Source organism: Carassius gibelio, chromosome A5, assembly GCF_023724105.1.
Source record: "Carassius gibelio isolate Cgi1373 ecotype wild population from Czech Republic chromosome A5, carGib1.2-hapl.c, whole genome shotgun sequence".
In the NCBI taxonomy this organism is placed as follows: domain Eukaryota; kingdom Metazoa; phylum Chordata; class Actinopteri; order Cypriniformes; family Cyprinidae; genus Carassius; species Carassius gibelio.
This window is the reverse complement of record NC_068375.1, coordinates 15,131,525-15,203,613: the sequence shown is the minus strand read 5'-3', so window position 1 is coordinate 15,203,613 and position 72,089 is coordinate 15,131,525. Positions and strand designations below refer to the sequence as shown.

Sequence of the window (72,089 nt, the reverse complement as noted above, 5' to 3'; positions counted from 1 at the left end):
AGCTAACAGCGAACAACAAATGTAATGTTAATTTATGCAACTTTAAAAAAAAGTGTTCGTATTTGTAAGAATTCATATTAATTTAGCAAGGTTAATAAATGCTGTGAATTTATTTTTGTAGTAATGTATTTACAGTTTTAAAGGAATAGTTCACCCAAAAATTAGGCTATCCAAGATGTAGATCAATTTGTTTCTTCATCAGATCAGATTTGCATTACAAATGTAGCATTACATTACTTGCTCACCAATGCAGTAAATGGGTGCCATAAGAATGAGTTCAAACAGCTGTTACAAATACATTTGTACATTATCAATACATTTCTCAAAATCTGTTGTGAAAATGGAAAAACTAAATCATCTACATCTTGGATGGCCTGAAGTAAATTTTCAGCAGATTTTAAATTTTGGGTGATCTTATATCATTTTTGCCAAAATTTCAATGGCTAAATTAAATCCAGTCATTACTTGTGAAAAAGGGCAAATAATTTGTCCACAAAGTGTCAGGATCTTGGCAAGGAGGAACTCAGGTGCAGACAGGATTTACAACACAAACAGGTTTATTTACAAAAAAAGGGAAAATAAAAACCCACGAGGGGGAAAACAGGACTAGGGCAGATACAACAAATACTAAACAGGACTGATCAGACAAGATAAACAAAGACTCAAAACTAGAGAACACTAACTACAAATAACACTCACGGTTATACAGGGACTTCAGAGGTACAATCACAATTGTAGAACACATAAGTAGTACAGAAATCACAATGAACCGACGCCAGACAGAGCACACTTGGAGACCTAAATAGGGGAAACAATCAAGACACGACAGGTGGCACAGATGGGACAATCAAGACACGACTAGGTTAACAAGGGGGGCGGGGCAAGGGAACGAGACAACACAAGCACATGGCCCAAAGACAAGGCCATGCGCTTGTACACAAAACATGGGTCTGTCATGATCCTGCCTCAAGACTAGGAAAAATCAAGGACACGAGGGCAGAATCATGACACAAAGACTGTTTTTCTGACAGACAGAATGCTGTTTAATTTAAAACTGACTTTTGTCTCTGGACATTTTATTGCCAGTTTCTCTGTCAGCAGCTTTCAAAAGTTCAATTAAATCGAAGTCAGCTACCTAAAACCAGCTTGACTAAACAAACTGGTTGGGTTTGGTCAGTTTTTCATTCTTTTCTCTCCTTTCCTCTTTTCTTTGTAGATAAGTAAGATCCTGTCTAACATCCCTAACCTAGACTTTCTCAATCTGAGTATGAATCCACTGAGAGGGTTGAGCCTCGAGCCTGGAGCTGCTGAAGCGTTCTCAGGCCTCCGTCGCCTTGTGCTCAATAACACGCATGTCACCTGGGACGTGGTGCACACACTCACAAGAGAGATCCTAGAGTAAGTGTGTGTGTGTTTTATAGCATTTAAGTAGCCTGTCACATGACCGTATAGTTGTGAAAATGGTTTTGTCATGCACTAAAGCTTGGTGTTTTCGTGTGGTTCTATATATGTAGGCTGGAGCAATTGTTTTTGTGTCTAAACGAGTATGAGAGCGTGAGTGTATCATCTATACCGTGCCCGTCCCTGCGCCTGCTGCATATCACAGATAACCACCTGCAGGACTGGGCGGAGGTTCGTAAGTTGGGCCTTATATATCCAGGCCTGGTGTCTCTTATTCTGGCAAACAACTCCATCTCATCTATCCACGAGCCCGAGGACTCTCTACAGAGACTCTTCCCCAACTTGCGCAGCATCAACCTACACAACTCAGGTGCTGGATTGCATGAACATCATCTGTGTAGACAGAATATTAGAACACACACACTTGTCTAGGAAGTTGCAGCATTAGTTTTGTATGAAGATCAGACCAAAATTGTTGCAGTTCTTCATTGAGAATCTTCCCTTCCACTGCAGCTTTCAAATATTCCTTTTCTATTATTCAGGAGGTCATCTCCTTTCTGTGATTTTGAGTTGTAAATTAAGTACATCTGCTGAACAATCATGGGTTATTTTACCCAAAAAAATACTTTTCTCACCCTCATGTTGTTCCAAACCATAAGATATTTGTTCATCTTGGAAACACAAATTATATTTTTAATGAAGCTTGAAAGAAATCTGTCCCTCCTTTCAAGGTTTATTCCACTTAATCCATATGAATCCAATTGAATGTTGTTATCCCAGCTTTCTGTAGAGACACAGTTGCTTTAAGTGATGAACAGATTTAATTTGGATTTTTATTCTCATTTAAACACTGATCAACACACATCTAAAATGGGAAAGTGAAGCCCAAATGTGCTTGCTTGATGTGTTTTGAACAAAAATTCATTCAAATGTCTTAATGTGTGTTTCGAAGATGAAGCAAAGTCTAATGTGTTTGGAACAACATGTGGGTAAGTAATTGAAAATTGACAGAATCCATTTCTGGGTGAACTACTCCTTTAATGGATAATTAGCTAATATGTACATGTTGTGTTATTTTAGGTCTATGCTGTTGGGAGGACATTGAGAAATTGAATTTCTTCCCAAACCTCCAAGAGGTTAGATTGATGGGTATTCCTTTACTGCAGCCCTACACTGATCAGGAGAGACGTTATCTTATGGTAGCACAGTGAGTAATCATACACAAAAGGAGCCACTTTTGGAATTTTGCCATTTCTAAAGACTTGTCAATGTGGCCACCGATATGGAATTGTACATGCCATGCATTCCATGTCTCTTTCTGTTTCCCTCGCTCACACACAGCTGTCCTTCTTCTGTGTTTTGTAAGGTTGCCTCGTGTGACTGTATTGAACGGCAGTGTTGTCACTGATGGAGAAAGAGAAGATGCAGAACGCTTTTTCATCCGCTACCACCTGGACTGCCCCGAGGATGAGCTACCACAGAGGTGACCCACCTGCGCCCCTCACACTACCACTCTCCATATACACAACCTTCTCAATCTTTTCTCTTTAGATAACTATGCAGTACAGAAAATGATTGGTGTCTGTTATTCAAATATTCATTTGAATCAGAATATAATATCTTATATCTAGTATAGACTCCCTCTCTAGTTACCAAGCTGTCCCTATGCAACCCTATCCCAGTGAAGGGTGTTAACAGGGAGCTCAGAAACCATTAGAGGTTCAGATAAGCTAAAGTTGTTACATATATATATATATATATATACATATATATATATATATATATATATATATATATATATATATATATATATATATATATATATATATATATATATATATACATACATAATATAAGTCTATATAGAAAGATACAGAGGGACTCATTATCACTGACTCCAATGGCCTCCCTCCATTCCCACGCTTCTTGGCCCCGCCTCACTCGTCACAAACAAGTTATGAGATTTGGATTAAGAATTATGAGGACAAAAAAATGCATGCACAAATGAGCTCAGATTAAGATCAATAATATGCATTCAGTAAATAGAGATGAATTTTCATTTCATGCTGACTTTAATTCACTTTAATGAACACTGGTTTTTTGTTCGTATACAATTTAGGTTATATCCTCTTAAGGGTCATTCCACTGACATTAAAAGTTAATTTAGCCCTTGCAGTTTCTATTTTTCTTTTTTCGGTATTGCTTATTTCTAAGTAGCTTTGTATAGAATGTGGTTACTCTAGATGGAACAAAATTTTGCTGCTATGTAATAAAATCTTGAGAGAACCCAGCCACCTCTTTCCGGTTTAGCACAAATACCCTTTCTGTCTCTCTTTCTCTCTCTCTCTCTCTCTCTCTCTCTCTTTCTCTCCCATTTGCCATGTTTTAAGTATCATGGTGGCCATCCACTACATTCCAACCTATTTTCCTTTCACTTCTTTTCTTCTTTGGCATCTCCAGTTATCCAGGTAACTCTCCCATCCCTCATGTATTCCGGTCTCCCCTCTTCCTTTATACCTTTTTGGTGGACTTTCAGGGGGATGTTTTGGGAAGTCTTAGGTTAAAGACACAAAAAAACAGATCACCCACGTTCTTAACACACTCCATTCCATTTAACCTGGGAGAGTGTTCGGAGGACTGTTTCAGTGACTGCGGCAAGCCCCAGCTTCCAGCAGGGGATTCTAACCTTTGGGAGACAATGTGTCCACTCTCTGCCTCCTCAAAGACGCCTTTGTACTGGAATACTCCAATCAGAAAATCGATACACAAGGTGGCAGCTTTATTCGTTCTTCCCCTCCTTATATCCCTCTCTCTCTCCCTGTTCTTCTCTCCTGCCCCTTTTCATTTGGTTTGGGGGGGGGTTGAGTTAGCTGGAGAATTTGTTGACAACGGTGTTGTCTTTTGTTCTGGAATGGCTCTTAGACCTAGTGAACTGATTAAGTTGTCTAAACAGTTATGACACAGTTCCCGCTCTAGCTATAGAAGGTCGAGAAACTAGAGATGAGGTGGAAATGGGCCTTTCTCAGAAATAGTGGCCTTTTATCATCTGTCTAAAGTATCAGAAACTAAAGTGAGGTTTTTTTTACAACCTTAAACAACATGATATCACTTGAAATTGAATACAACTAAAACATCGTGCCCCACATGTGACACATAGAGAAAACTAAATACCACAGCATAAATACATATAAACCAAAAATTAAAAATTGATCCCATGACATTCATTTTATCCCCTGATTTAGTTCAATTGTTAAATTGTAGAAATGAATTTAACTTGATTTAATTTAAACTCAGCTAAAAGAAGGGAACAAATTAGTACAATGAAGCCAAAAATTAATAAGTCGCAGGAACACATTCTTAGGCCCAATTCCAATTGTACCCCTTAGCCCTTCCCCTTTACCCTACCCCTCCATTTTGTGCGTTCACGTGAAGGGGTAGGGGTGTCTCGATTCTCTTTTGGTTGGAGGGGTAGGGGTAAGGGGAAGGGCCAGATAGCCCTTCAAACGAAGATTTTTCGGGACCACACTTCAAACGAAGGGGTATGAATTATCTCGGCAACACGGCTGCTACAGCGAACAAAAAGACGCATAAATGTAAGCCTTTTTGGCATAAATAAAGATTTTACTGAAAAGTGATGATTTGTTTTATGTTACATTAATGGTCATGTTACTCAAAGAAATGTTTGCAAAAAAATCGCTAATATTTGCTAACATCATATCATTACAGACTGCATGATAGTGCCACAGCATATGTCTGATCAGGGCGATAACCAAATCGCTAAACTATTTTCTCAAATTTTGCCTATTTGAGAGAGAGAGAAATGGAAGTTGCGTGTATTCGCGTCTGTGCGTTTATCTTTTTAGAGTAAGTTTACTTAAAAACAGCGATTGTATCAGCTCGTCGCTGGAAAATATAATGTAGCGATTCAGTATTTAAACTGTATGTAATAAAATTCGTGGGGCAGCATTGATAGGTATATTTTCTCCTGTATGTGTGAGCTGCACGATTTCTGATCTATGTGTCATGTCATACTGTATGTGTCAGTAAGCAGCTTATTAATACAGAACGATAATTAAAGGCTCTAATGCACACCAGCACACCAGTATATGTGTGTATTGTAAGAGCTAGACGACGAATGATGACTTGTGACGTCATGGTAGTGGTGTCCCAATCCTTATTAATATTTTATATAATATTATTATATATATAATAATATTATATATAATATTTTAGGGGAAGGGGAAGGGGAAAGGGTATAAAATAGAATTGGGATTGGGCCTTAAACCGCAGGATTTCTCCCCCCATCATTTTTTATATTATGTGCAGGGCTCCATACAAATGGAATAGTTTACCTAAAAACTAAAATTCTGTCATTATTTACTTACCTTGTTTTTTAAGGAGAAGTTTAGCAGACTGAGCTCCTCTCTGTCATAATACGAAAGTGGATAAGGATCAGGGGTTGTCTATCAATGTACAAACATCATAAAAGTGAGGAACACACTGAAATCTATGCAGTTATTTATTGCAAATCTGACTACAATTTTGATTGACAGCTGTGGTCACCATTCACTTTCATTGTTTGAAAGAAGAAAGAAAATCAAATGTGTTTCAAAGACATAAGAAAGTTTTCATGACTGGGTGAACCATTTTTTAACAACTCACTTTTTCATTTATTTCTTCTTGCGCCCACTGGGACCACTTCTTTACAGTCTTTCTTTTCAACACCTATGTAAACCAAAAACAGGGTCCACTGCACCACATTTCTGACCTCCTCACTCCATCTACAACCTCGATTTCTTTTTTTCTCTGTCTCTTTCTGGAAGAAAAGCCATTTCCCAGAGGGAAGACTTTGAGATGAGAATCGGCACTGGAGGGTGACAGGGCAGGTGTAGAAGTAGATGGTAAACTCTAGATATGGGTTAAGGTTGCCCCCTTTTTGAACCTAGCCTGTTCTTTCCCCCACCCTTTGGGTGCAGCTCTGTTACCGACTCTGTGATAAAACTCTGAAAGAGGGAAAAGATCTGAGAAACAGAGAAAGAGATGGACAGAAAGAAATGATGCTTCCCACACCTTTGGACCGGGCCATGTTTAAATGCATGAGACATAACTAGAAAAGAGACCCATTCAGCCTAATTTATGACACTCAAACTTTAATTGCATAAAGTAATGGATAGAACCATTTGAGAGACTTTCAAAGTGATTCCACAGTAACCTTAGTCTCATTTACGGTTGCTTACACATAAACTTTAGGTATAAGTAGGCATGGGACCGTTATCTTTATAAAGCTGAGAAGATGTAGAGATTTGAATGAAGGCTAGTGTAATTCAAAGCTTTCACCGCTTGATTGCTCACAACGATTTCCCAGATCAGGCCTATATACATTGTTTAGTGTATACCTATACAAACCTTCTAAAACTACTAAAATAGCATTGAAAATAATCAGTAATATCCTTCCCTATTGTCCTGTTAAAAAAAAGTGTTAAGTATTTTAGCTTTAGTTTAGTTGTACCAAGGCTGCAAACAAATTGGTCCCAATCATCATCCACTGGTCAGTTGTGCATTTGTTACGTAGCTTATATGGGTAGGAGGGAGACAGTTAAATAGGTGAAGGTGTCTTATACATTCATCAGCCTTTAAGTAACTAAAACCTGAGTCGTGGCCATGGGTAGGTTGATTCTCCCTGGGAGGAATGGGAAACACAGGAATGTGAGAGGGGAGGGATGCAAAGACAACGATGACATGAGGAGAGTATGAAGAAAATGAATGGGGCTATTAGTCTTACTGTCTTTGAGTAACTATAGCCTGGGACCCTGGTCGACATTTTGATGGTGAAAGACAACATAGGGGCATAGAGGAGAACAACAATGTAAGAAGATAAATGTATAGGGAAATCAAAGTGCATCACTCTTTACAGACAATGAGAAATTTTAGAAGATAAGTGGATTGCATAACCAGGCTCTTTAGCATCCATCAATGGGGGATGTTGATGCTAAAGATGTCATGAAAGAAGCATTCATAGACAACATGTAGACAAGTCCCCATTAAATCATTTACTGCAGTTTTAATTAATTTAAGGGTAAAGTGGCGACTACATTGAGGTTGTGATGATAGCTTGAGGTGCATTAACTTGTTAATAACATTTTCTTGAAACATGCACCAACTTTATCTAACTCAAACATTTTTTTTTTTTTTTTTTTTTGTAGCATGAACAGGACTGAAACAAAAATGAAATCAGACTTAAATTTATTTCAGTCTAAGCAATCAGATCAAATTCCTAGTACTTTTTATTGTCAATCGGGACACATAACATCATACAGGATGTGGGGTAGTGTCTACATCTATGTCTGAATTCATTTTAATGATTTGTTTTTAATAGTAAATTAGAGTTGTTGTCAGAAGGAACCACTGGCAACATTGTCTCGGATCCATTAATGTCCTCAATAATAAAGCTAACTCATTGGTCCCATCCATAGTGAATATTTTGGACTCTAACATATACGTAAAATACAGAAATATCGCGTCTGTTATTTTGTCTTGTGTGACTCAGTTGTTGGAAAAGAAAATGCTCTTGGTCTCATGGAACCACCTACATCATTACTATAGCAACCCATGTAGATATACTAGTTATTGCCTACACTGTGTCAAGAAACCGATCCGATTTCAACTGATGCAAAATGACTGTGAGTCCTAAAGTTTGGAAAGCACAAATGGCAGTTGTGTGGAGTGTGAACAAAGCCTAAGCCTAACTGTATCTCCACTGTACTTTCAAATAGACAGGCTCCCCACCCCCAAGTTCATCCAGGGTGACTGCCACTGTAATATGTGTACTAAACTTGCTTTGCATAAAAACTCAAACTGCAAGTGAATTTACCTGGGTCTCAAGGGGATATTTCTCATGTTATGTTGTAGATATCTAATGGTGATTGTGTGCATGTTATCTACCTGAAAATGTATCATGTTGTTTTTGAGGCCATCAACAACTGCAGTATCTACAGTAGACTCACTGTATGGCTCTACTATGAACCTGGTGCACTGCATGGTGGCGAATGTCCGGTCCCATCTCTGAGACTGATCTAAGCACTGTTCAAGGAATCCAAGGCAGCTATGTTATCACAGCGAACACCCATTCGCCTTCAATTAAGGAGCTTAGCCACACTAACTGAGACCCTTAAGTGAGACTGTTCTTTCTCTCAGACAGAGTGGCACTTTGTATAGAGGGGGGAGTATTCCCATGGCGAAGGCAGAGAGCCACAGGCACCTACCCAGGCTCAGGCTCTGCTTTGTGGGGAGACTTTTCTGGACAGGCTGGGGAAATTACTGTGATTGGCTGTGTCGGTTACTGTAGCCCTCTAAAGCTAAAAGACTTGTTTTGTGGAGATTTTATTTAATTGTTCCTGCTGATCTCTTATCTTTCCCACAATCCTTCAGCAAGATGGGAAAGAAGGGAGGGTAAACGGGCTGGTGGTGAGAACTTTCTCACGGTTTAAAAACTCAGTGTGCTTCACAAACACACAAATAGGTACACGAATACACAACCGCATTTTCTCACAAACACACACAACTCTGGTCACTTCCATGGTGCACTGATTTTAATATTGTTAAGAGGTGTTGTCTTTTTTTAAATGTTTGAGATTGATTGCAAATTTTGATGAAAACAGACATATGCAGACATCCCACCATGCAAAAAATCATTTCTGGGAGATGGCACAGTACCCCCTGACCACGTGGCTTAGCACCAAAAATCTTAATACCAGGTGGAAACAGGCTTTCTCTCCCACTATCTGCATTTCTGAGATGTTGTATATAATTTGTGGATGTCAAGGGACTTCCATACCTTTCCGATTATTACCTGCATTACATGTGCTTTTATAGATCAATAGCTCTGTTCTAAATCATAGATGACTTGTTAGTCCAGCGCCTAAATAAGCAGTTGACTTCTAAGACATGAAACCTCCCTGGACATGAAACCGACCTGGAACAACTGCAGCAGTCCACATAAGTAGCAACTCTGCACAAGGATTGCAGGATGTAAAAGTATGACCCAGAATTGATTCCAATAGGATTAGCATATTGTTAAGCTAACTGTTGGGTGCTGTAGAAAGAACTCCTGAAACCCAGGAATAAGTTAGCATTTTTTAACTCCTGGTTGAGCTTTTTGTCGAAAAAGCCAGGGTGATGCTAACTTCTGGGTTGGCCTACAGAATTATGTCATCAATGGAGCACTCTATTAAATACTCTAATTTCTTACATTTGTATTCAGTATAATTGTTTTTTTTTTTCAGTTTTAGTTACAGTTTCAAGTTATCTTGGAATCAAAATATTGCTGCCTACTTTGTGGAATAATAGCTAATAGCTAAATGCTTTCTAGGTAGGCAGATTTTGGATCAGAGATTTTGTATATTCTCTCTATTCTGGGTTTCTTTACAGTCTTTCTGTCTTAACTAAAATCCACTCCAACATTTTGTTTCAACATAAATGGGTCACTGGTTGTAGTAGCGGACAAGCATATACATTGGCTAAATTCACATGGTTCCCCTTTTCTCACTGCTGTCCACTTTTTTCAGGTACCACACTTTGGTAGCACGCTATGGCCGCCTAGCCCCACTTGCAGAGGTGGACTTGCGCCCTCTCTGTCATGTCCAGGTCGAGGTGCGTTTTGGGGACCAGACAGAGCCCCTAGAGCTCAGATTGGATCAGACCGTGGCAGACCTAAAGAAGCACTTGAGAGCCGTGGTCCAGCTACCCCCAAAAAAGATACGTGTGTACTATATCGACCGTCAGCTTGGCTACGCACTAGAGCCTCAGGAAATGAAATATGGAGCACGAGCACTGCATTCCTACAGTATACAAGATGGAGATGAAATCTTGGTGGTGCCCAAGACACAGTGACAGAAAAGAGAAAAACTGAGCACTCTTTGGAAAAAGTAGTTGATTCCAGAATTATTGGAATACCTTACCTTAACAATCTTCCTATACAGGCAATGTGAATGCTGTGAACAGTGCAAAGATCAGCATGCTTTATGTAGAGGACAGAGAAAAACCGCCTGGTTTTCCAGAATCTTCAGTCCTATTTAAAAATGATCCTTATTAACAGATGTTGGATCAGAATTTAAAAAAACGCTTTTACCTTTCACTGCTCTGTGGATGTATGTATACAAGAAAAAAAATGTAAACTTAACCTTTTGTTTCTTGTTGTGTGTTTATGACACTGATTCTCAAGAATTACTGCATACATGCCTCTTTTCTAAAGAATATTTGACCAATTGTCAAAGGTGCCATATGGAATATTTGGCCCCCTAGCAACTAAGGAGTAAAATTCCAAGTTACTTGTGAAGGAACATTATTCTGGTAATTATGTGATATGGGCTTCGGTTTAGCTCTTCCTCATGGATGAATATGATAGTTTAAGGCATATCAGTGTAACTATAGATATGGGCAGTCCTTTCGTAAGAGAAAACGTTATCAGTAATGTCAAAACTCACCCCCTCCTAAAAGAAAGAAGAAGTTAGAAGACAAATATCCATTAATAATGTCTTTGAGCAGGTAATAGTCTTCCACTGTAGTGGAAAGTGATTGCTTATATGATCCCTCATATGGTTTAATTTTTGAATGATCCATTGTATTTAAAAGTTCCCCAGTAGATATGGCTACGAGCTATCAGAATCATACATGCACTGTAATAGCCCAAAAATGTTCTCCTTATTTACAGACATCACCGAAGAGGAATTATATGAATGTAGCGAAAAAATGGCAAAATGACTTGAGTACAAGAAAAAAAAAAAATATGTAGATGCAGATTGTAAATGCTTAGAGACGGGGAGACACACTTTAGGTCTTATCTCTGCCACTTCTTTGGTGCTTGAATTACAACAGGGTCACGTGCAACCCTGAAGCTTTCTAAGGTTTAAACACTTTACATTCAAAAATGCAGCTCCCCCTATTATGGCCACAGACCGACTGCAATCCCCTAGTCTCCTCTCTCACTAGTGGAAAGAGTCCTTGGAATAAAGGTGCCAAACTCTCATTGATGTTTAAGACAGATCATGTGCTGTTGGGTTATGAACTTGCAATTGATTATTATCATACACACGTTACAGAAAAGGAAAACCAAAGCGGACCAATAATAAAGAGAATTAAGCCATATTTTATTTTTTATTGAGTATACATGCTTTTTGTGGGCTTATTATTTTAAAAGAGCAAATGTGCACACTGATAAATTTAATTTTGACTTTGTCTTTTATTTGTAACTTTTTTTTTTTCTTCTTCTATTAAATCTTGACATAAGTTTAAAGGAGGTTGAAGATATTGCTGTTGTCATTTGTTGAGCATGAAACATAAAGGGAAGCCATACAATAATAACCTCATTGTGCCTACTTTAAAGCTTTCAAATGACTTGTCAGTGCATTAGTTAAGTACCTGATCCCTTAACAAAGAGAATTGTTTGATTAACTTAAACCATGCCCTTTCTTAATATCAAACTAAATGACAACTATAATGTGTTGCACAGATATGGACAAATTTTAACATTTAGACTTGTTTTTTTTAACCACAGTCAGCACATACCAGTCTATACATTTTTTCAGCAGAATGGCTCTAATGTTGGAGTGACTAATATAGTATAGACTCCCTCTCTAGTTCCCAAGCTGACCCTGAAACCCTATCCCAGTGAAGGGTGTTAACAGGGAGCTCAGAAACCATTAGAGGTTCAGATAAGCTAAAGTTGTTGCATATATATACATATATATTAGAACTACTGCATGGATGTTGTCAGATATTTAGACAGTTTTGTTTAACCACATATGTTACACTGTTGATATGTTATTGTCTTATCACAGAGTCCAGTTTCTGTTTGCTGTCTCTGAATCTGTTATGCTTAAAAGTCCCATCACTGTTTCAGTTGTGTCCTATCACTGGAAATTTAACTTGACTGTCATGTTTTTGTCCAAATCCTTTGATTATACCGTATTGTTGCCACATTCATGTACTCACTCCCCATTCAATTTTAATTTTCACTGATAATTGTAAGTCCCCATAATGCTTACTAATATCCTACAATGTTTGCTTTCATTCTCATCTGTGAACCATAGTGTGTTCGCTTCCAGCATCCCCTTTCTCTCGTTTTTCAGCAGTGCCTGTGTCACTACAAGTTTCTCATTGCTCATATTTTGTTCTTATTGTGTTCTGCTTGTGGTGATGACACTTGATCTTCTCTGTTCTGCTCCCAAAGGACATCTGGCCTCTAATGGCAAAATGTTGTTAACAGAGTAGGTGCTGATATATTTACCTATTGCTGGGTCTGTATAATGGTGTTTCGGAGTGTAAAAAGGGCAATTGGCTCTTGACATGGATACTTATTCAGTGTTAATGGTTATGTGAACACGGAAATAGAATATTTTTGTAAAAGTGTGTGATTTGTGTGACGAGTAAAGGTATTTTACCCTTATGTGAAATTCTGTTGAATACCATACTAAAAATTTGTTTAAAAAAAAAAAAAATAGCAGCCAAAGCTTTGCATGAAATTCATTGAGTCTTGATGTACCCTGAGTTGCCAAGGTAATTAAATTTCTCTTAATGACATTTGTTTTATTGTTTTATTCTGACATGAGCAGAGGTATGTTAATGTTAATGATGTTAACAGGAGAGGTCCCCCATGTTATATCCTCATTTAGTTTTAATCCAAAGTCCATTATACACCTGTATTATTTTGTCCCAACTGTTGAACCTCCAAAATTTGAGTGGTATAGCATAACAACCAGTATGGTCTGTCTTATAAAACGAACCTTGTAGCCTGTTTATTTCACCTAACCTTTGCCTATTGCCTTTTCTGTGTTTTTTTTTTTGCTGTGCTTTCTTGTAATTCTTCTTCTTTTCCTGCCATAGTTCTGTATTTTACCCAACTCACACTAGAGACTATCCACTGCGGAGACCTCACCAAGAGCCTAGGCAAATGCTAGCATCCAACTGGAATCTATCCAGCCAGACAGCCACATGTAAGACTGCCACCTGGATCACTGCAACAGTTTGGCTGATAAAAAGTATCATGCCTAATTGGTTTCACCACGTTAAGAAGTGCTAGCCTAACCCTGTCACGCCTACTGGTGAAAGCTGCACGTGCCAAATCTGGCAATGCTGTCAGACTCGCGCACAGCTCTGTCCACTATCTCCTTAGTGGCCTTACCGTTGGGAAGCATAACCTCCCAGAGTGCAGCATGATCCAGAGATCACTGGTGGATCGGCAACACTGAAAGTTGAGACAATCTGAGCGAAGAAGGACCAGGGGTTACCAAGTCTTGAAAGCAGGGGAAGTCAACAAAGACAAGGTCACACCAGGAGCTGCTGAAGGATTTGGTGCATTTTGGATGGGTGGGGGATTAAGAAAGTATAATTTTTTTTAATCGCCTCACTCTGTAGGTAGAACAAAAAGAATTGGCTGGGCAGCTGGTAGCCTGATATACCCTGTACATCATGGAGCAAGGAAGGCTGAAGGAGGCTCATTGTGTGGCCAAGAGGGGGAAATGTTTTCTGGAAAGGTTTGAGTTACCTTAAGGGGGCTTGACATTGTTTAGGAAAGGAAAGAAAATGAGGGCAAAGCAACTGTTTGGCATTGGGTGCATCAAATAGGTTTGGATGAAAATTAAGATACTGGATGACCCAGCCAGGTTCTTGTCCATGACCTTTTCCAGCTTCCAAGGTCAGGCCTGGTGGACCTACCAGCAAGCAACTACAGCATTAGTGCATTCAACTATGCCTCAGTCCTTTCCCACGGAAATGGTTCGATGACTCCAAAGTCTTTGTTGTACCCACTGACATTATGGTTATTCGGTCAGCCTGATTCAGATCTGCCAGGTTTGTTTGGCAGGTGGTTGATGGGGCTGACAATTTGCGATTAAATTTTATCAGACACTTGACTCCAGCGCCCAGACAGTGGAGTTAATGCTTATCGTCAAGCTCATAGACATCTCTTGTTCTTGGTGGGATTGAAACTGGTTGTAAAGATGCAGGATTAGCTCAGCTTAGTTGACCTATTCCACAACCACAACATTTGTGTTTTGTGGGTCAACATAAAAAAAATGAGGGACAAATATAAAGACAAGAAAAAAAATGATAAACCCTATTAGTAAGCTCATTACAATGGCCAAGGGAGACGATGGTGAGAAGATAGGGATTGATGTCTCCTTCCTTGTCCTTACTCACTGTTTCTTTTTTCTATATCTGGTCATTCCAACACAAGATGATTCAACTGTCCCAACAGTCAGCCTGGGACCACATTGCGCTCTTTGTCAAATCCTCTGTTCTTGTGCACTAGTTTAGTTAAGAGTATGGGCTGCATTTGCACAACAAAGCAACAAGGTGTAAAGGAACCCTCCACTGGGACCCCCATATTGGTCACAGGGAATCTGGGGTCTGCGTCCATCCAGTCAGCTTTCACACATCCTGCCCCCACCAGTATTTAGTTACGTCCACTGTCCTCCTAGAAACAATACTGAGTCTGACTCAGATCTCGCTCCCATCTCCTTCCCAGACCCTATCACTGTGGATGCACCAATGATTTCCCCTCATTCTGTCATTATCTTACCACCGCATCTATGGAAATGAGTCCCATTTGGAGATCAACTCAGGGTTGTGTGAGCTGTTGCAAATGAGGCCGTCATTAATTGGTACAGGGAGCCCAGTAAGACAGGAGATGGAGCACTGATTCAGTCACATACGCACACACATAGAGTGTCCAAGTTGATTCATGTTAATGCAGTAACCCAAGCTCTTCTCCCTTTTTCCGTTAAATAAAGCAATGTTTTTCTGCTGTGTTTCCTTTTGTAAACAAATGCCCCTAGGGTGGGACGAAGAGCCCCTTAAAGAGATCCAGTGGACTGTGCACTAGCTATGGAGAGGGCTGCTATCTAGGGAATCAGGGTTCAGTCCAAAGGCCTGACATTTTCTTCAGAAATCCTCTTTGTGCTTACAGCTCTAGTTTCAATATTTCCCTTCAGTTACTTACCAAACGCCACCCTTCACTGATCCACAGGTCTACCCCCCTTCTCTCATCCACTCTCTCATTACCATTCTACTCCTGTTCTTCATCTTTCCCTCTTTCGAAAGTCTCAACCCCTCTCTCCATCGCCACCCCTCTCTTTCCCTCTCCTATCCTCCCCCTTCCCCCAAAACTGATCTCAGATTAACATTAACACTATCCCCGGTGCAAAAGGTAGCACCTGCCTCTGATGCGTTTCCCTCCAGTAGAGCCGTACAGGGAACCCACACACTCACTCCTCCTCTGTCCTCTCAATCTGGGATCACTTTCTCCAGACTTTTGCTCTTTGAAATCAAGCGTACCCTGAGGCACAGTTTTGGGACGTGTTTGCCATTCTTGTCCTTGGCGGTTGTCAGGTGGAATTGGACCAGCACAGCGCTCTGTGTGAGTGGAGGATTTGGAAGGGTTTTTCTGGGCAGTCTCCCCCTCCCTTTTCTGCATCCAAGAGCAGGGCCCCTCCGCTCTTGAGACTGCATTGATGGTACCCACTTGGATGTGACTTAGAGGCTCATGCACAGGTGACGTGCTGAACTTCCATCCTATGAAGGCAGGTGAGTGCTGAATTCTTACTTGTGGTCTCAGAACCGGAGCTATTGTGTTTTGTTCATGTTTTGTTTTGCTTTCTTATGACAAATTTGCTGTCTTTCACTCCTTGTCAGTTTCTGACAAGTGATGTTCAGGTGCTCTCTACCTCTTTTACACCTCCCTTCTCTCTCTTTGTTTTGGAAACACACTTTGTGCGTGAAAATGTAAATGATAGGTTTTAACCTCCAAACGGTAACTAAGTAATTTTGATAACATCTATCATTGCTATTAATGCCAGTCGTCAGATATCGGTTTCTGAGAGGTTAGCCAAATGAACTCTGCCAGTAATGTGAAGTGGAGAGCAATGGATTTGCCTGTTGGCATCTCACGCAGTATCTCATGGTTCACTTGGGAATCCCATCAAATGCCAGTTTCGTCTGTGCTGTGGTTTCATGATGGAGGATGTTATACAGGACATTGTCCAAACACATAAGCTCTCTTCAGGTTACCGGATTTCATTAATGTTGGAAGGTGGATGTTCTTTCTCATTTGGCAATAGGAAGAAATGATTCACTCAAGACTGTGACTTAATGATCCATTCATTATTCAAGCAGCTTGAATTAAAATTTACAGTTGCTTCCATACCAGTTTTGGAATGTTTTAATTAGTGACATCCTGATACAGTTTGCACTGAATTTTTTGTTGTTTTTGTTGTTTGTTTGTTTGTATTTTATTACACATTTCCTATTATTTCTAAAGAAAAAAAAACTCTAGTTGAACTTTTTTTTCTTGTTTATTTCTTGCATTTTTAGATACACTTCATATTTAGATTTTTATGTTATTACACTTTCTTTACTGCATGATAATTTTATGTCACAGCTCAATGATAGATTTGCTACAGATCACAAGGCACAGATCATCCAATTCCTGTTCTAAGATTCCAACATTGTGTGAATATGAGAAATTTAGACTTGCATTTGAAACCATGTCTTGATTAATTGAGTTATAATGACATTGTGAGCTTTGGTTTGGTTTGCTGAGTCAACTCTGACAACATAATTGTCATACTATGAAGAGCTTATATAATTCACAATAGGCAACACAACGTGATTGTGTTTTTTCCTAAATACCAAAAAATTATATAGTATTATATATTTTCATGCGATACACATGACATATGAGTCAAACACGAATTATTTAATAAAATGCTAGAACTTCGGCAGTGTTTCCTTTTGGATATGCATTTAACTGTTCGTTTATTTTAAGACAAGTTTTCTGTGGAATCACGCTTTAGACTAAATTAGACTGAATGTTTCAGTTTAAACCAGTGTTACTTAATATAGGTCTGCCTAAAACATTCTCTATTGACAGTTTTACCATCAGAATATATCCTTATCATTTCCATCACCTGATATTTGAGAGGTTGTCCATTAATTTTGGCACACTAAGGCTGGGCGAACCTAAAGGGAGTGAAACACAAACTTCAGCCCCTCAGGGTTGCCGTAAAGACCCCAGCAACTCAAGCCTGCTAAATTAAACCCATTAGCCTCAGTGTTCACAGCCCTTTCTCTGATGCCAACAAGTCAAAGCACATAAACACTTGGTAATGGACCCTTCAGACGATGGAGAGGAGCAAGGCATGTTCTCCCAGCCGCGGGCTCGTTGGCACTGTGGAGGCCTGGAACTGCATCACCATAGCCCACTCACACGGTAGTGCTGGAGAATGTGATCCCAACACATTGTTCTCCATCACATAATAGAACCTTTTCAGCTCAGGACGAACAGGCCCACCATGGAGGGGGAGAAAGGGGCAGAATGCCCCCATGGGGTACTTGGGAGAATGATCTTTAAACCAGGGAAGACTTGAGACAAATGTGTCTTGACCTAGTTGTTTATTTCTTTAAATAGGTTTATTATCATAATGTTTTTTTTCTTTTAAATCTTAAAATAACTGATATTTTGAAGTGTGGTGGCACTACAACATTGCTTTTTTTTTGTTTGTTTGTTTGTTTTTTGGTGATGAATATTTCAATGTTTCTCAGGTGTTTAGGATGGTCAGAACAGGCACTTTAGTCTCTCTTCTCCAGCTCTTCAGCACCCTTGCTCCCAGAGGAGGTGAGTGATGTCCTCTTGTCCTCTCCTGCTTTCACAGCATGTAACAGTGACTGATGGACAAAAAGAGCCTAGGCATAAAGAGTCAGTTAATAAGTAACAATGTCATAATGTGACCAAGTTGATTTATAACATAAAATAGCCCAGTAATAATAATAGCTAAGTTAACAATTACTTGTTTACATAGGCTATACAATGAATTTTATAATATTTATGCACTTATTGCTATCGTTTGACAGTGTTAAAATCTAACTTAACATTTTCTTATATTAATATTTTTCTTACTTGCTTTTTAGCAGTTCAACAGGCTATTATTGATTTAATCTATAGTATGCCATCTCTTGGAATATGTGAAGGCCAGGTTTTTCCATCACTCAACACTAGAACCCATTTTCCACGTGTCTCTCAATTCTGTCTTGTACTTGCTCTTATGAAAATGTACCATAGTTCTGAACTGTAGCATCTGTTATAATAAAGCTAGCCTATTAATCATTATTAACCAGGTAAATAATGCCTCCTTTATTCATATATATAGAATTTGTTATGAAAAACAATAGATGAATAGATGATCTATTATAACTTCTACAAGTTAGACAAAATTTACCACAATAAATAAGCTTACAAAAAAATTTGACAAATTCTAGTAAAGGTGGTCATGAGTAGTTTAAAAAGATAATATGTGTTAGTCCTGGTGCAAGATTTCTTTCTCCTCTTTTCTTCCGTCTTTGTAGTTTATGTGCCTTTTTTAGATAATGTGCGACTTTCTCCATAGCAATTTAAAGTGGCATTTTGTTAATAGAATTTTAATAGATCGCACATTAGATTTACCATCAGCTTCGCTGCTTTTGGTCTATGCCCCTGATCTCTCCAAAACACCCTCATAGGGCCAACTGATCAGTGCGTTTTTGCTTTGGAAACTATTTGTTTGTCAAAATATCCTTTTCCTCTGCTTAGCTTTTTCTCAGGATACCCTCTACCCCTTTGGACCCACTCACAGGGATTTAGAAACCCCTAAGATGGATGATGGCAGTTCTCCAGAGATTTCACTACTAATTTCATTCATATTCTTCAATATTCCCTATAGATCCCTTTATGTAAGTATCCAAAATATCAATGAGAAATGTGATAAAAATCACCCCAAATCTCCATGCAACGTCTTAAGTGTTCGATTCAGCAGTGAATCGTGTAACAGCACATCGTCCTATATTTCCCAATAGATCAACAACAATGGAGTGATCTCCTTCAACGTACAGGTGAGTCAATTCACTCCGGAGGCTTTTCCCCTAAGTGACAGCCGTTCCTTCATTGCTCCTTTATGGGCTGACGTGCATAATGGTATCCGTGGGGATGTGTACTACCGTGAGACAACAGACCCAGAGATCCTGGAGAGGGCCACTCAGGATGTCAAAAAGTATTTAAAGAATATGGTGTCCTTCACTGCCACCTGGGTCTTCATTACTACTTGGAATCAGGTCACCTTTTATGGAGGCAGCCAGACAACGCCGGTGAGGCAAAAAGTGTTTTACTTGCATGACCAATATAAAAATTGTGCTAATGAGTAGCATGTACTGTGTGATCACCACAATAATCACCACCACCAACAAGAAAACAATCATTCTTCTTTTCTTTCTTTTTTTCAGGTAAATACATTTCAGGCAGTTTTGATCTCCGATGGCCAGGCTTCTTTTGCTATGTTTAACTATGGAGAGATCAACTGGAGCACAGGCACGGCTAGTGGAGGAGACCCTCTTACGGGTCTGGGAGGAACCACAGCACAGGTAAGCTGGGAAATCTCATCTGTGATATAACTGTTGTTACAGAGGTTGCTGTATATTATGGACTACATCATATTCTTCTGGTTCTTTGCATCAGATAGTTACCTGGGAAAAGTTTTCATCCTCTGAAAATTCACAACATAATCTCTTTATCATTCTCTTCTATGATTGCCCTCTCTAGGCAGGTTTCAATGGTGGAGATGTCAGCCATTTCTTCAACCTTCCTGGATCACGCTCGAACGAAGTGGTCAACATTGAACAGACCACTAATGTTAATGTGCCTGGACGGTGGTTCTTCCGCATTGATGCCGAACAGATAGACCCAGCAAATGGCTGCAGCTTCAATGGTTAAAAAAACATATAATTATTTTAACACATTAAATTAATATTTTACTCATATCTTAAATGTGCGCTCCTTGTTTTATTGCCGTGTACACTTTTTACTTAACATGTTCCCCTCATGCCTTATCTTTCTCCCTTTCTTTTTCTGTGTCTCCGCGATGTTTTTTTTTCAGGACGGTTTTACCGTCGTGGGGAGGTTTTTTGGTTATCAGACCAATGCACCCAGCGATGTAGGTGTCTTGATCTGAATAATGAGGTCATCTGCCAAGAAACTCCGTGTGGTCAGTTACAGACCTGTGAACAGGTGGAAGGGGCTTACTACTGCCAGCCTACCCGTACAAGCACCTGTGTGGTGTTTGGAGACCCCCACTACCACACTTTTGATGGATTTCTATATCATTTCCAGGTGTAGTATAGGGTTAAAATTCAATTTCCATAAAACTGGTCCGTAATAGTTTTTGGGGGAACACTTTTGGAAGCACTGGCTCACTCTATGCCCTATGAAATGAAAAAAAAAATCCTGACTAACTCCAATAATAATGGATGAACGGGTCACTTTATCTCCCCTGAAAACTGTACTCAAAGTGCACTAGGTTCACTGTATATGCATGATGCTTCTAGAATAGTAAAGTATGAAATTTCCAAACCAAGAAAAAAAATATAAAAAATAAATAAGGATCATATTTCACACGTTCAGTTTATAAGATATCCATTATAAGAGATTATGCTTGAAGCAAAAGGTTGTATAAATTAATCCTATCACAAAGCCGAGTATCATGCTGATTTTACTTTTGGGATTTTTTGCTTTGTATAGAACTGTAGGCTAAACCTATGTGATTTCCTCGATCTCCCATACAGGGTACTTGCTCATACCTGTTGGCTCGTCCATGCTGGGAAATGCCTGGTTTGCCCTTCTTCAGTGTGGAAGCCAAGAATGAGAACCGTGGTGTGACCACTGTGTCCTGGCTACGGGATGTCACAGTAGAGGTGTACAACCACCGTGTCACACTACCCAAAGGGACTCTGGGAACTGTGCAGGTCAGCTTTGCTCATGTTTCAGTCCTTTAAATTTGAAGCTGTTACTAAACAGACCAACTGTGCAATCAGTATGAATAGCAGCCTAGTAGATTAAATTGTTCTTGTAGGACACAGGCAGTATAACCTTTCTCAATGTCTTTCACTTTGTGTTTCTGTTGTTACAGGTGGATGGCCTGATAAAGACTCTCCCTGTTCAACTTCAACTAGGTGCAGTCAAGGTATACCAGTCTGGCGTTGCTGTCGCTTTGGAAACAGACTTTGGTCTTTTGGTGACCTATGACGGATTGCACTACGCCTCCATCTCCCTCCCCAGCTCTTATTTCAACAACACTTGTGGTCTATGTGGTAACTACAACGATGACCCCGCCGATGATCCGGTGTTGCCAGATGGTTCTTTGGCAGAGAGCGTCGTGGAACTGGGTGGTAGCTGGCGAGCTGAGGACACAGATTTTCGTTGTACAGACGGCTGTGCCCAGAACTGTAGCTTGTGTGAACCTGCAGCCGAAGTGTTCTACTTTCGCTCAGACTACTGTGGGCTGATCAATAAGACTGATGGGCCATTTAGAGACTGCAGAGCTGTGGTAGACCCCACAGCATTTGTGTACAGCTGTGTTTATGATATGTGCAGCAATCGTGATAACATCACCACCTTGTGCCAGGCTATACAGGCATATGCACTTGCATGCCAGGCCTTGGGAGTCACTATACGAACCTGGAGATCACGCTCGTTCTGTGGTGAGTGATATCAGGTGTGACATTAAGGTTAATTCCGTGTCAATAAAGTCCAGACATTGTAGAGCAGGAATAGGCAACTCCAGTCCTGGAGGGCCACTATCCTGCAGAGTTTAGTTCTAGCCCTCATAAAAACTCACCTGCCTGTATCTATTTAGTATTCCTGAAAACACTGATTGCCTTGTTCAGGTGTGTTTAATTAGGGTTGGAGCTAAACTCTGCCTATCCCTGTTGTAGAGAGTTCTTTTATAGGTAAAATCAAGTATACATTATTAAATACTTTTCTAACTTTCTATCATCAGTATGTTTTCTTTTCCACTGACCTTGCATTTTTCCATTTGCCACTGGCTCTTAGCATTGACATGCCCTGAGAACAGCCACTACCAAATCTGCACGAGTGCATGTCCTGCCTCCTGCTCCGACCTGACGTCTCACCTCTACTGTACCCATCCATGCACTGAGGGCTGCCAGTGTGACCAGGGCTATGTCCTGAGTGGTAGCCGCTGCGTCCGCCACTCTGAGTGTGGATGTGAGCGTGATGGCCTGTACTATGCCCTAAATGAGACCTTCTGGGCAGGGGAAGGGGGTGAGGTGGGTGAAGAATGCTCCCAGCGCTGTGTTTGTGGCCTGGAAGGTGAAGTAACATGCTTCAATGATTCTTGTCGTGAAGGCGAGGTGTGTGTAGCAGAAGTTGGGTTGTTGGGATGTTACCCTCGACGCGAAGCAATCTGTTTGCTGTCTCAGAATCAAATACTGGCTACGTTTGATGGGTCCACAATGACGTTCCCTGATGAAAGCTCATTCTACCTGGTGAAGACTTTGGGACGCTTGCCAGCAAATGTTACATCATTGGAGGTGAAGATTGGCAGGAAGCTGGTGAATAAGGGCCCTACGTGGATCCGGCCAGTAATCGTTAGGGTCGCACATTTGGAAGCACAGATAGGTGGCTCCGATTTTGACTTGATAAAGGTTTGTGGTGACTTTCATATCCTCTAATCTAGTTGTCAGTTCTTAAATCTGTGAAACTAAAAGATGCTTTTAAAAAGATACCTACCTGGGGCACCTCACTATAGCAATATCATTTCTTGTACAGTAGCTTTGATTATTCCTCAATATATTCTCAAATATTGTTCAGCTGATTGTATGACATGCTAATGATTTTGTAATTCTCCTCCTCACTCAGGTCAATGGTGAACCAGCGATTCTTCCTTATGTCCATCCAGTGGAGCCTTTAATAATATACCGGTCCTCTGGTAATACCACAGTGATTGAGTGGAGTGGTTTAGTCCGCACTCGATATTCACGTCAGGGACAGCTAAACATCACTCTCTCCACACTCTTTTACAACACCACCTGTGGTCTTTGTGGTTTCTTCAATGGAGATCCAATTGATGACCTCCGTCTACCCAGCGGAAGGCAGGCCGATACACCCGAACAGTTTATTGAAGGCTGGAAAGCCATTGCGGATGATCTGACATGCAATGGCGACTGTGAGGACTTGTATCGTATGTGCACAGATTTAAGGCTGTACCAGAGCCCGTGGCTGTGTGGAAACATCAATGACCTAGGAAACAGCTCATTCCTGGCTTGCCACACAGCTGTTAATCCCTCTCCTTTCTTCAGGAACTGCCTCTACAACATGTGTGTGCGGGAAGGAAACCGTTCTGCCCTGTGTAACTCCCTCCAGGCATATGCTTCAGCTTGCCAGGATGCTCAGATCACCTTGGGAGCCTGGAGGAGTGCTACCAACTGCCGTAAGAGTGTTGGTTGTTTCTCTTTTTTACCATTTTTAGCACCTTCTATTCCTTTCACATAATTTCCTTTTTCTTTGTTTCTTTAGCTCTTCCCTGTCCAGAAAATAGTCATTTCGATGAGTGTACATCTGCATGCCCTCTCACTTGCTCTAACCTGGATGATCCTGAGGAGCCATGCCCTCTACCCTGCTCAGAGGGCTGCCAGTGTGAAGAGGGATTTGCCCTCCGTGATGGCATATGTGTGGCACGTAGTGATTGTGGCTGCTTCTACCAGGGCCAGCAGCTAGCCACCAATGAGACATTCTGGACAGACTGGGAGTGCCAGGAGCGCTGCTACTGCAATGGCACAGACAACAGTGTCTACTGCACCTTCTCACCCTGTCACCCAGAGGAGTACTGCCAGGAAAATGAAGGCCTGTTTTTCTGTCAGCCAAGGACAGAGGCCATGTGTGTTGTTGGTGGTTATGGACACTTTTTGCCATTTGGAGGTGTACCATTTGACCTGCAAAGCAGCTGTACTCTCCGTCTGGCCACTACTGAGTGTGGAGAGGGGGGAGAGGATGGCTTTGGTGGACTAGACAGTGCAGAGACCATTTTGGGAGGACTGCCCAGGTTCCAGTTTTCAGCTCGGAATGAAGAGCGAGACACAGGCCAGGTTATATGGGTGCGGGGATTTGTTCTGGAGGTCTATGGATATGAAATTGAGGTGTCACGAAGTTTCAAACACACAGTCATGGTAAGATTTGACTGAGCTATGTGTTGTATTTGTTGATTGTGACTAATGTGAATCTTATGCTTTCTTTAAACAGGGCCATGTTCAAGAATTGTAATTAGCATACAACTTAAATCAATTAGAGTGTCACAAATAGCTTGTTCATATTTGCATGTACAGATGTGATCCAGCAGCCAAAGCTGATTTGGATCAGTACAAAATTCTACACCTGCACCTGAAACAGACAGATACTGATTCAGTTTTTGGCCATTTACATGAGTGGCAGATATTTTATAATCACAAGAATTCCTCTGTAATTCTAGAACACCACCTTTTGAAGGTCATACTCCTTATTTTTATGACACAAAGTTATTTTAATCAGCCCAGACAGAAGAGCTAAACAAAGCAGTAAATCTTTTCAGGTGAAGTGTATAATATTTCAGCCAGCATCTGTTAGCATACTGGAGCAGATACAAAGGAAACTTATAACTGAGTGACGTCTGGAATGAGTTCACAACACCACTGGAAGATCTGAGGAACTTTAGATCAAATAAAGATTTTTAGGGAGAAGAAAACCAAGTTAGAAATGAGAGACCGGATGAATCATAATGAAACTGGCTTTTGTATAGATAGAAATATAGAGAATATAGATAGAAAATGAACAACAAGACTGATAAAACACTTACACTTAGTCATTTTGCAGACACTTTTATCCAAAGTGATTTACAATTGGGGGATAAATAAAGTGATTCTTCTTAAAAGAGGCAAACAGACACAGGAAGTGCTTGTAATACCAAGTTTTTGACATTGTTCAAATAAGTACATGCTAGAAAAAGAAGGAATAAATAAAGATAAAGGGTTTTTTTGTTTTAGTTTTTTACGATGAAGCCAATTAGTTTAGAAAGAAATGAGTTTTCAGCTGCCACTGAAAAACTGTCAAGGATTCAGCATTCCGGATAGGGGTGGGAAGATCATTCCACCAGCCAGGAATGGTGAACGAGAACGTTCTGGAAAGTGATTTTGAGCATCTTTGTGATGGTACCATGAGGTGTCGCTCCCTAGCGGATCTCAGACTTCTGGAGGGCATGTAGATTCATAATAATGTGTCGAAGTAGAGGGGTGCGGAGTCTATGGCTGTTCTATGTTCAAGCATCAATGTCTTGAAATTAATGCGCCCGGTACCCAATGCAAGGAGATAAAGAGCGGTGTAACATGGGCTCTTTTGGGTTTGTTGAAGACCAGTCTGTAACATACAATCTTTGTAATCATCGGGAAGAAGGAGGCGGGAACCGGCGCACAATCAAAACCACTTTAATATTCAAAATAAACAAAACAGCGCGTCAGCCCCTCACGGCGACTGACGCGCACAAATAAAAACCAAAACATAAAATAATGTCCCAGGCCTGGTCCTCTCTCATCCTTCACGGTCGTCATTCCAGTTTTATATCCTTCCATCTCCTACGTGGGACTCAAGTCCGGCGGTGGGGCGCAGGTGTAGCTCATCTCCAATCACTACACCTGGCCTCACTCCTCGTTCCCACGCCTCTCGGCCCCGCCCCACTCGCCACATACCCCCATCGCCCCTCGCAGGCCGGGGGGTACCCTCGAGACTGCGCTCTACCCCCCCCCCCCTCCCTCCGGGGGGGACCGCTCACGGGGACCTGTAGGAACCTGGGGGTAGGACAGACGAGGCGAGAGAAAGGAGATGGAAGGAGGAGCGACAAGGACGAGAGAGGGGAGAGAGGAAAAAAAAAAAAAAATTCCGGTTCCCAGACGCACTGCTGCTCGGCCCTCCACCGGCTGGGTGATCACCTCCGCGGTGCCCGGCGGTGGCACTGGACGGCCCTCGGCGGACGGCACGACACTCCTCCGCCGCCCGGTGGACGGCGACGGCTCCTCCGATTTTGGGCAGCGGCAGGAGTCCCCCGTTCCCTGCCCCTCCGGATTCAGTCACGGAGGCGGCAGGCTCCGGCCCCCTGGCGAACGGCGCCGACTCCTCCGCTCCCTCACGGACGGCAGCCGCCCCTCCATATCGTGGGCGGTCGGTAGCGAGCTCGCCCGTCCCCGGCAACTCGCTCCAGCCCACCGCCTCGAGCGTCCCTGGCGGCACATACCTCGCCTGTTCGAGGGCACCGCGGATTCACCAAAGCGGCGAGGGATCTTCAGCAGCGCGTCCCTCCTTCTCCCGGGTTTCGGCACCACTGTAACATACAATCTTTGTAATCATCGGGAAGAAGGAGGCGGGAACCGGCGCACAATCAAAACCACTTTAATATTCAAAATAAACAAAACAGCGCGTCAGCCCCTCACGGCGACTGACGCGCACAAATAAAAACCAAAACATAAAATAATGTCCCAGGCCTGGTCCTCTCTCATCCTTCACGGTCGTCATTCCAGTTTTATATCCTTCCATCTCCTACGTGGGACTCAAGTCCGGCGGTGGGGCGCAGGTGTAGCTCATCTCCAATCACTACACCTGGCCTCACTCCTCGTTCCCACGCCTCTCGGCCCCGCCCCACTCGCCACACAGTCATTCCGCTGCATTCTTAATCATTTGTAGAGGTTTGATTGTGCTTAATGGAAGTCCAGCCAGATAAGCTTGTAGTAGTCCAGCCTAGAAGTGACAAGGACAAAGATGTTGTGCTGTATGCTCCATTAGAAAAGGCTTGATAAAATGAGTTGATATAAGAAGCAAAGCCAGGAGATATGTATCATGTACCAAACAGATTTAATTGCTATTATTGAAACAAATGTCAATTTTTTATTTATTTATCTCTTTTAGGTGAATACAGAGCGTCTGTATCTGCCTATAAAACTTGGTCCAGGGAAAGTTAACATCTACACACTTGGTCTGCAGTTACTTGTGGAGACAGACTTTGGTCTGAAGGTGGAGTACAGATCAAAATACATATTGCAAATTACCCTTTGCTTGTAAAACATACTGTACACAGGGCAAAAAAGCTAAACTCATCAGATTACAACATTATCTACTGTGTAAGCTAATACACAATTAATATCTCTACAGGTGGCTTTTGACTGGAATACTCTACTCCTTCTGACTCTTCCTCGCAGTCTCTTTAATGCCACCTGTGGGCTCTGCCAAGGAATGCCTATTACTGGTCCCGCTCTGAGTGTCACAGAATGGGGCATGGCATGGGCAGAACGTGACACCTTCTGCCAAGTTGGTTGCGGGGACTCTTGCCCTCGCTGTGGATTGGCTGAGAGGGGCCTAGCTGCTGGGGTTCCTGCCCAAGTAACAGATGCTGTTGGTAACACTGACATGGATGAGGGTAACCCAGGAAACCGTTTCCACTTTGCTGAAGGGTTGTATGTGTATGTTGAACCTGAGGCAGTGAGATTATGTGGACTTATAATAGACCGTGGAGGTGTGTTTGCGCGCTGTCACAGCAAAGTGGCCCCAGCATACTTCTACCAGAGCTGTCTGCAGGATACATGTTTGGATCAAGGTGCGAGAGAGACCATCTGTAATTGGCTACAGATTTATGCTAATACCTGTCAGACACTAGGAGTGTCTGTCATGGGCTGGAGAAGTTCCACACCCTGTGGTGAGAAATATTTTCATTTATGTTCATTTACTCATGTCGCAAGTAATCTTGTTATGCATAAAAATTATTGGTGCTTTCTAAAGCAAGCATTACAATTTTAATTCCTCATACTTGAGGTTAGGTTTGTTCTACAGTAAATTGTGTGGCTTATTAAGGAGATATTATTTTTACCTGGCTGATGACAAAACAAAACAAAACATAGACTTGCAATGAAGGAGGAGCTGGATCCATTTTTAGAAACTAGAATATCATAGACTCTTGAGGGTGGCTTCTTTTGACGTTGACCAGTAAACAGCCACTAAACAATTTTCTTCAGTCAACGAAAGATTAGAAATTTGAAGTTTTTAAACATATATGAGGCCGCAATGAAAAGTATTGTAATTTTTATGCATTTAAATGCAAATATTGTTTGCACTTCTAGGGCTAACTGCTTGGTGTTACGCTGGCTAACCACAAACCATGTCTTAATTTACAAATGTTCTGTTTAGCCAACATAAAAACTACAAGACACTTTGTCACAATCAAAGCCCCGTGAATGCCACACATTTATATAAGCCCTTTAAAGTGAAATGCAATACATCCTCCTCTTTACTTCTGGAGAAACTCACCCATCCAATGAACTCTATGTGTGCCCAGTCCTGTCGTGCCCTGTGAACAGCCACTATTCCAGCTGTATGATGGTGTGCCAGCCGCAATGTGCCCCTGCACGTGGACAGAGAGACTGTAACCAGTACTGCGTTGAGGGGTGCCAGTGTGACCAAGGCTTTGTGCTCAACGGCAAGAGTTGTATCCTCAGTCAGAACTGTGGATGCTACACGGATGGTAAATACTATGAGGTAAGACACAAAACTAGACAATACATCAAATACAATAAACATCTATAAAAAATAAGATATAATTACATTTTAATCATTTTTACTCCATAAAAGTTAAGAGTGATAAAAGTAAAATACATTGAATTAAGGACAAACAATTACCAAACCCCTAAACCCCCTAAAAGCCACATAGCAACACACTTATGTGTGGACAACCCCAACTCATGCTTTCCTCTTCTGCTTTTTCTTGAAACGTAAATGTGTTGTTGTTTTCACTCTTTCTCTCAGCCTAAGCAGTTGTTCTGGAACAGTGACTGCACTAAACGCTGTCAGTGTATTGGACGGAATCTGATTCAGTGCGACCCAAGGCGATGCAAAGCAGAGGAGGAATGTGTTCTACGTCATGGTGTGCGAGGATGCTTTGCCCGACGTTATCAGCACTGTGTGGCATCGGGCGGCGGCGTCTTCCGTACTTTTGACGGTGCCTCTCTTCGTTTACCTGCCTCATGCTCGTTTGTTCTTTCAACAATCTGTCACAAGCTGCCCGAGTTATCTTTTCAACTCATTGCCAATTTTGACAAGTGGAGTACACCCAACCTAACCACCATCTCCCATGCTTACCTCTACATCAACGAGGAGAACATTCTCATCTCTGGAAACACAGTCAAGGTAGGAAGGTCAACTCGAGTCCTCGAGGTCAACTGTCCTGATGAGCTCCAACCCTAATCAAACAAACCTGAACAAGCTAAAAAAGGTCTTCAAGATTACGAAAATGTAATAAGCAGTTGAGTTTGATCAGGGTTGAATCCACACTTTACAGGAAAATGGAGATTGGATCCAGAGTTGAGATTGCTTTTTATATGTAAACTATGAAATTACTTTATAATGATTAATACAGTAAATGTCTCCTAGCTAAATGCTAAGTGTTTGCCTCTTTTACTTCAGGTAAATGGTACGCCCGTGTCCGTACCTTTTGTCACAGGTCTCATGACACGCGTCTCCACATCAGAGGGATTCCTGGTGATCGACACTCCCCAGGACATCCAGGTGCGTTATAACAGATTCAACATCCTCAGCATTACAATGGGCCCACGGCTGCAGAACAAGGTGTGTGGACTGTGTGGGAACTTCAATGGAGACCCCACTGATGATTATATCACCTCTCGTGGAAAACCTGCCGTCAGCGCACTAGAGCTCGCTCAGAGTTGGAAAACCAATGGCATGCAGAACAGGTTAGCAAGAAAAAGTGTGCCGTTATACTTATCATTCATCTCATTCGTTTCACCCTGTCCTTATTTCGTTGCCACTCATTTTTTGTCCTCCATTGCCTGACCCTTGTCTGTAGTTGTGACGAGATGCAGTATGTGGCCCTGGCTCAATCCTGTGATAATACAGCAGTATCAGAGCTCCAGGGAGAAGAAAACTGTCTGAAGCTCACAGATTTAAAAGGTTTCTTCCAGCCCTGCCACGGCCTACTGGACCCTCACCCTTTCTACCAGTCCTGCTACATGGACGGCTGTTACAACCACCGTAAGGCCCAGGTGTGCGGCTCCATGGCAGCCTACGCTGAGGCCTGCCGCTCTTTCGGCACACTCACCACCAAGTGGATCGCCCAGGAGAACTGCTGTAAGAGGACGCTGCCACCCACAGGATAAGATGGAAAAGTGTAGAAAGTGAAAGGCAGCACAGCTCAATTGCCATTTTTCGAAGTAGATTTTATATGTATTATTTATTTTATTATTATCTGTCCATGCCTCCAGGATTATCGCAAGTCACTTTCACAATTTTGACAAAACGGACATATTTTATTGGAAACTTTCTGTGCTAACTTTGTAACTGGACCTGTCTTTAGCAGAATGGATCTATGACCCCTGTGCAGGAGAGATCTGCTCTAACAACACGTGTGAGCAGGAGAATGGAGGAGATTTGTGTGGCTGCCCTGAGCTGCCCAGCACTGACTTTAGTGAGTAAAACAAATATATAAATCCGAATAAACATAAATCCTTTCTAGGGTCTCTTTGAAGTTGTTTTTATCATTATTGCTCATACTTAAACCTCTTACCCTAAGTGGTAAACCCAGTCACATTATCCTGCACTAGTTACTTTTTTTGTTATAGCAGCAGATTAACTGCTAAATTAAAAGGTCACATTATGAATCGGTCTTGATTTGTTCTTGTGGTGTAGGTGAGGATGACATCATCCAGGCAGAGGTGACCTGTAAACACGCTAAGATGGAGGTTTCTATCTCTAAGTGCCGTTTGTTCCAGTTGGGCTTTGAGAGGGAGGACGTTCGAATTAACGACCAGCACTGTGCTGGTATCGAGGGAGAGGATTTCATCTCGTTCCATATAAACAATACCAAGGGACATTGTGGCTCTATTGTACAGGTAAACAAATCCCTCTTGTCCCTCATTAACAATCGTTCAGGATCAGACAGCTTCAGTTTAGACACTAAGAGCTCTGCCTCTTGAGAGATGGGAAGTACTTGTCCTGTTGAAGAAAATGTACTGTTCCATTAACATCCATTTACATATATGCGAATACAAGAAGTTAAGGTTTGGTGCACATTTGTGTTGTGAAAAGACGCTTGAGCAACAGCTTAGACCAGCTTGGACCAGCTTAAAGGATTAGTTCACCCAAAAATGAAAATTTTGTCATTAATTACCCGCCCTCATGCCATTCCAAACCCGTAAGACCTTCGTTCATCTTCAGAACACAAATAAAGATATTTTTGATGAAATCCGAGAGCTTTCCGCCCCTCCATAGACAGGTATTGAGGACATTGTTAAAATAGTCCATGCAACATCTGTGGTGCTGCGGACACAGGAGCCGGCGTTCTGATGCAGTACACGCATGCAGTGCACCTTGTTTACAAGCAGAGGAAAGCACACGCATGGTACTTTCATGAATGTTATTTTTGTTTTGGGCACAAAAAGTATTTTCTTAGCTTTATGAAATTATGGATGAACCACTGATGTCACATTTTAACAATGTAAGTAACAATGTAAGTAGATTATTTTAATGATGTCCTCACTAGCTTTCTAGGTTAGTAATGTGGTAGTGGCTTTGCTGTCTATGCAGCGTCAGAAAGCTCTCGGATTTAATAAAAAAAACTGTGTTCCTAAGATGAACAAAGGTCTTACAGGTTTGGAATGACATGAGGGCAAGTAATTAATAACATTGTTTTCATTTTTTGGGTGAACTGTCCCTTTAAGCAGGTTTAATAATATTTGTTTGAGTATTTTCTCAAAACCTAGTCAGCTGCCATCTTAAAACTTTTTTTTCTATTTTTTTAAATCATATAAACATTCTTAATGCACATTAAAAATTTTTTACCTAATGAGAAACCTCTTTTCTGTCAAAAATTGAGGCATTTTCATGCAGTTCTTTTGCTGTCTTGCAGTGAGTTCAACAAAGAACTTTCTACCTATATCGCAGACGGAACTGATGACAATAATGCTAAAAATGTTATAATGTTGAAACAAATCTCTTGTGCAGGTCATGTGAAGAGCGCTGTCGTGCGCAAGCGACTGCCTATCAAGTGCATCCCAAAAAACCTTTAACTGTCACCCTGTCCCTTATATGGGATGCCTACATTTACTTCACTATATTACAATTAAATCTAATCTAATCCTGACAAACTATATATCGTTGGAAAGGTCAAAGACTCCCAAATATATATTTTACCAATGTTTTTTGTTAAAAATTATATAGGAAAAGTAATTGATTAATTTATGACAAGAGTGCACCCTCAAAAATCTAAATATAACTATAACAGAATAATATAATTATAACGGGAGTTTTGACCTTTGTTTAAAAAAAAGACTTCTTCGTTGCCTTTTTCTCTATCACATTTTAGAAATCATCAGAAATTATATATCAACTGAAAACTTAAAATCTCAAAATTCATCCTTTAAAACCCATTTTAAAATCAGACATTGCATTACCATGAAAATGGTACATCAATATCATGTTACAAAATGTTTTCATTCATGAATTATACAAATTTAAGTTTGAATCAGACACTATAAAGTCTATGTTCAGGGGTTAAGTACAGTTTATGGGGTTAAATACAAAAAAAAAAAGTTTTTTAATCATTAAACCATCCATAATATATAAGGTTATGCTTTTATAAATATTACACATTTTGAGTACAAAATAGCCTGGTTCACTGTATAAGATTATTAAATGTTTGCTGATTTAGATCTAAATTACTCAGGAGGATGGTACACAATACATTTTGAAACTACTTTCCAAATGTGTTTTCAAGAGAAATCGTTTATGTCTATTCATGACTTTCAGATATACAGCACAAGATACTTTTCTCATCATGTTTTTGCTTTTCATGATCTAATTTCCATTGTGTACATACTTAATGTGCTGTCCGCTTGGCTGAATATATTATTTTCTGTGGAAAGGTAACTTTATGTGTGTGTTCATGTGTGTGTATTTGTGAGTCTAGTCGAATGGAACACACATTATGTACAAGAACACGGTGTGGATCGAGAGCGTGAACAACACAGGGAATATAGTGACACGTGACAAGACCATCAATGTGGAGTTTTCTTGTGCTTATGAACTGGACATCAAGATATCCCTGGAGACAGTATTGAAGCCAATGCTCAGGTCAGACATTCACCCCTCACAACAAAAAATGCCTCTGTATTACCATGGTATTTTCATCTGTGTATCATGGAACAACCTCATTTATTATAGATAACATAATGATAAAGATAAAAACTCCCTTTTTCAATTGTCCACAGTGTAATAAACCTCACACTACCGACCCAAGAGGGCAACTTCATCACAAAAATGGCCCTTTATAAGAACGCCTCATACCGAAATCCATACCGTGAGGGAGAAGTGGTGCTGAGCACCCGGGACATTCTGTTTGTGGGGGTGTTTGTGGAAGGAGCAGATCATAAACAGCTCATTCTCATTGTGAACATGTGCTGGGCTACACCATCTCGTTACAGCAGCGATCGCCTTCGTTACATTATCATAGAGAGAGGGTAAGCAAATAACTTAGGGAAAGAGCAATACACATATTTCAATGCATATTTAACATAATAACATATTCAAATACTGCATGGAGTTCAGAAGAGGACTACACACTCAAAGACAGCTCTAACACAACTGTAATTTCTCAGGTGTCCTAACATCAAGGATAACACTATAGGCATGGCTGAGAACGGCGTGTCCCTCACCTGCCGCTTCCACGTCACTGTCTTTAAGTTCATTGGTGATTATGATGAGGTGCATTTGCATTGTGACGTCTCTCTTTGTGATTCAGAGACCAATGCCTGCAAAGTGGTGAGAGCTTGTAAACAAACAAACACGCACATCGGCAAACACCTTTTAATGTTATTTTAGCCATTTACAACAATGGTGACTACCGTATTTTCCGGACTATAAGTCGCACTTTTTTTCATAGTTTGGCTGGTCCTGTGACTTATAGTCAGGTGCGACTTATTTATCAAAATTAATTTGACATGAACCGAGAGAAATTAACCAAGATAAATGAACCAATAGAAAACATTACCGTCTCCTGCCGCGAGAGGGCGCTCTATATTGCTCAGTGCTCCTGCAGTCTACACTGAAGCGTAGAGTGCCCTCTCGCGGCAGGAGACGGTAATGTTTTCTCTTGGTTCTTGGCACTAAAGAAATGCGACTTATACTCCAGTGCGACTTATGTTTTTTTCCTTGTCATGACGTATTTTCGGGCTGATGAGACTTATACTCAGGTGCGACTTATAGTCAGAAAAATACCTGATTTAGTGTGGATTTGCTGATGTTTTTACATCTTATTCATGTCTCCATCAATCATCCTGGAGAGGTGCTTCTTTTGGATTCAGAATGTATTTTTGCTTTTTCAGAACTGCCCTCATAACAAACGAAGTTATACAGATTACAGTCAGCATAAAGAACAGATCCTATCAGTGGGGCCAATCAGAAGAAGAGGTACGGAGTATATTTTAGATTTGTGCATGAATGCATGACCTGTGTGTTTGTGTGTGTGTGTGTTGTATAATAGTGGAGGCAATAGGATGTGAGTGTGTAATTTGGTGTTTGTGTATGTATGTATTAGCAAGGCGATTATAGTTATAAGAGTGTAAATGACTAAATGTAAATGTAAAAGTGTGTGTGTTTGTGTTTTAGAATCAGACTGGTGTGAAGAGGATAATGGTGGCTGTGAGCAGATCTGCACAAGTCAAGCAACAGGTGCTGTTTGCAGCTGTGTGACAGGAATGCTGCAAAGAGATGGGAAGAGCTGCCGAGGTAAACTACGAATACACACGTTTTTTTCTGATTTTTAATAGGTGAACATTGCCTAAAGTGGCATGCTACAAAAAAAGTAAAATATCCCAGCGCTGTAATACTGATTATCAGCACTCTTGGAATATAGTACTACTGTACGTGTGACATTGCTTTATGCAACAATAAAAAAAAAACTTTAACTTAAATTAAAACTACATTTTAAACACAATATTGCCAGTTACTTTAAAAATTGTTCTCCACTAAAGACAATAGTTACAAACAGACCACAGAAGAAGGGAGCAGCGGAGTGCCTATATATTTTTGTAAGCCAACCCAAAGTAAAAACCCCACTGAATTTGGTAAGTTAAAACCATAAGTGCTAAAATGTTAACTCATCTCCAGGTCTTGGCCTTCAAAAATACATCTTCCCTGCAACTCTCTGTTAACCAAATGTATCCGGCTGTGGCCCGCAGTAGTATGAGTTATGCCTACTATAAAAAAACATGGAATTTCATCAGAGCCCCTCCCCCATGAAATCACTGTCTATATCCAAAATACCGTTAATTACATTACTCCACCAATATAGTCCACTAAAAAGGTTAATGAAAATGTGAGAGCAAATTTGGACTGAATGCACCAGAAATTCTGCAGATGCCATCTTCTGGTGAGACACAGGAATTAATTTGGCTGGATGCTCACAGTACATGTTTTTTTTTCTCTAGCAGATTTTTTCAGCTATTTATTGTACATTAGCTGTACTGTTATTATTGAAGTGCATTGTGGGATTTAGTGAATGCATTCGATAAAACCACTACAAATAGCTGTTCCTTCAAATAGTGCACTATATAAAAATATTGTTATTCTTCTTAAACTTTCCTTTCCTTGCTTTTATAATATAATATTTGAAAGCAATTTTGCCTTAAAAGCATTTCATGCATAAGAAAATCTGAATTGAATTCAATGTATTTGATAATATGTAATTTTTTGTCATTATACTGCTGTATGTCCATTTATACAACTTTCACATTTTCCATTTATTATAAATGTCAGTGTGGACATCATGAGTCATGTGCATCCTTCATGACTTCCCTGTGGCGTCCCGTTACTCACAACACAATTTGTAAACTCCTCGACCCCCCGTTCACATGAATCTCTCCTCTTTTTCTATTTCTTAACAGTCACCAGTACGAGTACTGACCTTCAACCCCTGCTTCTTCTGGCAGCTGTTGTTGTAAGCGTCAACATCTTACTGCAAACACACACCTCAGTTTTCTTCTCTTAACATTCACCAAGCAAGTTGAAGGGAGAGAGAGGTGTATACAGACAAAAGGGAGGAGAAAAGAAAAGCAGAACGGAACCAGTGAGGGGATATGCATGTGATGCATCAGCAGTCCTGCAGTGAGGACCACCTCTGAGCAGTTCCCTTCATCGAAGTGAAAACTGTGATCAAATGCAACCAAGTGATCCTTCACCAGCTGGACATCTCAAACATAAACAACATGGCTCCATCCAATATAATAACCCGACGCCCTTCAGACCCTGAAAAATCCCAAATCTTTTCTTTGGCACAACATCTAAACACCAGAACCTAAAAGGGGGGAAAAAAAATAAAAAGCAAACTGTCACTTTGAAACGTAGTGATAGAAATACAAACATTCAATCTTTTGCAACCACTAATGACATATTAGCAGGATTTACATATCAAATGATGAATTTCCTTAAAAACATTTTTTTTTTTAAATCACTGAAACGTGAGAGCATGTGTTGCAAGAATGGATGATAATTCTCAACACCAGTTATATTGTTGCTTTTTATTTAGTTGATCTTAAGGAATGCATACCCTGTCCTGATCTATTTCTCAATATGCCATTTTGTTTCTTATTTAAGCCCATTTTTTTGCCATACTAAAGTATTGCTGAGATAAAAATGCCAATTAACATTTGCATTGCTTTGTATTCCTGTGGATGCAAATGAGTGAATAGTGTTCGATACCAACACACAAATGTTCATGAGTGGCCAACTTTTCAAGTATCACTTATTTAAGCTGTATATACTAGGCCATGGTTGATGGATGTGAACTCTTTTGCCCTGTACTATAAATACTCAATGTACTGTATGTAAGTGAATTTTTAGAGTCATCAACTCCATTTGGAATTTAGTTGGCAGTATCACTCATACTTGATGATGGTGATGATATTAATGGAGGATTCAAGGACTGTTTCTAATCACTTTGCTCATGACACCACACAACTGTAGGTTTGGGACTGCCATAACACCATGGTAATTTATGTAGTCAGCTGAATGGTGACCAAATCCTTGTTGTCCATACTTACTGTAATAATGTTTTCTTATTCTAGGGGTTTGTTTGGTTGGTTGGTTTTTAATCCGATATGATTTATTTGAGAATAAAGTGCGCAATTCACATGGATTCTGCTTCTATTCATAGTGCATTAGTCATGGCTTCTACAGCAAGCCAAAGATAGAGAGAGCGCGCGCGCAGAGAGAGAGAGAGAGAGAGAGAGAGAGAACGATCCGCGTTGCTTCGGCGACCGCTTGGGAGGCGGTTCCTTAAATCCCGATTTGAGAAAAGCGCAAATATCCGAGCAGGACTCTGTGCTGGTATGCTGTCACTCCAGCCAACCGATCGAGTGCGTAATGCTGAGCCAATGTCGTGCGATTTGCTGCTCAATCCTGAAGTAGCGCGTGGTGTTTAGGGAAATAAAAGAATATTCAGCTGGTCACGCGGGAGGATGAACTGGAATTCCGCTGGTAAGTTAAGCATCTTAAGTGTTATGGGGGAGGCTCATGCGCAAGATTAAACATGACATAACTTACCCACATAAGCTAAGCTTGCGATACAAACACTGTCTCCGATTTTAGCGTTCATGCAATTTAATGAGACCCCCAACCCAGCAGTTTCCCACAGTCAGCGTTAATGAGTGGCCAGTAAATGCAGTGTTTATAGTAACTGCTGTATCCTACAGTAACAGTCTCTGTTTGACTTATGGTCAGCTTGCGTCCACTGCATTAATAGGCAGCAGTGCTTTACTTAATTACTCAGATTTTAGCCAATGCGCATTCCTCCATTCGTCATGATTCAGTCAGTCCTCTGAAATCTACATCACTACACTTTACACTATCTCTTCATCACCATCATCATCATCATCATCACATTCTACTTAATCTTCACCATCATCTTCAGTGTCATTATTAACTTCTTTCATCAGTTAGCATCATGTTCTTTTTTCATAATTTCTCCTTCATGATTATTTTGATGTTCCACTTCACCTCCAAGTAAAAACAAAACGAATAAATCAATATTAATATGTTTTTGGACACCTTGAAATTGTTATTTTTTTCCTCATATTTTAACTGAATATGGAATTTATCCAGTAATAAAGTATCAATCTGATATCAATCTCATTACAATCTGATACGATTCTTTTTTTGCCTATAAATCATAGACTCATTCTGTTTGTTTTTCCTAGTTTTTAAAGTAGCCTATTATATTTATGAAACTTTACAGTAATGTTCAATGTTATGGAAGGCCTAAGATTGTCAACTATACATTGGATTGGTTTCTTCTTTAAATTATAATAAAAAAAAAAAAAAGAATGTTCATATAATGTTAAACTAAAACTACATTTAACAAAAATTAAACTACACTAAAATAAAACCCTTAAGATAAAATGCAGAAAGAAAAAAACAGAATAACATAAGTTTACATTACATTTACATTTATCCATTTAGCATAAAGTTAAATAAGTTGACTTTGAATGATTAATTGTCACTTTGAATGATTACGCAGCCTAATTGAGGCACCCTTAATGAATTTGTGAGGCTTATATTTCATACTTCATAAGCAATATCATTTTGATTTACAAACTTTTCATACATAAAACATAAAATAAATGTATTTTAAAAGATTATCCACCCAGCCATGATTTTCTTTGCAGGAGATGTAATATAGTAGTGGGAGTAACCAGACAACTGTTAAGAAGTATACCCTTCTCAAATTTTTGCTTGTGAAAAAGATGCTTTTTTTTTAGTTTATTTATAGGAAGTGTCTTTGTTCATGTTAGTTAAGTTCTCACAGAGAAATCGTGACTTCAGCCGATTCTTGAAGGTTCTGGTGGTCTTTGAAAGATCTTCTCCTCCTGCATTTCTCTTTTTTGTCCGACAAAAATTCAAAATTATAACACTTCTCAAATATAACACGCATCATTAACCTTTTTAGTGTCAGTTTATATTATCTGCTGCTAGCAACTTTGGTTGACTGTTGTCCTACTTGCACACAACTGATACTGTAAGATTAGACAAGCCATATTTATTATGTTGTCTTTGTGTTTGCATCAGCAAAAGTTCCAAGTTATAACCTAATATAGATTATTTGCTGAGGCTGAACATTTTGCACACAATCCCTAATATAAAAAGCATTAGTCTCATTAGGGTTACTCTTCTTCACCTTTGTTTCTAGCAGACTCTATTTGTCTTTGTGACAGTTTGGCTCTCTCCACCTTGGGGTTGATATCTCTTCAAATCTCAAGCATGTCTCCAGTCTACTCACCCCCCAAATACACCACCGGCTCCACCCTCTTAAGTCCATACAGTTCCTATGACCCCTACGATCCCACCCTGGGATATGTTGTCAGAGGTCAACCTCAGCTTTCCAGGTATGCTCCTTCCACTTCCCGCTACCTGAACCCCAGCCCTTGCCTCTCCCGAGGTGTCCTGTTCTTTCCCCAGGAGCCTGAACGTGGGCGAGCTGCCCCCCATTCAGAGCCCCACATTGGCCGCCGGAGTGAGAGCTACAGTAGGATGCTGGTTAAAGGTCAGTTTCCCAGAATTAATGGGGCAAGGGGCCGTTCGCCTTCAAGGACTGGATATACCTGCACGTCTCCCCAATCGAGGCAGCGCAGGTCGGTCAGTCAGTCAGACCTGATGCGGGAGCTGGCCACACTGGAGATCTGTGACCAAGGAGCAGTGGAGAGAGGAGTGTACACAGTCAAAGAGAGCACGATCAGGGGACGGACAGATTACTCAGGGCCTCTCTACTGGAGATCAGAGGTGAGTTTGATTGTTGGTTTACTGACAAACAAAGATTTTGTAAAAATCCATATCTATCTATCTATCTATCTATCTATCTATCTATCTATCTATCTATCTATCTATCTATCTATCTATCTATCTATCTATCTATCTATCTATCTATCTATCTATCTATCTATCTATCTATCTATCTATCAGATAAACCAAATATTTTTCTGGGTCTGTGGCCATGAGATTAATTGGAAGTATTGTCAAAATTATAACAAATTAAAAATAAATCACTAAATCATCATTATGGAGAGGTATTCAAATTGGACGTAAATATATATTTTTGGGATTTAGGAGAAATGTTAAGCTTATTATTTTAAAAGCACTTACGTATACTCTTTCAGTAAAATGAGTTTGTGTTATTTTAACTGTAGAGCTGTTTAAATTTAACACTAATTTCGAGGTTTATGACAGTCCTGGAGGGCCATCTCAAATCAAACACATCTACATGTATTTTAAAATAATACTGAAGACTGTGGTTAGATTAGGTCTTCAAGCAGTTTTGTTTAGTTATTGAGCTAAACTCTAGATTATGGAGTTGCATTGTCTTGGTGACAAAATAGTGAAATTATGTAGAACTTGATGAGGTTTATTAAGCAAAGATTAAAAAACGCAAAAATGTTTATTTAGTGTTCTCACCACCATGATGTTGTTGATCAGGTCTGTATGTAAGATTATTGTGATTTATTCTTGGTATTGAATGTCTTAACTTTTATTTTAGCTATGTAATATTTCATATTCTTTAATATTCTTATTATTATTTTATTATTATTCACAGTAATGTAAAGGCAATTGGATAAAGACGTTTGGTCTGACAAAGTGAAGTTTAGCTCTGATTACTGAAACCCCTCTTAGCCCTGTAAGACTCATATTTATTCACTAGAGTGCGCTGCTTTCCTCTTTAAAATAAAACTGCTGTATTTAAAGCTGTATTTAGAGGGGCACAGCTATCTTTGATGATAGGTTAAGAAGATGAGAAATATGGTACAGAAATATTATTCAATAAAACAAAAAGAAATCTATACATCTGCATTATAGCACACTGATTTAAAAGGACCAGTGGAAAGTATGTATGTATATACGTATATATATATATATATATATATATATATATATATATATATATATATATATATATATATATATATATATATATATATATATATACATATATGAATGATTGATTACATTTTTATCAGGAAAAGCCTGATAAAAACCTTTAATGTTTTTGCTTCATATTTTTATTCCGTTTATGAAGGCTCTTGTGGATGTAATTGTTATAGATTCTATCATAATTGATTGAAATCTTTATATCTGCCAAAATCACTTATTTAGGTGTGAATTACTTTAAATACCTCAGAAATTATGAAATATATATATATATATAATATATATATATATATATATATATATATATATATATATATATATATATATAGGCCACTATTGAAGTATTAGCCTGGACTTGTCCTGGCCATACAACAAGCCCATGCAATAACTGATCGTTGATTGGTTCTCACAAAGTCTGGCCTGCCATAAACATCTTCAGATTACAATTGGTTTTGGCTGAGATCATTCATTTATCAGCTGACATTGTGATTGCAAGTCGATTGCTCTCATCATGGGCCAGAGGTATGTACAGTGCTGAATATAATTGTCCACGGTAGCAACCCTGTATATCAGCACAATTTTATGTTCTTAGCTTGGACTTTGTCATTGTCAGGCCTCTAGTGTATGGTCAGCCAAATCAGGGGGTTATAAAAATGTGCAGTACCAGGTACAGGTACTCTGACTTAAGATCATGTGTGTTCCTGTTCTCCTCCTGTCCTAACAGTGTGAAAGAACTAGATGCTTTGAAATTTAATCTCACCATTTTTTATGCATTATGAAAACATCACTAGAGATCACTGTGCCGGAATGTATGTTTTTGTTTTTCTTTCTCTTCTCTCTCATTCCACTCCCATGGTCTTGTGGTGTTGGGAGAGGCTGTGAAAGAGATTATGTGGTGTCTTTATGGTCTGTTTAAATCCTCATAGGTTGACATTAAAGGTTTGTTGCCTGGGGTGTGTGTTTAAGTTATATAAGTCTATACAATCAGGTTTAAAGTTATTGTGAGGATAAGCAGAGTGCTGGAGTGCTTGTACAGAGAGATATGGTTCATTGTTTTCTTATCATATAAATCCCTTATAAATCTGGATAATTTTGCATTGTCTTTTAATCGTCTCTACAAGTGTCTGCACCATTTGATTGTAAATAAATTTTATGAATTATTCTAAGAACACAGATGTAGTTCTGAATGCTCTATTTCTTACTCAGTTTATTGCCTATTTCACTGGGAAGCACAGTATATTAAAAAGAGTATTATCTTAAGTTGTTGACTGATGTGATCCATATTACTTTCATTGATTTAACATTATTTGGGTTACAGTAGTCACTAGTCAGATTTAGTCACATTAAATAAATTTACTTGAGTGAAAGTTAAAAAACTATAGTGGTGCCTGTAAATTTTGCAACTTATAACTTTCATTAAGTGATATATTAACTTACTCGGCTTGAAATCAAAAACTCAAATTTTTATTTTTTACCTTAAAATGTACTAGGTCCAGTTGCATAAAAATAGCCTCTATGTTAAGACAGTGTTTTAAGTACAAGTTGGACCAGCAGTTAGCCAAAGGGTAATCAGTCTTATTTCTGGATTCAATTTAGACTAATCTACGCTTTTATGTAACTGAATAAAAAAAAAAAAAATATATATATATATATATATATATATATATATATATATATATATATATATATATATATATATTTATATATACACATACATACATGACCAGTCTTAAATAAAGAATTAACTGACTAACTTTTAAGACTGGTCTTAACCTTTTATGCAACTGGCCCCTGATAACATGCGTGATAATACAGGTGGTACAATAAAAAAGAAAAAAAGAAATAATTATAATAAATCAAGCATAGTCAGTACTTGTACACAGGTGGTGCACATGATCATTCAAACAAAGACACACAAAACACACATAACACCAAAATAATACCATAAAACATTAACTGAATAACATCAAATGTAACACAAAACATCCCATGTAGATGCCCTTTTACTTTTTTATGATAAACTATTTGGTAATTCATCATTTTTACTTTCTAAAACCATGAATCTGCTTAATGCTTAAGTAGAACATCATAGTTCAACTATTGGGAGAGTCTCATACTGATGCCACACCTTTCACTCTTCCACGTCAAGTCAAAGCATGTGGTAGGTTCAGGATATGCGTATTTGTACACACACATACACAGACAGAAGATACACTCCTATACAAACTATGAAACACTCAACATTACACTTGTGGTTTGTGATTGAAATTGCATGAGAACATATCATCTGTCCTGCATTCCAAATCACTCTGTCACATACGAATCACCTCCTGGGATCTGTGCTGATCGCTCACCATGACAACCAAACATGTCTGTACAAGTCACCAGAATGACTCAACTCTTCTTGTGAGCTTAATGAAAGGGCTCTTAATAGTATACCAGAAAATCTTAAGTTGCAGGGGTGCTGGTATGTGAATAAATTTTGCAGCTTCTTGCGTGACAAGAATATCGACCTTTGTCCTTTCTAATATCATCTAGCTGATATCTAGTTGGAAACATTTCAAGAACATTTCATACCTGGGCCATGATTGTTATAGAATGCAGAAACAGTGAAATTAAATAACAGTTTTTTATTTTGCAGTACAGAGCACTATGGCAGAAAACAGGTGAGTAGACTAGGCTATGATAGTTCAGACAGGAACCACTTTGGCAAGTTTACTTGAGTTTATTGAACACAATTTATCTTTGGCGGTATGGTTCCTTATGGGGGTTCTTGCTCCCAGAATAATTGAACATACAAGAGCTTTAACATTAACCCCCCGGAACCATGAATTTAGAAATACATAATAATTAAGACTTTTAATAAAGTCTTTAAAGCAAACAGTGATAATCGTGTAGATGTGGCAGTGGTACTTCTATCCTGTATCCTGGTTATGAAGCTGGGTGTCTCTCCGCAAAGAGGTCCATGCCAGCTAAGATTTTTGGAAGCATTAGTGATCTGAAACAAACAAGACAACAGCCAGAAGGTGCGCAGTAATGTGCTCATGCATATAATGGGGAGGGAGGGAGGGTTGCGAGTCGTTGAGCATACTTACCGAGCAGTAGTGGCACGTATATATATACAGTATTGTTCAAAATAATAGCAGTACAATGTGACTAACCAGAATAATCAAGGTTTTTCGTATATTTTTTTATTGCTACGTGGCAAACAAGTTCCCAGTAGGTTCAGTAGATTCTCAGAAAACAAATGAGACCCAGCATTCATGATATGCACGCTCTTAAGGCTGTGCAATTGGGCAATTAGTTGAATTAGTTGAAAGGGGTGTGTTCAAAAAAATAGCAGTGTGGCATTCAATCACTGAGGTCATCAATTTTGTGAAGAAACAGGTGTGAATCAGGTGGCCCCTATTTAAGGATGAAGCCAACACTTGTTGAACATGCATTTGAAAGCTGAGGAAAATGGGTCGCTCAAGACATTGTTCAGAAGAACAGTGTACTTTGAATAAAAAGTTGATTAGAAAGGATAAAACCTATAAAGAGGTGCAAAAAATGATAGGCTGTTCAGCTAAAATGATCTCCAATGCCTTAAAATGGAGAGCAAAACCAGAGAGACGTGGAAGAAAACGGAAGACAACCATCAAAATGGATAGAAGAATAACCAGAATGGCAAAGGCTCAGCCAATGATCACCTCCAGGATGATCAAAGACAGTCTGGAGTTACCTGTAAGTACTGTGACAGTTAGAAGACGTCTGTGTGAAGCTAATCTATTTTCAAGGATCCCCCGCAAAGTCCCTCTGTTAAAAAAAAGGCATGTGCAGAAGAGGTTACAATTTGCCAAAGAACACATCAACTGGCCTAAAGAGAAATGGAGGAACATTTTGTGGACTGATGAGAGTAAAATTGTTCTTTTTGGGTCCAAGGGCCACAGGCAGTTTGTGAGACGACCCCCAAACTCTGAATTCAAGCCACAGTACACAGTGAAGACAGTGAAGCATGGAGGTGCAAGCATCATGATATGGGCATGTTTCTCCTACTATGGTGTTGGGCCTATTTATCGCATACCAGGGATCATGGATCAGTTTGCATATGTTAAAATACTTGAAGAGATCATGTTGCCCTATGCTGAAGAGGACATGCCCTTGAAATGGTTGTTTCAACAAGACAATGACCCAAAACACACTAGTAAACGGGCAAAGTCTTGGTTCCAAACCAACAAAATTAATGTTATGGAGTGGCCAGCCCAATCTCCAGACCTTAATCCAATTGAGAACTTGTGGGGTGATATCAAAAATGCTGTTTCTGAAGCAAAACCAAGAAATGTGAATGAATTGTGGAATGTTGTTAAAGAATCATGGAGTGGAATAACAGCTGAGAGGTGCCACAAGTTGGTTGACTCCATGCCACACAGATGTCAAGCAGTTTTAAAAAACTGTGGTCATACAACTAAATATTAGTTTAGTGATTCACAGGATTGCTAAATCCCAGAAAAAAAAATGTTTGTACAAAATAGTTTTGAGTTTGTACAGTCAAAGGTAGACACTGCTATTTTTTTGAACACACCCCTTTCAACTAATTGCCCAATTGCACAGCCTTAAGAGCGTGCATATCATGAATGCTGGGTCTTGTTTGTTTTCTGACAATCTACTGAACCTACTGGTAACTTGTTTGCCACGTAGCAATAAAAAATATACTAAAAATCTTGATTATTCTGGTTAGTCACATTGTACTGCTATTATTTTGAACAATACTGTATGTCCCGTGTCTAATAGGAGAGATGTGGTGATTGGAGCGATTTGACAGCTGACCGCATCAGCTGTTCACAGCCTTGCCTCCGTGGCCTGACTGAACTGACGCTGCGCTCGATTTACATTAGACTTTGAGATCCTTACAGTTGTTGGAGATTGTGGGTAACTGAAGCAGACAGATGGTGGAAGCACACACCTCGCTCGATGGTAAGTATGGAGCACACACAAAGGACGAGGGAGACAGATGTTAGAGAAACTTGCGGGAGGAATAACATTGAAACTGGAGTATATCGCTGAAGAATATCACAGGATTCAGGTAAGAAGTCTACAATGTCTATAAATGAGACTTGACACTGAACTGATGCAAGGTGTGTGCTTAAGTAGCAGTTCTGGTGATCAGTGAGATGGCGTGTGTAATTAGGATTCTGGTGAGAGTGAGTGCTGTGATTTTCTGAATGGAGAGCCTGGCTGGTCCGTGACAGTAGCCTACCACCGCCCTCCCCAGGGCCCGCTCCTGAGGCCGAGGACCACAGCATTGTGGTGGCCATCCTCTTCCATGGGTGTAGTGTGAGGGGAGTTTGAGCTGATAGGTAACTGGGTTGATCTGATAGGTGATGGTGAAGGGACCAATGAATTTAGAACTGAGCTTCTTGCAAGGCAGGCGTATCCTGATGTTCCTTGTAGACAACCAAACCTTCTGTCCTGGTAGTTCGCAGACCCTCTCGCTCTCTCTGAACCAGTGGTCAACAGATGGAACATCAGATGGCTCTCTGCACCATATAAAAAAGGGTGGCTGGTACGCACTGGAAGGGAGTGAGTCCAGTGGCAGGCTGACGGAGGGAGTTCTGCACGTCCTTGGCTCAGCCCAGGAACTGGTTCCAGGGGTTCTGGTGGCCATGGCAGAAGGTTTGTAGGTAGCATCCTATGTCCTGGATTTTCTCTCCACCTGCCCATTCAACTGGGGATGATGTACTGATAAGAGACTAACAGTCACACCTAAGTGGGTGAAAAAAGCCTTCCACACTCTGGAGTTGAATTAAGGCCCTCGGTCTGACTGTTTTCTGGGATTCTGAAATATATGAATGCATGATTAAATTGGAGTTCAACAGTTTCAGTGGCTGTAGGGAGACCCTTGAGAGGTAACGGATGGATTGATTTTGAGAAACTATCAATGATTACCAGAATACTACAGTAAAACCATCTGAAGAAGGCAGATCAGTGATGAATTCCACTTCTAGGTTGGACCACAGACAGTTAGGAAGGGACAGGGGAAAGAGCTTGCCAGTTGGTAAAAGGCATGGGCTCTTGGAGATGTTGCAATCAGAGCAACTTTGGACAAACCTTCTCATCCCTGGCCATGTTGAGCCACCAAAAGTGATCTTTTTGCATCAAGAGGGTGACATTGGCCCCTGAGTGCTCGAAAAGTGTGCACAGAGTGTATTAGTGGGTACATATTGAAGCTCAGGTGGACAACCCAGCAGAGTAACTTCAGAAACGTTGTAGGAGATTAGCTGATCGTGGGACCATTGGATGGACTAACCAACAGACTTGAGGGAAGAATGGGATCAGGTTCTTCGTGAGTTTCCTCTGGAGCGTGGAGATGAAAGAGTGCATCTGCCTTTACATTCTTAGTGCCAGGATGATAGGAAGTGGAGAAATTGAATCTTGTGATGAACAGAGCCCATCTGGCTTGGCGAGTGTTCAACTTTTAGTTTCTTGTGGTTATTCTAAGTTCTTGTGATCAGTCAGGACTGTGAAGGTATGTTGAGTACCCTCCATCAAATGCCTCCACTCCTCGAGGTCTAACTTGATGGCTAGGATTTCTTTGTTGCCAATGTCATAGTTTTTCTACCCCTGGTTGAGGATCTTGGAGAAGAAGGGACATGGATGAAGTCTGGCTGGGTTCCCCTGCTGCTGAGACCGCACCACTCCTACCCCGATGGTTGAAGCATCCACCTCCACCATGAAAGATTGACTGGGGTCTTGATGTACAAGGAGCGGTGCACTAGGGAATGCATCTTTGAGTAGCTGGAATCCAGGACAACGACTTGGGCTTGCCTTTCAACAGGTTGGAGTGGTAATGGAACTGTAGTTCTTGATGAATTATCGGTAGAGTTTCCCAAAGCCAAGGAAATGCTGGAGCTTTCTTAACGGTGGTAGGTGTGGGCCAGTTCTGGATAGCTGACACCCTCCCCTCGTCCATCTGGATGCCCTGATTATTGATGTGATAACCAAGGAACTGCACTAAGAACTGATAGAAAGAGCACTTTTCCACTTTTAGGAAGAATTGTAACTTTCTCAGGTGTTTCAGGACCTCTGCAATTTGGTGGCGATATTTGGCCATGCTCCAGGAGTAAAAAAGAATGTCATCTATGTAGACCAGCACAAATCGATGGATGAACTCCCGGAGCACCTCATGAAGTCCTGGAATACGGAGTGGGTGTTGACCAGGGCATATGGCATAACAGGGTACTCGAAATGGCCAGTAGGGGTCACAAACACGGCCTTCCATTCGTCCCCCTCGCATATCCGGATGAGGTTATATGTGCATGATAATGAAATGTATTTCCCTTACAGTTGGAGATTGTGGAGGGCTGAAGCAGACAGATGGTGGAAGCTGGATGGTTAGTAAGGAACACACACACATGAAGGATCTGGAGACATGAGGGAGACAGATATTGGAGAAACTTGCCTGAGGAATAATGTTGGAGATAAACGCTGGAGTATATAGCAGTAGAATATTGCAGGATTCAGGTAAGAAGTCCACAATGTCTAGAAATGAGACCGGACAATGATCTGGTGTGAGGTGTATGTTAGTATTTTGGTAAGAGTGAGCACTGTGGTTGTCTGGGTGGAGAGCCTGTCTGTTCTGTGACAATGTTTCAAAGCAAAATCAAAAGAAAGATATAGGACATAAAGTATTTATGACTGTGATAATGACCTGAGCAGTCACAAGGAGGATCAATAGTGAAGCTGGGGTCCAAAGGGTTGTTTATTTAAGCAGGTGTGCAAAATATGCAAATAATTGGGTATAAGAGCTTAAAACAAAGATTGTAATAAAAACAGCCTAAAACTAAAACTGGATGTACTGAAACACTACCAACTCCCCTCTACAACATCAAGGCTGGAGTTTCCCTTGCTACACAGCACAACAATCTTGTCCAATCTCTCTGTATGTCCACCCCCAACTTATAGCAGCGGCCATCTTAAATACACATTTTTTCCCGCTCTTCCCAAATTGGAACATACTTTTTTTTTTTTTTTTTTTTTTTTAACTATTGCCTTTTGACTCTTATTATAAACATTTAGAAACAAGATTTTAAATAAACACAATTAATACTACAATTAAAAAGAGAACAAATAAACCAAAACATTTGCACCAACATTAACAGTGAAACCCGTGATGGTAGACATTTTCAAAGTCTCTCCATCACAATGACCATTAAGTGTTTAATTGTCACAAGAATGATGTCACAATGTAAACAATACTAATGTCCAATATAGGCCTGGCTTATATACACACACTACTATTCAAAAGTAAGGGGTCAGTGAATACGTTTTTATTTTAAAGCTGCGGTAGGGAACTTTTTTACGCTCTAGCGGTTAATAAAAAGAAATGCTTGCATCTTGCGGAAGAACATCGTAGCCGGAACTACTTCTCTCTGTTTATGTCTATGAAGAATCACAAAGGTACTGGGTTACTCCGCCGCGGTACCCCCGAAGCAATCTAAAATAGTCTGAATATAAACACTTATTATAGGTGCACCCTAGTGATTCAGGACAAGCCAAAAACACGGTTTGGAAAATGGATTCATGGTCTTTAATAAAATTTGTAATTGTAATATTATTAAACAAAATTACTCTTTAAACTGCATTTGTATAAATGCAGCCTTGGTGAGGATAAGAGACTTAATTCATAAACATTTGTAAAATATCTTATCAATATGACCTCAAACATTTTCATTCACACAATTTTTGTTGTTGTTGGTTGTTTGGGTTATTTTTATTTTGTTCCATAGCTCTGTATGTGACCAACTGTTTCATTTGGGTCTATTTGTTTTTTTTTTTTTTCATTTTAGGAGAAACATTTAAGACAGACTTAATACATAAAATATTACTAAGAGTTCCATTACTGTGTGTCTCCTGTGCTCTGTGGAAAAATATTAAATTTTCCTTTGGGTATTTTTCTGCTATTAATGAAGGGCTCTAGACTAGACTATTTTACTGTCTTTGATATTTAATGGAAATGTATTGAATTTCACAGAAAGCTTGTTGCACAGAACTCATGTTGAACAAAAGTCAATGAAAGTCAATGACCCATTACTTCCTCTACATTTTACTATATTTACAAGTCTTATTTTCCAAATTGATGACAACTGGAAGCTTATTACAACATAATTTGATTGATTTATGTAAATTGCTCTGGCTTACAAATCATTTAGTTGGCTCCATTATTAGTAGAGCAGGGGTCATAATATAAGTAAAGGCTTTATGAGAAGGATTTTAGTTATAAATGACTATTACTTTGCACATTTACAATTTGAAGGTCTGTAAAGCAGTAACGATCATGCTCATTACTCATGACCCAGATAAGATGCTTTATTGTCAGACAGATCAACTTTGTACTTTCATCTAAATTAGTGTCAAGGCCATTTGGCTTATTTTGGCCCACAGTGAGAGCAGGTCTGTGGCCAGCTGTCTACTTGGCTGGGTATGAGCCATTTGAAGTGACAGTATGAGACTTCCCCTGATAAATTCCAGAGACAATATGACTTCATATAAGCTACACAAGCTGAGGGAAGCCATGGCTTCAGGCACGTAGGCTTCCAACCGATGAAGCCACTTATACAGTTCTACAAAACGCAATAGTAAGTGCCTATAATTAGATTTGAAGATCATGTGTGTCTCTGTGCTTGACAATTATTTGCCACAAGACTTGATGGTTATATAATCAGGCTTCACATTCAGTGTAAAATGTAAACTGATAACTGCTATGATGCTGTCAGATTCATGTCATTATCCGATAATATATAAGACACAAATGCAATGCAAGATTAAGTTTCCTGTCTAAATTTTGATTGGCTTAGCTGAAGGGATGTGAAGCGACAATCTGGCGATGCTGAGATTCTGTGATGAGGAGTTCATACTCACTCACATTCCATATATTCCTATAACTCTCTATACTCTCTGGCTTGTACTATAGAACATACAGGCCAGATTCCTGACATGCCATGGATGATGTTAGTTAAGAGCATGTGTGCATATGGCGCTGCATTTTTGTTGATTTGATCATCTGGTTGGACGTGTTGAACAGTAACCTATCTCCATTTGTTGGTCATACTTGGAAATATAAAGGCATGATTGGAATTGCACCTTTATATGATTCAGAGTATTATGTTAGAATAGTCACTGTCATTTCTACAGAATCTTAAAAAATCACTGGACCACATTTAGGAATACACCAACTATTGGGACATCACCGCCAAAAGCATCAGAGGGTGTCCCCCTCTATCGCACAAGAGTTAGTGTTTTTAAATAATAATTTATAAATATCAAATGGTAGACCAAGCGTTGTGAAATAGCTTTTTTATGATTTGCGATATGGCTGCTATTAGATTCAGTACAGTTTCTTTGCAAATGATTATAAAACTGCAGTGAAATGTTCAGAACAAACATAATCCTCCAATGTGATCCAGGACATCATGTATTGTATTCCAGACTTCAGGTGATTAAGTAACCACCTAGCAACCACCCAGAACAACACTCCAGCATCTTGACCATGAGCTTCACATGAGTAAGCATATTTCAAGAAAATATAAACTCTCCCAACCTAATCTCATTATATCATTCTACCAGGTGAGCTATCCAGCAAGTTTACTATGTCAGAAAAGCCATACATATGAAGCTGGTGATGCAACAGACAAAACTGTATATAATTCACAAATCATGCACTATAGTAAAAGTGTTTGAGGTCATAACAATATTGTGCACAAAACCATATGAAAATATGTCTATTCAATAATTTATAATTTGCATCTTTAATGAAAATGTGAAATGTGTAAAATATTTATATATATAAATAAATTCAACACATTTTACAATGCCGTTTTTAAATATGTTCAACAGAATTCTACACTTTTTCTTCCACAGTCTAGTCTACAGAAATAGAAAGGGGTGTAGATTCTGTGTGAAGTTTGGTGATTCTCTACACACATTATCTGCTCTTAAGTCACCTTTTATCTTTAGACTATTATATAATTTTATGGTAGAAACTCCCCTGACATATGACTCTAAGCTGCAGATATCGTGAAAGATAGGTATGCAAATATCCACCTCCAGGCCACACTTTGTGCACAGTGAGGCGCTTTAGTTTGCAGCTGCATTGGGCTCTATCTCCCCAGAGGTAACAAACACCTAATGGCGCAGGATTAATTAGCCCCCTTGAGTACACACTTCCGTTGAGTCAGCACACAAGTGGCTTAAGGATTGACAGAGTATTTTGTATGTCAGTATGTATTTTTTTATGACAAACCAGCCGATATGCATCCAAAGTATTCAAATATATTTGTAATGATTGCCTTAGCACATGACGGCTTTTAAATTGGAAAAGTTCTGATCGCCTCCTTGATTTGTAATGAATATAAACCTAGTTTTTCTAGGAACCTTAGACTTGGTTATGCAATAAACTTGCCAACTAAGCCATCTCTGATTGCTGTGATAACATAAAAATTTGACCTGTTACTTACCTGTTGTCTCTGTCCCAAGCAGATGTGTCTCTGTTGTCATTTTGGATTAAGCATGTGAGTAATTTGCCCCTGTTTTCAATCCTCACTGGGAACTTGCTCATGGCTGTATGGCAGATTCAGGGAAAAGTAATTAATTAGAAATCATGATTTAACTATTATTACAAGGGTGGAATACAGACAGACTGTGTTTTTACATTATGGTGTAACACACTCTCAGCACACACTGTGGTTAGCATGGTGATGATATAATATCCAGAGGGAACTAGAGGAAACATCAGAGACATGGGACAGAAAAGCAGCAACAAGAGCCGTTGCTAGAGTTACCTAAGAACAGTTGTGCACACATGTGCTTCTTTTGCATGTGAGCCTTTGAGTCTTTTTAAGTTTTTGGGCTTCAAGTCTTTTTGTGTTCTTATATCAAATACAAGGGTACAAAATGTCTCTGCCTGCCTCAGTGTCCACTGTCCCACATACTCACCGTTCTCTGTAATCCCTCTTATAACTCCAGCTGTCACTGAAAAACCTTTGATCCTGTGTTTGCACACAATGTGAAAAGTCATTTGCACAGTCATATCTCAGTTAAAGGGGAAGGATGTCTTTTCTACATATACAAATATATATAAATATAGCTTTAAAATATTAACCAGCCACTTGCAGTCATTTTAGTCATAATTGGAAAACAGACCATTCTTATTTACAGACCTTAACAAAATCAGTTTGAATCAGTTTTTTAATAATTACAAATAGTCCATTTAGATCACTCCAGTTCCATTTGTCATATTGCATTCTATTCTGGAAAATTCTGCCGAACATTCCTGAAAATCAACAGAGAAAATGCCTCACAGAAAAGTCCACAGATTCTGCTCAGGCGTGTGTCACGGCCTCTTTACATAAGAAAACTCGGCTTTGTGGCTAAATATAACAAAGAAGGCATAACAATAAAGTTTCGATATTCACATGATACTGTTTATATTTTACAAGACAGTAGAGCCTTTTTTTCAAAACACACTGAACCTGTTTAAATGCATAAATATATATATATTAATGGCAATTTATTGGTGATTTTCTGAATTTATGATAAATGCTTTATGTAAGCACATTAACTCAATTTATAGGTTGCAAAGAAGCTGTGCCAAAATGCATTGCAACTAGCTTGTGAAAAACAAATGTCAGACTGCAGATGCAAGTGAATTTAATATAAATAAATAATCAAACATATTTTATTCAACGCTGAAAAGTATACTAAGAAATACTTTAGTGTAATTAAAATTTGATCATTTTACCTAATATGTGTGCCCCTTGTATATTTATACTTAGAGTATCAAACAGATTGCTTAGCAGCATACTAACGTCAAACTTGAAATGTTTGGAGTCAAAACTCCCATGCTGAGCACTATTTGCAGTAGGTAATTGCTTATGTTAGTTTATTTGGAATATTGAAAATATAGAATTCTGTGGCCTTTATTTATGTGTGTGTGTGTGTGTGTACATATATACAATCTTTATATATATAAGATTGTACCTAAAAGTCAGCAGTAATTAAATTTGATTGCTGTTCTAAGACTTCCACGCGGTCTACTTGGATCAAGCCCCCCTCGAGTGGTTTTTCTGCTCATGACTGTGAACATTTCATTAGCACTAAGTAAACTCTCTCTGTCAAACCCACTCTCTTTTCATGCATTTATTCATTGGTTTGGTCAATTTTAACTTTAGCAGTTACTCATTTGCCCAGCACATGTCCCTGAAATTGCTTGCCTTAGGCTGACAGTAAAAGATTTGAATATTATGTAATTGAGGCTGAAACAGCCTGGGATTTCCTTTGTAAACCCAGCTGCATTTGAGCAGCTGTTTGGAACACAGCCGACTGTATGATTCTTCACTGCCTAACAGCTTTGAATGTCATCATTTTCTGTGTGCAGTGGTTTTATACACAGAATCTCTGTTCTATTTTTTACTTGCTGTTGCATGCACATATGAGTCAGATGGGCATTTTAGGCCTTTTTGGTCATATCTAGCTGTTTTACATCATCTTTCCATCATTTTAAAGGTGCCGTGACAAGTTGAAGTTTGAAAATCTTTGAAAAATATGTTCTGTCTGTAAATGTTTTCTTAGAATATAACATGTTGTTGTCAGTCTAAAAGGTATTTTGGCTGGCTGTAGCAAAGCAGTTTAATGGCCATACCCACTGTTGTTTTCATGCCACTGAAAGAATGTTGCTCTGCTAGGTGGCTTAGGCTTTGTTCACGGAACTCAAACAGACTTTTATGACTTTGTTAGTGGTGTGTGCTAAGGCTGAACTGAGCAAACACTTAAGTATTGCACTTCAGCTTGTGTTCCCGAATAAATGGGATGAACTTTCAATGGTGAAAATGCGTTGGTTTTGTGTTCTTGTATCTGTTAACTCAATATTACAGGTGTTTAAACTGAGAATTCTTTAATGTAGAGTTAGTTTAGCACAAAAATCATCTAGTGAAGTCTACTGCAGATATAGATATTCGTAAATGTGTGAAACTACGGGGGCAGAGACACAGTCAACTTGTTCTTGATTGTTCTCAGACTGGCTTTGACCGTTCCAACAATATGGCGGATGGCTTTCATATTGCAGCCCATATAAAACAGCCAGTAAAGCATCCACAACACACTAGCAAAGCATGCACAAACTCAAAATATCTAGCAGTTTCCTGTCTGTCTGCTCTTCCTTCTCTGTGCTGTCAATGTTCAGAGACTCTATGAGTATTGTAAATAGAGGCATAGAGGCAGTCAGGTCACAGATGCTCAGAACTAACAGTAAAAGGTTTGGAATACAGCACACCTTACCTTAGCTCACCTGATCTCTGTTGACCTTTTTAAAGCTGATAATCTTCTATTAATATAATTATAGTTTTGCTTATATACTGTAAATTAATTCAAAATAACCACCATGACTGTTTTATTTGTTCTAGATGAGTGTATTTGATATAAAGCACTATGTGTAAACTAAACCATGCATATGAAGTAGAAAATGGGATATAAAGTGTTCATGCAATAGTTTTCCATCAACTGTTTGAGTTAATAAAAAATCATGTTTTACAGTGCACTATTCCTGCATGAGTAAGTAATCAAATAAGGATTTCAGTAGAAACATGCTGGCCATCATCTTATACTTTTGCCGGGAGCCATTTGCAAAATATGCAGATTTGAAATGAGAACACTTTAAGGGTTACATGCATTCTGAGAACGGGAGAAGGGTCAGTTCTGGCTTGGCTTTCCTGGATGCCACAAATGTGTTACATGGTACTATGAATTCATTAACCAGCAGCACCAATGTGCATGTTGCTCATTACACAGAAGCCGCAGTGATTGTAGTTTAACTGTGTAGTTATGTATGTAGAAGTTCTGAGAAGTCAAATTTCCATTATAAATTGGATCCATTTCTAATGAAGGAGAAGCTAAGAATGTGCGTGTGTGTGTGTGTGTGTGTGTGTGTGTGTGTGTGTGTGTGTGTGTGTGTGTGCTCTTTGTGACATATCAGGACTCAACTCTGTATAATGACATGGGTATGACACAGGTATTACAAGGAGAGGGTGACTTATGAGGACATAACCCATGTCCCCATTTTTCAAAACACTTATAAAACATACAGAATGGGTTTTGTTTGAGAAAGTAAAAATGCACAAAGTTTCCTGTGAGGGTTAGGTTTAGGGGTAGGGTTGGTTAAGGGTGTGTGTGTGTCTAAATGCGAGTTTGTGCATTGCCAAAGAGAAACTTATGATAGTGATATCTAATGTGACCTGCTGTTATACTAGCGGCATGCATACCAAGGGTCCTTCGGTGCTCAGCTTATCTGTAGTCATTGGCATCTAATGCACACAAGCATGAATATTTTGCATACTGCACATTTCAAAATCCATGACACACAACATGCTTAGGGAACACAGCTGTGTTAGGGCCTTGGTGCACAGAGGTCACAGCAATGTTTCTCACCTAAATGACACTGTGAGATGTTTTTTGGTGAAAATGATTTCATAGCTTTAAGGTTTTTTTAAAACAAGATGTTCCGAGCACTATTTAACTGTTTTATATAGAATATAAAAGGAAGTCAATAAAACATAAGAAACTGTGCAATATTCTTAAGTATCAGGAAGTCATTAAAGTACAGTTTTGTAGGTCATGACGTCCAACAGCAAATAGTGATGCTGTGATTGCAAATTAGATTGTAAATGTTCTCGAGATAATGTAGGTGGCGTATGCAGGTGCAGAAACCATAGCTGCAATGTTAAGGAGTTGTGAGTGGTAACCAACTTAAGCTAAGTTAAAAAAGTCTACCCCTAAAGGTCTGTTAAATTTTGTGAGGTCAATGATGTGACACTGATATATTCATTTATTTAGAATAATTTAATTAAGATAAAAAAAAAATTATACATTCGTTTATATATTAGGGGTGCACAATAAATATCGGCCGATAATTAATGCGCATCAGGTGTGTGATTTCACATAGAGCAGCGTTTACTACACAGAAGCGTTGTTAACTGACAAGCTGCGCAAATCCACGTTCATTATCAGCGTTGATTTGCGAAATCACACACCTGATGGAATTTACTGATTAGAGACTGGCTTTACTGACTAGCTGCGAATTAAGTATTGGCCGATATTTATCATGCATCCCTAATATTTATATATATTATGGCCGGGCAACCTAACCCGTTATTATCGCGTTAACATATTAATTGATTAACACTGATAGTTTTTTTATCGTGTGTTTTATTATTATGAAAGTTTGTTGCTCACTGGCTCTGAATACACATACAGACAAATCATGGGTCACAGGAGGGGATGCTAATCCCGATCAAATTATTTAGGCTAAGCATCAGCATTCACAAACCACTGTCCACTGCTATTTTTTTAAGGGAAAAAATGCAACAAGTTTGTAATCACAAACATTTGCAAAGCAGTACTTTTAAATGAAAACGTGCACAATACACTTTTGAATGCATTATTAGTTTTGTGCATAGCAATGTGATTAATTGTGATTAAATGTTTGTATTGTTGCTCAGCATGTAGCTTATAATTTAATATATAATAATATACATATTATAATATTAGATAATATACAAAATTATGATTAATATGTGTACACTCGTGTATTCAAGGTATGGATTCCTGCTATAACATTTAAATTTTTCGGAAAATGATATAAAAGGGTTTCAAAACCATATGGATAAAATAAAAGAACTTGTCACGTGTGTTTTAATCCATATTTTTAAAAGTTATTTTCCTTTGTTCTCATTAATCCTGTTAATTGATAAGTTCTGTTGCTCTGCCTGTTATGTGTTGTGGAGTGCACTCTTTGAATAATTCCGAGGTCACTGTGATGTTTTCATGTTGTGATGTGTCTGTGTGTGTTGTGTGGGTGTGTATTGGAAGCGTTTAGAGGTCAGTGTGATGTTTCAGTATTTTTGAGTGGCGGGTTCAGAATGAGTCACTGCAGTGGTTCAGGTGACATCACTCCGTCTGCGTTGAGGACTGCTGCTTATTATAGACTCGAACACATGCAGCCTTTCTATTTTTCTCTTCTTCTGTCATCCACCTGTGTGCACAGATGTTTGTGAACAGTGGCAGAAATGAGAGGATATGATTCTATCTTTTCTCTCTCTCTCTCTCTCTCTCTCTCTCTCTCTCTTTCGCTGTCCTCTGGTATCTTTCCACCAACATTAGCACTCTTCTGTGCTGACCAGACACTTTGTCTACTAACTTGCTTAAACTGTTTTCAGGACTTCTGGCAGTTAATAATTAAATTAGAGGTCATTTACCAAGAATAAACCACTGTTGAACAAAGGCTCACACCCAATTATTCTCACTCTTTTTGGGCTTAAATTCTCCATCATGCCAGGCTCCATTGGTTGGTTCCCAATGAGCAACGACCTCTGTGCCAGTCTAACTGGAGGCCTATTGTGCAACAGCTCTGCATGCTGATTAGCTCAGTTATGTAAACACCAGTCATTCATGGCATGTGTTCTGCTTTTGTAGTATAAAAACTTGTGCAAGCCATTTAATTCCACCCCAGATATGCGCTCTTTGCTCTTCTGCTCCCCTATTAATGTTTTAATAAGGAATCAAAGCAAGCATTACTTCTGTAGACCAGAATGTGTTGTAAAATTTATTACAATTAAAAATTCTACAATTTTAGGACTTAAATTCATTTAAAATGACATTTCCTATATTATTGTGTGTGTCAGATTGTATTAAGATTATGGGTAAATAAATAAGCATTACAAAATAAGTATATAATAAAGTATGTAGTCATAATATCCTAGTTTTTTTTGGTTCCATGTTATTAAACATAAGCCTATCACTGGCTTAGAATCCAATGCAATAGCCAACATTTTGCTGCAAACCAATGCAAAAACATTTTTATCAATTGGATTTTTTAAGCATGCCTTCTTTTTTGCTTTTAAATCCTTTAAATTTGCTTTAAGTCTGAATCTTTAATAGTCAGAGGGAGTTACTGTATTTGTAGATGCTCTCTGTTGTGTGCTCTCTGATGGCACACGCTCCTTTTGTGCTCATGGTGCCACTCTGGTTTGTTTATACAGAGGCCTGTTATTCAGATCTCTTCCAAACAGACAGCCCCTCTAATTCGTTTTGAGTGTGTCTCTCTCGCATAAGCACATCTGTTAGTTGTGGCAGTGAGATGGCGATGCTTTGGCATGTCCATCACTGATGATGTGGATTGTGGCTGGCATGAATATAAGACTCAGCTCACAGCTTCAAACAGCTCTTATGTAAGCTTGATTCAGAGTGTGTTTCATAAGATGAATGCCATTATTTGCACAGAATAGGCCTGCTCTGCCATGCTTTAGATGGTGCTTACATAATAGGCTGGTGAAAAGACACAGGAGAGCTTTAGAGAAACACCACTAGGACTTTTGCCATTGTTCCCACACAAATAGCCCCGCAGCTGCTTCTGGGTCACTGATCTGCTGGGCCTTTAGAGTGGAGCAATTTAGGGTGAGGTAATAGGTTCACTGAAGGATAGATTTAGAGTAATGTAACATTAGTATTGAGTCATGATGCTACCAACCACATCACACAAAATGTTCTATCACATCATATAAGTAGAAAATTCCCACAAAAATGCATTTTGTGTTTTTTTTTTCCTATATGAGAAAATATTGAAATGCTAAGACTGATAAATACAATATATAAAATAATAATATAATATAATTGACTATAATTATAAATAGAAAATACCCTTTTATTTGTTTAAAAATACATTTCATGGTCATTCTTATTTATATAACAAAATATTTAAATGTAAATACAATATAATATATTTCCACAAAAGCAAATAATGCTACAACAAACAAAAATTAAACAAGAATATATACCTTGAAAAAAAATTATTTTTGTGTAAGGAAATGTACTATTAATTCAGAAGTATACACCAAGGCAAGTATCTGACAAACTGGTAGAAATATATGTGAGAAATGACACAAAACCAGAACATGTATTTCAGAAAAAAGAGCCAATATGTATATATTTAAATCAGGGTTTTAATATAGTTGTGTTTAGTGGCATTGATAGATCATTTTATACTGTTGTACCCTAGTGAAATATTACTGAGAAATCGTATGATTGGAGATTACCATATGATTACCATAATTTTCAGCTGTCTAGACATGTGTTTTCTATCAGTTGTTTTCAATCAGAACCAGTGATACCAGATTTCACGAATTAATTACTGTTTTTATCGAATCATTCAAAAGGGTTTGCAAAAAGCTTGTAAATTCTTCACAATTTAGTTTGATTCATTTGGACAGTTCACTTGTGCACTGAACTGTTTGTGCAACAATAAATTAATAAGTCAGGTGATTTGTCTGGCCAGGGAAAATGTTGAAGTTCATCTTGGTGCTCTATCCAGGTTTTATGATAATCATAATCTTTTCTCTCTTTTTTTGCATGTTATAACATTGTGTCAGTGATGAAAGTTTTAGAAGTTGAAGCACCTTCTGTGCATGTTGGTGAAGTTCTCTATGGTCTGTTTTTGTGGAAACGGGGCTTTGAAAGTGAATACTGAGGTTTGCTGTCACTCAGTAGTTCGGTGTTGTTTGGACACAATACTTCTTGGCGTACCCTATCATTCACTTTTGGTTTTCAACCACTGTTCTTCATCACTGATGACGTCTTGCCATGTACGCAGTCATAACTGTAAAGCCTGTTGATCTTAAAATACCAGTCAATTAGGCTGTTAAGATTTCAGATGCTCCTTGTAAATGGGCTCCCATGATTTGCCCTTTTTGGAAGCCTGACGAGTCACCAATTTCCCCCACAGGTACAGAACACAAATTGTATCACACTGTTTTTAAACCTAGTGAATATAGACAATAAAAAGATTAATAAAAAGTAATTGCAATGTTTATTTTTTTTTTCACTATAGCCTACACAAATGATATTAACCCCAATAATAATGGGTCTTCACATTATTTTGTGCAACATCCTGTATTTAACCGTGTATGAATACGTCTACATAACACATCAATAATATATAGGCTATACAAGTTTCAAGCAAAATGTTACATAAATTTAAAAGCCAAAATCGTCGTTGCATGGACATGCTTGTGTGTTCAGATGAATGAGAAGGTCTTGTCCTCTGCTGTGTCTGTGACGTCAGGAGAGCATGAGGCGTTTGTGACGTCTCTCTCGTGCCGAGGGGGCGTGCGCTCGCGCGATTGAAAAAGCAAACAGCACACGGACTTGTCCATTATTCCTCTGCTGATATCAGACGCTCCGCGCTCGCGGATCCGGGCTCCAGCCGGCTGAATACCGAACGAACCGCTCTACGGAGCATTTAAACCCGAGTCCAGTTGTGCATCTTTCTTTATCTATTAAAATATTTATTGTATGCAATTCTTCTGCATTATTCGTGAATGTAAAGCTCTCGTGAGCCCAAGGACATAGTGTATGAAAAGAATATCACCTGAGGAATACACTAAGGGGCTGCATTTAAAGACGATTGCGCAGATTATTAATTTTCTCCAGCCATAATGCCGAGTTTACGACAGTCGTACACGGTCACTGTCCCGGAGGAACCGCCGGCGTCAGCTTTCCCTTTCATCAAGCAGGATATGCGCAGAAAAAGTCCCACGATGTCTCGCTCTATGCTGGTGTCCACATTTGTGGGGCTTCTCATTAACCAGGCTAAGGTAAGCCTAACTCACAGCTGTATGTGCATACTGCGTTTAAAATAGAGGTGAAACTCGTTGCCACCAGAGGTCCAGCTCTTGATTAGCTGCTTTTCTGTCCCATGAAAAACCATACCCCACAAACAAAATAAATAGCCTATGGCTGGGACTTTATTTAATATTGTTTATGTTAGGAAATTGTCAGGTAAGGGATACAAACATAGCTGCAATAGGCAACAGTTGAACCTGGAATAAAGGAAGAGTATTTTCTGAAAATAAAAGTTGTGCGTGCCGTGAAATCAGTACCTGGGATGGCTTTAGAGATATATTTGGAATTTCTACTTTATTGGTATTTATCCACCCTGTGTGTTTTTAAGGTTTATCTTTCAGGGAAAAAGTCTCACTCACTTTAGAGAGCTGTAGTAGCATTTGAAGTGCCAATTATGTAAACCTGTTCTCTATATGAGTCTAGATCTCCAAACAGAAGCACGTGTAGGCTACAGATGCTGCTGTCTCTGACCTTGCCAAGTGACCCTTCTATCTCGCATCAGCTTTTACTTCAGTGTTTTCAAACTCGAATTGCTGCTTCATAGTGGGGGCTTTATGTTTGTCATGTCGGTATTACCGTCTGCAATGTATAGAAATATGTAAAAGTTGTTAGTGAGGGTATAGTGACGTGACACTGGACGTCGTTTAAAGCCTCTGGCTGGCTACCTGCGCAAGCTGTTGCGTTGCGCTGAGTAGGCAGTGCATTACTCATTGAGAAGCCAGGGTACCATTAAGAAGTCTTATTTAGAACCATACTGAATCGTCTGTGATGTAGTTCATGCTACATAGTGATAATTAGAGGCATGTCACCACCTCTCTGTGCAGTGTTCGCTGGTTGATCTTTCTAAATCACCACCTTGAGACCATATTTAGCTTAGAAAGGCGAAATTGTTAGGATGACGTCTGTTTTTCTGACAGATTTGTGCTAGAGTACACATTGAGACTCAAATGACCTTTGGATTTCATACATTAGTATAAGCAGATGTTTTAAAAATGTTGAAAATGTTTTAATGCCTAGGACCCCCAAATATGTTGATCAACCCCTAGCCTATTTTATGAGTAAAAAAATGATTGTATTATTTCTTGTATAATTACATTTTATTGAGATTTAGCCAATATTAGAGTGACGTTCGATGTAAAATAGGACTTTAAATTTGTTATTTGTGTTTTTTCAAAATGAATACTGTTCCAAAGCATCCTTTCAATGTGCATACTCTTAAAAGATGTTGGAAGGAAACTATATACACAGCAATTATTTGCAATTTATTTCTATATGATTTGTTTTTATTTCTTAGTGTTAAAACTATGGCTGTAAATATAATAATAGTGGATCTCACAATTTTTGTCCAGTCTAGAAAGAATGACTATATACAAAAATACAGAATAAGGAAAAGAAACAGTTAGTGGCAGCTAGATTTCTACAACATGAATAATCCATAAGAGTAAGAATCCATCTTGATGGGAACGCTGCCCATATTTGTAATAATAATAAGGGGCATAACATCAATTATTAGAGTGGTTGATAACCGCATTTTCCAGTGTAACCAGTGTTTGTTATGCAACAAAGAAACAATCAGAGTGAGACATTGTGTAATATCCAGGAACCAATGGTAAGTAAGCAGTGCGTTTCTGAAGGAATGTATTGTATCAGCATATCTCACCAATTACATTCCAAGAATCACTAAAGGTCCTGTTCTTCACATGCTTATGACCTTGCACAAACTCTCTGTATCCCGCCCATCTAGATTGTCAATCATTGTCAAGATAACAGTGTAATGAACTGTCTTGGGTTATCATCATCCTCAATGGTTGAGTTAGATTTACGCCAACCAGATGTCCCATTTATGATCAGATAGTTCCTTTCAGGTGTCCCAATTTGTCCCAAATGTGTCCTTTATTTTTAAACAGTAGATGTACTGAAATATGCTACAAATTCCAGCTTATATAAACTGTATACAAATGTGTCTAAAATAATCAAGAAGGACGGTGAATAGATACATAAAAGCAAATTAAGGAATAAGAGTCTTCTTCAAAAGAGTCTTCTTGAATAAGATGCTTGTGTCTCAGTATATGCATGTGACCAGCCTTTTGGCAGCAGAGCACACAGAGTTCTTATGCTGGTGATAGCCATGGCTTCCAGAAACTAAGGTCAGGACAGATTGTTCTTACTCGCTCGCTTTCAACTCGCGCCAGCCAGTTAGCTCACGGCTCTCTGAAGATCTTTGAAGAGACAGCCAGTGTGAGATCCTGCTGTCCTCTTGTTATCCAATCGCTTTTGAGGCAGAACTCCCTTCGCTTGCCGTACCAATGGCTGCTGCTGGGTGCTGGCTGTTGCCGTACCAGTCTGTTTGGTTTAATTGCTGGGTGTGAAAGTCAGAGACTGGATCAGCAATGGAGTGAGGCCTTGGACCATCTGTTCCCCTCTCTCTCTCATCTTCTTTGGGAAAGAAAAATCAGATGTTTGGATGAATAAATGAATAACAGATGAACTCCTGGGATAACTCGCATAACTGAACCTGATGCATCTAGTCTCAGAGGTGCTAATTGAAGGTGTTTTGTTAGTGCACTTAATTCTATTAATTGAAGTGTATTCTGATTGGTCCCTTACAAAAACATACTCCGACAGTAATGGTCTACCATAGTACTTTGATATATACCATGATAAGGAATCTTACTTCAAGAATACCTTAGTATAACCATGATATATATATCCAGAAAAACATGAAAACAACATTGCTCAACATGTGGCGTAACTGGTGTCTGAGAAAGATGACTTATTCTATATAAAAATAAATACAAATATAAAATCTGTTTGGCAGATGTACGACACTCTCCTGCATGTGAATGTGTGTATGGTTTTTTATTGACCATTTAAATATGAAACCGCCATAAATAGAGTCATTAGAGTACAAACTGTGACACACTCAGCATGCTGTACCACTAATATCACATGCTGTCCTGTGACTCATCTATAGAGACAATACCAACATCAAAAATTCGTAGCTTTTGAAATCTTAGTATTTTAGTTGTTTCATATACTGTTATATCATTTATTAATCCGGTTTTATAATTTGTTTACTCTCTAGTAATTTTATGTGCTTTGGTTTTGGAAGTTTCACACATGCTTTCTCAAACATTCAGACCTTAAAATCACCTCTCCAAGGGGATGTTTGCAACTTTGTTGAGTTCTTTCAAGCATCACTTGACACCATTATAAAATCACATAGTTAACACTGCAATCAGTGAATGACGCAGATGAAAATGAGCGCTGCTCTTCCAGGCTTTGATCTCACTGATTCTGAGTGTGTCAGTTTCATTTGGGAGATTCATACTGAGAAACCTCTGACGCATTGTCCATGTTCTCTGGAGCGATCCGTGTTATGTCATGGTCAACAGGCTGAGCACTTATGGCGAGAATATCAAACATGTGAAATCATCATCATTCCCAGCTGTCTGAATTTGTGATGAAAATGCGAGATTTTCATATATCTCTAATGAGTAAAAACTGACCTAACACTGATGGTTCATCTCTAGCTGAATAAATTGCTTAAAGTTGTTTTTGTTGTGGTGTGGCAGATGGGCATCATTTGTTTGTGTCAAGTTTTCAACAGCAGGAGCTCTGTCTAAATCTGCTAACATGCCATTTAATAGCCCAGAGAGAATGCTTTGGTCAGCTCACACACATTGTCCTCTAAACGTAATAATGTACACACTCACTTATACAATGCAGACATGTACAGTATGCTTTTATGTAATTTTATATAATTAGAAACTGTTTTGTCATGCATGCAATTAGTAACTCCTTTTTTAAGCATGCATTTTCACTTTACTGTCAGTATTGGTGCCAAACAAATTATGTGGTCTAAGTGAGTCATGTGCTTTAGTCATATTCAAATTTATTAAAAAAAATTTTGGTATAACCCTCAAGTGTCATTGGATCCAAAGGTCACCTAAGAAAGCTCTTTCACTCCATTTCTTTTTCTCTCACAGAACTCAAAGAATGCCCAGGGTCTGGTGGGCCTCAGGAATCTAGGAAATACTGTAAGTATTTCTAAGCAAACAATATATGGCTCTATTTATAGTTCAAACAAAAATGAAAATTCGGTCAGTATTTACTAGCCCTTATGTTGATGCATGCTTTTTTCAAAGAAGACTTAATTCTGTCAATCTGTTTTGAAGAACTTGTGAAAGCATTGCATTTTAGGAAGAACTTTTTTCTTTAACCTGATAACTGTCATTCACGTTTATGAAGATAAACATGAATGTGCATGATACAGACCTAAATTTTTATAATTCATGACTGAAAACATTTTGTAAGATGATTTTGATTTTGAAGGATGAATTTTGAGATTTTATGTTTTCAAGTGATATATAACTTCTGATGATTTCTAAAATGTGATAGAGAAAAAGGCAACGAGGAAGTCTTTTTTTTAAACAAAGGTCAAAGCTCCTTTTGTAATGTAGATTTTTGAGGGTGCACTCTTGTCATAAATTCATCTATTACTTTTCCTACATAATTTTTAACAAAAGATATTGGTATAATATATATTTGGGAGTCTTAGACCTTTCCAACGATATATAGTTTGTCAAGATTAGATTAGATTTGATTGTAATATAGTATAGTCAACGTAGGCGTCCCGTATACGGGACGGGGTGACATTTAACAGGTTAAAGTCGGCATGAAAATTTTTTTCTTTCCAGTTTAAATTTAAATGTTTCACAAAATAAAAATTGGGTTACAGTCGTAAAAACATTTCAATACAGAAGGAACTATCTGTTGCTACTCCTGTCTCAGAGGACTCCAGACTATGTTTTCTGAGTAATCATCTCATTCTCCCTTTTTCGAATGTGTCTCCACAGTGTTTCATGAACTCCATTCTGCAGTGTCTGAGCAACACTCGTGACCTGAGGGACTACTGTCTGCGTAACACACACCGCACTGACCTCAACAACAACTGCAGGGCCAAAGCTGCACTGATGGAAGGTAAGAGACACGTTTATCAGTTCATATAGTAGAGCATTCGTTTGATCAGACATATCAAACAGCCTTTGGGTCCTGTGTCTTAGTCATATGCCTCCAAATGTGTGTGTTTTTCTGCTTTCAGAGTTTGCCAAGCTCACTCAGAGTCTTTGGACATCAGCTAGCAGTGAGGCCATCAGCCCTTCTGACTTCAAAATGCAGATTCAGAAATATGCCCCCCGATTTGTTGGTTACAAGTAAGTCACAGCTACAGTAAAAACTTTTGAATCATGCAGACTCATATTTTACTCATATTTAACCAGCTGAAACTCCCACTTAAAAATGGTCTTCTTGGTTCTGTCCTATAGTCAGCAGGATGCTCAGGAGTTCCTTCGGTTTCTGCTGGATGGGCTTCATAATGAAGTAAACCGAGTGACAGTGAAACCCAGATCGCCCATGGAGGACTTCGATCACCTCTCGTAAGTAAATGCACCGGTTGGTTCTAAAAACCTATAAAGCTGTTCAAAAATGTGGAGTTTTAAAAAAGAGAGTATTACTTTAATTCAGCAAGGATGCATTAAGCTAATTAAAAGTGACTTTAAAGACATTTATACGGTTCACTTAAAAAAACAAAACAAACGCTGTTCTTTTGAACTGTCAAAGAATCCTGAAAAAAAGTATCATGGTTTTACAAAAATATTAAGCAGAACAATTGTCCCTGATAATAATAAGAAATGTTTCTTGAGCATCAAATCATCATATTAGAATGATTTCTTTCCCATGACAGGCTACATTTTTAAATGTATTCAAATGGAAAACTCCTATTTTGAATTGTAATAACATTTCCCAATATTACTGTTTTTACAGTATTTTAATCAAAAATGCAAGCGACTTCAAAAAGATTCCAAAATCTTACCAACCCCAAACTTTTGAAAAGCCGTGCATATTTCATTCAGTGCCCAAAATATGATGTGGTGATGATGTAACAGATGATTCCCCTGTAGTGTGTAGTTGAACAGTTGCAATCTGACAGCAATAGTAAGCGGTCTGTCTGGGGTCTTAAATTAAGTGTGTTTTATCAACAGGGATGACGTAAAAGGGAAGAGAATGTGGAACAAGTATCTGGAGAGTGAGGACAGCAAAGTAGTTGGTGAGTTGACCTGCAGTTTTAACACTACAGTCTCGCTCTGTGTGTGTGTGTGTGTGTGTGTCCTTTTCAGGTCATGAAATGTTTTTTTTCTTCACAGATCTGTTTGTTGGTCAGCTGAAAAGTTCTCTGACTTGCAGTGAGTGTGGCTTCTGCTCAACTGTGTTTGATCCATTCTGGGATCTGTCCCTGCCTATCGCTAAGGTTAATATGAAGCATGACATGCTCAAATACACGCTTACTGACATCACAGCATGTTTGTGTTAATGTGCATGTTGCATTTTTTTCCCCATCAGACTTCAGGAGAAGTAAATTTGATGGATTGCCTCCGACTTTTCACCAAGGAAGATGTACTAGATGGGAATGAGAGACCAGTAAGTTGAAAAGTATAATTCATATAATTTTATTTATCTATCTATCTATGAATAATAATGTTAAGATATGCCCTAACCACCTATCTTTTTCATGCAGACATGCCACAGATGTAAAACCAGAAGGAAATGCACAAAAAAATTCATCATTCAGAAATTTCCGAAAATCTTGGTGCTTCGTATCCTTTTTAAATCTGTCATCCGACGAATTGCATGTTTATTTAAAAAAAAAAAGTCTTTACCATTGTGTATCGGTCAGTTAAATATGTTACATAATTAAGTTATGGATATGGGGAAAAAACTGCTTTTTGTATTTGATTGCCCTTGACTCTCTAACTATCTCAGATCTGAAGCGTTTCTCTGAGTGTCGAGTCCGAACCAGCAAACTCTCCACCTTTGTAAACTTCCCCCTCAAAGAGCTGGACCTCAGGGAATTTGCCTCTGATAACAGTGGTATGTTCTGCTGCGTCATTCATTACATCTGTATTCTGTACAGTAGTTTGAGCAATGCGGTTTTTACTGTAGCTCCAGGATAATTGGGTTTAATTGCTGTTGTTTGTCTTCTCTCTTTTCTCTTCTCTCCTCATAGTAAATGCAGTCTATAATCTGTATGCTGTGTCCAATCATACTGGTACATCTTTGGGTGGCCATTACACAGCGTATTGCCGCAATCCCTGCATAGGAGAATGGTACACATACAACGACTCCCGGTAAATAGACATAGCCAATTAGTATATAAAAAAAAAGTTATTAAATTTTAATATTGGAAGAATATTAAAATACTAGACGTGTATATAAAATAAAAATAAATAAAAAATATATATATAAAATAAAATATTAAAAGTATATATATATTCACAAATATTAAATATTAAAATTATATATATATATATATATATATATATATATATATACTGTATTTTAATATTTTATTTTTGTTTAACATGTTTTATTAATATGTATTTGATCACAATTATAGTAAAAGTACTATAGTGAATTGACAAGTGAATAACAATTTATTTCAATTTTAATGTATTTTAAAATTTAATTTATTCTTGAGATGCAATGCTGAATTTTTGTCATGTTGAAAACAGATGTGCAGCTAGATATTTTTGTGGAAACCATGATACATTTTTGTCAAAATTCTAGAAATTTCCAAAAGAACTGAATTTATTTGAAAGAGAATTATTTTGTAGCATTATAAATGTATTTACTGTCACTAATCAATTTAATGCATCCTTGCAAAATAAAAATGTATTATGTTAATTTCTTCAAAAAAAAATTATTTACAATATTTTAGGATACATGGTTTACTAGTCTTTTATTCTTTTTCCTTACGTTTATTTACGTGTTTGTAGATGCTGATGTTGAGCCATTGTTTATCTCGCATCTCATATATGTCTGTATTTCAGAGTGAGCCCCATGTCATCCAGCCAGGTGCGAAGCAGCGACGCATATGTGCTGTTCTATGAATCTGTGGCCTCTTCACGCATGTGATTTAAGAATGAAATGAACAAGCCTTGAATTAAATCAACACTTTTGCTGCCGTTGAACTAAATCTTGGTCAGAGTCTACATGCTTGGAGGACGATGGGACTTTATCCCGGGCCAAACACATACCGGAACTGAATTATGGTCTTGGCCTACGAATTGGAATGAAGCCTGGGATGAAAGTTTAATCCAAGCCCAGACTGAGCTTCACAGTAAGGGCTTCTCCGTCTATCACTCCCCTTGAGAGAAGCTGCTGCTGTGGGGATGGATTTAACAAACTGAAATGGACAGAGACAGACAGCGAAACATGAACTACTACCTCTCTAGAATGAGCAGGACTGTGTGTGTGTGTGTGTGTGTGTGTGTGTGTGTGCGTGTGTGCGAGTCAGTCTCCAGGCTGATACTGTAGGACTCTATGCACTGTGTAACTGGAGCCATCCGGCTCTACAGACATTCACCACAACTCAAACAATCCCCATCCCCTATTTAATTTATTAACATGAGTTCAATGTTTTACTTAATTTCAAGCTAATTACTACTAATTTAAACAAGAGGTCATCTTGCTGAGGGACCATGTAGGTCAACTGTGTAAATGATGCTTGGATTGTTCTGTGGATTGTTTACTATTTCGAACAGATACATTCCTTCAAGATATGTCTCTGCTTTGCTTGATTTGCTCAATTTCAACAGAATATGCACATGGGAAGGGCTTAGTTTTACGCTAATGCATGACTGTGCCTCTTCAAAAAACCCTCACCATTACAGAGAAGATTGTATGTCTGCCTCCTGGTGGCCGGGAGTTGTTAAACCCAGAAGAAAACAATGGACCGTTTTACACAGACCAGAATAGTGCATTTCCAGATTTTAACATCATCTAGTAAAGTTTGTTTTGTCATTTCTTTTACTTTGTGTTATATTACCTTGGTAGACTAGGTAACACTGCTGTGAGGATGTTTCTAATATAATGACCTTCCCCTCTTCTGACATAATCAATCTCAATATTATTTCCTCTTTAGGAAAGTCATAGAAATTCTACCATGGATTATTTCCTTTGCTGTTGGAGCAAATGGGAACATGCAAAAAATATGTATTTGTTGTATTTTCCATTCACCGCTATGGAAGCATAAAAAACTAAGGCTTTTGAAATGTGAATGAGGTCCCTCTCCAGGAGAATATAAAGTATTCTCTGTTAAGGCATTTGTGGACTACAATATTCAATTTAATTTGGGGATGAGTTTTCATCAAATAAGAAGCCACCAGGAGGGTGTATCTTTGAATGTGTGTGTGTGTGTGTGTGTGTGTGTGTGTGTGTGCGCGCTTTTATGTATTATTTCTCTATTTAAGATGTGAATGGGGTGAATGTAGCTTGTCATTGACAAGCAGACAATTTTTTTTTTCTACAGAGAGATTTTCAATGAGTTTTAATTTTGTGTCAGAAATGTGACTGTAGAGTACTGCAAATTGAGAGCTCTTGGCTTTTTAACAGAAGTAAATATGAATAAAAGCAAATGTCTACAGAAGTAATTGTGAGTTGTCTGCATTACTACATTAGAATATGTGAATGTGGTGATTATGAATTACAGTGCTTCAGAAATGGAACATTAAAAAACTATATAAACACTTACCATGTAAGTTGTGAAGCCCCCTTAATGTAAGAAACCGTTGTGGTTTATGGAAATCTTAAGAAACCATGATTAGTATACAGCAAGACTTAATTTTTTCATACTGTGTATGTGTATGTATACATAAATATATATGACTTACTGTGCCATTGGCTGCTGACAATCATAGATTATGCACTTTATTTATTTACTGTTTAAAAGCTTGGGGTCAATATGATTTTTTTATTAAGAAATACATTTTTGTATTCAGCAGGGAAGAATTAAATCAAAGGTGACAGTATAATGTTATTACTGTAAAAAAAGTAATGTTTTTGTTGAGCACCAAACCAGCATATTAGAATGATTTATGAAGGACCATGTGATACTGAAGACTGGAGTAATGAGTGTAGAATGCAATTTTTAACAGTATTATATATATATATATATATATATATATATATATATATATATATATATAACAACTTAAGGGTAGCCTCTGTGGCCACAACAGGATCAGTCGGGTGCTCAGAGAGTTCGACTGAGAGGTGACGA

At 38.9% G+C, this 72,089-nt stretch overlaps 3 protein-coding genes across 4 annotated transcripts in view; all 3 read left to right on the top strand.

Moving 5' to 3' along the window:
• The window catches only part of LOC127996574 (tubulin-specific chaperone cofactor E-like protein), a 16,889-nt gene extending 3,911 nt beyond the window's left edge, over window positions 1–12,978 (top strand). Inside the window, exons 5-9 of the mRNA XM_052591958.1 lie at window positions 1,217–1,398; window positions 1,515–1,771; window positions 2,482–2,608; window positions 2,768–2,884; window positions 9,966–12,978. Of these exons, the coding sequence (XP_052447918.1) occupies window positions 1,217–1,398; window positions 1,515–1,771; window positions 2,482–2,608; window positions 2,768–2,884; window positions 9,966–10,290 (1,008 nt within the window). The 3' untranslated portion in view covers window positions 10,291–12,978. The remainder of the gene's footprint in view (window positions 1–1,216; window positions 1,399–1,514; window positions 1,772–2,481; window positions 2,609–2,767; window positions 2,885–9,965) is intronic.
• Window positions 12,979–18,001: 5,023 nt separating this feature from the next.
• tecta (tectorin alpha) lies at window positions 18,002–37,487 on the top strand. Its single transcript, XM_052591970.1, has 25 exons — window positions 18,002–18,070; window positions 19,022–19,161; window positions 19,285–19,572; window positions 19,708–19,845; window positions 20,024–20,189; window positions 20,358–20,590; window positions 21,043–21,222; window positions 21,387–21,957; window positions 22,310–22,923; window positions 23,138–23,708; window positions 23,795–24,444; window positions 27,203–27,307; window positions 27,446–27,986; window positions 28,623–28,822; window positions 29,090–29,470; window positions 29,747–30,033; window positions 30,147–30,427; window positions 30,654–30,764; window positions 30,986–31,188; window positions 33,264–33,427; window positions 33,565–33,813; window positions 33,952–34,114; window positions 34,678–34,762; window positions 34,961–35,080; window positions 36,238–37,487. The coding sequence occupies exons 1-25, from the start codon at window positions 18,007–18,009 to the stop codon at window positions 36,339–36,341; spliced, it is 6,609 nt and encodes a 2,202-aa protein (XP_052447930.1). The 5' UTR covers window positions 18,002–18,006; the 3' UTR covers window positions 36,342–37,487.
• A 185-nt stretch (window positions 37,488–37,672) lies between these two features.
• LOC127996532 (ubiquitin carboxyl-terminal hydrolase 2) lies at window positions 37,673–71,460 on the top strand. 2 transcript variants are annotated; one of them, XM_052591955.1, is made up of 13 exons: window positions 37,673–37,828; window positions 39,562–40,126; window positions 65,959–66,009; window positions 66,829–66,952; window positions 67,074–67,185; window positions 67,297–67,407; window positions 68,014–68,078; window positions 68,176–68,279; window positions 68,372–68,449; window positions 68,547–68,625; window positions 68,792–68,899; window positions 69,036–69,156; window positions 69,859–71,460. In XM_052591955.1, the coding sequence occupies exons 2-13, from the start codon at window positions 39,608–39,610 to the stop codon at window positions 69,941–69,943; spliced, it is 1,557 nt and encodes a 518-aa protein (XP_052447915.1). In that variant the 5' UTR covers window positions 37,673–37,828; window positions 39,562–39,607; the 3' UTR covers window positions 69,944–71,460. The 2 variants fall into 2 exon arrangements, with proteins under 2 accessions (XP_052447915.1, XP_052447916.1); XM_052591956.1 differs by lacking the exons at window positions 37,673–37,828; window positions 39,562–40,126 and adding an exon at window positions 61,499–61,941.
• Window positions 71,461–72,089: the final 629 nt, after the last annotated feature.

Coding starts and splice junctions, on each gene's coding strand:
- LOC127996532 (XM_052591955.1), top strand. CDS start 39,608: ATGTCTCCAGTCTACTCACCCCCCAAATACACCACCGGCTCCACCCTC. Junction 40,127..65,958: donor CTCTCTACTGGAGATCAGAG/GTGAGTTTGATT, acceptor TTTCTCTCACAG/AACTCAAAGAATGCCCAGGG. Junction 67,408..68,013: donor GAGGACTTCGATCACCTCTC/GTAAGTAAATGC, acceptor TTTTATCAACAG/GGATGACGTAAAAGGGAAGA.
- tecta (XM_052591970.1), top strand. CDS start 18,007: ATGGTCAGAACAGGCACTTTAGTCTCTCTTCTCCAGCTCTTCAGCACC. Junction 30,428..30,653: donor GATCGCCCAGGAGAACTGCT/GTAAGAGGACGC, acceptor ACCTGTCTTTAG/CAGAATGGATCTATGACCCC. Junction 30,765..30,985: donor GCTGCCCAGCACTGACTTTA/GTGAGTAAAACA, acceptor CTTGTGGTGTAG/GTGAGGATGACATCATCCAG.